This window comes from Osmerus eperlanus, chromosome 15 (genome assembly GCF_963692335.1).
Source record: "Osmerus eperlanus chromosome 15, fOsmEpe2.1, whole genome shotgun sequence".
NCBI lineage: Eukaryota > Metazoa > Chordata > Actinopteri > Osmeriformes > Osmeridae > Osmerus > Osmerus eperlanus.
Window position 1 is genome coordinate 10,272,863 of NC_085032.1, and position 68,860 is coordinate 10,341,722.

Here is a 68,860-nt window from a genome sequence, read left to right on the forward strand (position 1 = left end):
AACTTCTTGTCTACTGCTGACAGAATTGGAGGGTTACGTTTAGCTGCAGCTGATTGGCTACTGTCGCCTAGATAAACCAGAATTTCACGAGCCATACCATTTTACTCTAACAGGGTGAATCAAGAAATACACGATTTAAAGAAAACATGCCTCATGAAGTCTCATATACATAAACATTTTAACACCAAAAAATATAGCGTCCATTATAAATATCATTTAATGTGATGTAGTTCTACAAATAACAAAAAAGGAAAGCATTACCGGTGAGCTCGTGCTCTGACTCCCCTACAGTCTCAAGTGAAGGTACAGCTCAAAATGGTTGAAGAGAAACTGTTGTGAAGATCGACCGTTGTAGTATAATAGCAAATATGTGGCTATATGCACATTAAAGACGACATCTACACACAACTGGGGATACAGGTGAGGTAGTAGAAAATACATTGCATTAGCAAGATTCCAGAGTTAGAAAACGGAACCCAATGGGGTGCCTTAGCAATGTTATCACGATAGTCATTTCAGCCAATAGGAATCATTACAGACATAGTAGGCTTAGGCCTTTTATAATTACATGCATCTAATATCCTACAGTCATACAATTCGTAGTTGTTTTCTTTCAGTGTTTTAAAACAGTAGGCCTATGTTTAGTTTGTGCAGTACGTTTACGGGGATGTTGGACGCTGTTCACGCCAGTGGACGTCTTGTCCATTGCCACTTTCACCACACAAGTATGCAACACTCAAGCAACTGCTTACAATCATTATAGCATTTTAAATGTAATGTCTTGGTGTTCTTATTGGAAACTACTCACAATGTTTTTGGTTTTAGCAAGCTACAGGCCTATTGATAGTCGTAGTTTCATATATTAGACTTTTGTTTGGCAACATGGTCTATCATTCTCATCATTTACTTTTTTAACATTGCAGTGAAATGTGTTTACCTTCGGTAAACCGGTCATGTGCCGCAAACGCTTATTATTTGTACTCAAGAGTTTTAATAGATTTGCAGGAAAGTACGAAGAAGATTAAAGAATTAAACTATAATATAGCATCAGTGCTATTTTCTCTCGTAATAATGAAGTGTGAGGCATGCTTCAGAAGTTAAAAGACGGCTACCTTCTCCAGTTCAACTGTACACAACAGAGGCAAAAGCAGCAAATGTCAGTCAGGTGCATGGCAGGAATTGTCAACAATAACACTTAGAATGTGGAGTGGATTTTGAGATTTGCTGTGGTGAAGTTAGGCTTCACTTATTAACTGGCCTTGCAAAGAATATCACAAACAGGGTAATATAATTTTGACTACCTTAGTTGACATTTTAGTGGACTTTAGCACACGTGGTTTAACACACGCATAAAAAACGCACAGTGTGAGCTTGTACAATACAATGTGTGTGGGACCCTGATGCAACTAAATCTCACACAAACACATGGTGTGAGAGATCTGTAGGGTTTGGGTTGGCATGTGAGCTCCTTCAGTGTGGTTTCACATGTGGTCAGAGGAGGAGTGAGGGAGGACCACAGGAAAATCAAGTTGCTTATTTCACATTTTTGGTCAATGATAACTAGGCGAAGACACTATCGCGCGCTTGCTTCCAACGGAGAGGAGAGAAGTATTGCTGAATTACTCTCTTGGCTGTTTGTTTCTGTTAAGAGTCTGAAACTGGCTACCAAATACTATGTTAGGCTACAACTCCCATGATATAGTGTTGATGTAGGTTCATTTTACTCCGGAAACAGGCAGGACAGGAGGGTTGTGTAGACCTCTGGTCTTTCCTGGCATATGGATTCTTTAAGCTTCTTTGCAAGATAGATGTGTTTTCCAAAGTAAACTGTTTTACCATATCAGATGTAGGCCTAATGTATTTTCTATATTGGGGTCAGGGACTTTTGTCTTGCTTTCAAACCCGTTGTTTTTCCAGTGATGATTGTAATGCACTCCCAGAACAACATAATCCTACAATGTCACGATTCCACAGAATAAAACTTTCCACCCGAGACTAAGTTTATAATACACTTTGGCTCTTTTTCAGCCTAAAACTCTTGTTGATTTGGATTGTCCCTGTTTATTGGCATGGTATACACTCATTAGGCCAATAACTTTACCTTAACCCTTGTGTTATCTTCGGGTCATTCTGACCCATCAGTCATTGTGACCCACCTTCGTATTGCGACAGATTTACCGCATACAAAGACAAAGTGAAGCATTTTCTTTTAACAGCTAGGCTGTCTCAGACCCCCCACATTGCAAAGGTTAAAAGAAAATTATTTTAATTTGTTTTTGTATTGGGTAAAATTGGGTAAACACAACGATGGTTCGTTATGAACCTTTGGGTCATGTGACCCGAAGGCAGCACGAGGGTTAAAGACTGGATCAAAAAAGATAATGGTTGAACAATGCAGGCTATTTACCCCACAATCATAGCAACTTAACATCCTGGTCGTTCCATTGTGTACTATGGAGCGACACCTTGTCAGAGCACAGAGCAGGAGACGAGGCCCTACAAGGAAAGTCAATTTAAGTCTCAATAATGCATGGAGCTCCACATTGTGGGTGGGAATGGATGTGGTTCAGTAATGGCCTCCTCCTGGAGACAGTCTCTCTGGTGTCCTGGCTCTGTGGTGACATAGGCTAAGCTGTCCTGTGGCCATGCATGCATGCATGGCTGCAGGTAGCGTCCATCACTGAAATGGTCACACTTAATGCAGAAAAACCAACAACAAGGAAATTAGGACTCACTTCCTTGCAAACTTTGTTTTGGTGAACTGTAACGGTGCATGTGGTAATATTATGCGGTGACATGACCAGTATCATAATCTTGCATTGAACCCCACAACTTTCCATATTTGACCAGGCTGGCTGTGTAGGTACAAGCTGGGTGCTTATACTGTCCAGTCCAGGAAGGTCTCGGACAGGTCTCATGTGCTTCGTGACCTAGAATCCCATGAGGGGGATAGAGAGAAGGATACTTGAGATAAGAAAGTTTGACTAGAAAAGAGAAATGAAGATGGAAAGTCAAATACAGCCTTGAGGGGAAAAATAACAGTATTGACGCAGCTCCTTTACTCTACCCAAATGAGTTTTATTTCATTCAAGTCCATGTCTGTTAAAACATTTAATAACTTAAGGAAAGTTGGAGGGGGGAATATCTCATTTTTAATTTGTGTTTTTTTGTGTTTTGTTTTGACACAGGTCCATGCTGCGGTGAGTTTGAAGCCTTGGTCTACGTCTTGTGTGTACTACTCAGGTCCTCTTACACCAGGAGTGGGTGCGGCACGTGTGTGTGTGTGTGTCTGTGAAGGAACCACATGGAAGCCTTACTTTCATCCTCTTTTGGCTGGGCCTCCTCCCAAACCTCCCTCTCTCTCTTTCTGTGTCTTCGTCTCCCTCTCTCTATACCCCCTCACTATCCAGATTTGATTTAGGCGTCAGGCTTGCTCCCTCTCCCTTCCTCCTCTGGATCCGATTACCCTGCCATTACTCAGACGTTCCCCCAGCGCGGGTGCTCCGTGTCAGGCGCGGGGAGCCGGCTTGCCTCCCTCCCCCTTACCTACCTACCATGCACGCCTCCCCTACAGTGTCTCCCCTTCCCTCCCCACCCTGCGTCCCCCCTCGCCTCACCAACCTTTCCCTGCCCACCGTCCATCCCTGCGACTACCTCCCTGCCTCCCCCTGCCTTGCCAATCTTGCCCTTCCCACCTCCCATCCCCTGCCTGCCTCCTCCTCGCCTGCCACAGTCCTTCTTGGGGAGGAGGGGAGCAGAAACCACAGACGCCCCTGGTCAGTGGAGGTGCTCCAGTGCGCTCCAACCACAGGCTGCCTCCACAGGCTGCCTCCCAGGAAAATGACACACTCGGCTGAGCGTTGGCTAGCCCTCACTCCAGCCTCCAGCTCTCCCTCATTACGGTCTATCACAGAGCCGGGCGAGGGGCACCGGGGGACGGAATTGTTTTGAGGATTTGTGGTGTGGTCAAATATATGATTCTCCGGAACACATTGGAAAAAGATTCAAGTTCTCTTTCCTATTATGTAAACTATTCAGCAGTAGAGAGAGAGGCAGGGAACCAAGAATACTGCACCAGCAGTCAACTCAGATGCTGCTCTGCTGTGTTCACTGCGGACCACATCAAGCCGTGCACGCATCGCAACTCTGACAGAGATTTGTGGACCCCATCGTTTTATGGTTATGTAATCCTGGTCCCCCTCACAAGTAAAACGTCTTGTTAAACCCTCCACCGCCCTACCTCCATAAAAGTGAGTGATGTGGCCTGTAGACGAGGGCCTCGTCGCCGTGTGAGGGATGGACGCCAGACGCGGGCAACTCTGCTGTGTGTGGATGGGTCAAAGCATGACGCGGCAAGATTTTCGCCAGTTGGCTGATCGTTAGCACTTGATGAATGGAGGCTGGATGCAACTGTAAATCTCAGTGGAAGTGGCTGGGAGCTGGCTTCTCTCGTGTGTGCGCGTGTTTGTGCTTGTGCCTGATTGTATAGACTACAAAATATGCTAGCATGCGTTCAGCCACCAGACAGATGAGACAGAAAAGTAATCGCATAGTTATTGTACGGTAATGAGACATCTGTGATTTGAAACAGGCTAATTGTCTTGCGGGAGGGATTGTGTTCCGGTGCCTGAAGGACTGCAGGTCTGTCTGTCACAGACAAAACATGCCATCTGAGCGCTTGTTTACACCAATATGCTTCACCCCAGTCTAACTTGTTCCAGGTTCCCTGTGCCACATTGCCACAGCATCTTTGGGGATGTTTGATGTGGCTCAGTTTGGAATACGGAATATTTGGAACAATCACCAGCAGTGGTTCCTTTGTCGGGATAGATGAGTTCTCTCTCTTTTTGCGTGCTCTGTGTGCTTTTGTTAATGAAACATCTAGATTTTCTAGATTTTCACTATTGTCAAACAGACAGGTGGATACTGTTAGCAGATTGCTTGAGGGACTTGGCTAGTGTTCCTTTGAATCTAGGGAGATGCCTCTATGCCTGCATTTGGTTGTGGCAGTGGTTAATTGATGACTGTCAGTGGTTTGGATTCGTTGAAGATTATGGGTGATCACCACACTGTCTTCTTGTTTGGAGCGACAATATAGCCCTCAGATCTATAATCTGCCATTTTGGATCTGCCTTAATCCTTGCACGCACGCACACACACACACACACACACACACACACACACACACACACACACACACACACACACAGACCTGGCAATGCATTAAGGAAGGTCTTCAGCTACACCCCAGTTCTAGTTGGACATGCTAAACCTTCTACAGGCCACAAGAGACCTCTAAATTATAGCTTTTCACAACCTGAAAAAGCGCTTCAGATGTTGTAGTTTTATTTCATTTTTTGGGGTGGGACGGTGGGACGGGTTCAATGTTATGTTTTTCCTGTCTCAGAGGCAACTAAACCGCTCAAGCACACTCACGCACACAAAAGGTATGAGACCAACCTTGGCAGAGAGGTGAAACAAGCCTCAGGGTTAACGCTAAACTGCTGTAATACATTATTTGGTAGGTTTTAGAGGAAAGATAGCGAAGTTGAGCATGTACCTGTCAGAACTAACTGATTGCTCATTTCCTGTGGGGGCGGGGTGGGGACTGGGGGGGGGGGGGGGTGCAGGGTAATAGTATGCAGCTGTCTCAGCTGGACCTCACCTTTCTGTCTCCCTCCTTCCTTTCTCTCTCTCTCTCTCTCTCTCTCTCTCTCTCTCTCTCTCTCTCTCTCTCTCTCTCTCTCTCTCTCTCTCTCTCTCTCTCTCTCTCTCTCTCTCTCTCTCTCTCTCTCTCTCTCTCTCTCTCTCTCTCTCTCGTTCGTTCCCTGTCTGTATTTTTCTCTCGTTCGTTCCCTGTCTGTATTTTTCTCTCTCTCTCTCTCTCTCTCTCTCTCTCTCTCTCTCTCTCTCTCTCTCTCGTTCCTTGTCTCTGTATTTCTTTCTCTCTCTCTTTCTCTTTCGTTCTCTGTCTCTGTATTTCCCTCTCGCTCTCTCTGTCTCCCAGACCTCACTAAGCAGGGATCTATTTCCCAGAGCCATAAAGACAACACACGTGATGCTGTTTCGACACTGCCTCTCTGGGCCTTTAAGGATTCTCAGAGGCTGACGACAACCAAAGAGTTGCATTCTGGCTCCGCTCGGAGCTCAGCACTAGACCGAGCACAACTCCCAGCCTCGCCACACTCGTCCTGTCTGGATGCTGCATCAGTCACTAGCCTCACTCGTCCTGTCTGGATGCTGCATCAGTCACTAGCCTCACTCGTCCTGTCTGGATGCTGCATCAGTCACTAGCCTCACTCGTCTTGTCTGGATGCTGCATCAGTCACTAGCCTCACTCGTCCTGTCTGGATGCTGCATCAGTCACTAGCCTCACTCGTCCTGTCTGGATGCTGCATCAGTCACTAGCCTCACTCGTCCTGTCTGGATGCTGCATCAGTCACTAGCCTCACTCGTCCTGTCTGGATGCTGCATCAGTCACTAGCCTCACTCGTCCTGTCTGGATGCTGCATCAGTCACTAGCCTCACTTGTCCTGTCTGGATGCTGCATCAGTCACTAGCCTCACTCGTCATGTCTGGATGCTGCATCAGTCACTAGCCTCACTCGTCCTGTCTGGATGCTGCATCAGTCACTAGCCTCACTCGTCATGTCTGGATGCTGCATCAGTCACTAGCCTCACTCGTCATGTCTGGATGCTGCATCAGTCACTAGCCACACTTGACCAACTTCACGGTTTATGGCACGAAAGATGGTCTTTATATTTGTCCTCCACAGAAGGATGGCTTAAAAGGATTTCCCCGATGCCTATTGATCCCAGGCTACTTATACATGTCCTTATTATTCTTCCTGTGGCTGCCTTCCTACTTGATTAGCTAAATGCTCCATTGATCTAACCAGGGGATGTACATGGTATAGTACATGTTGTGAAGCAGTGAGCCTAGAAGAACCATATCAGATACAAGAACAGACAGTACGTTTTGGAATCCAAAGGCCTCTCTCCTTTATTGTAAAACGATAACCATAAATTCAGGACAGCGTGTCCCTGTGCGTGTCTGAGGTAGATTGAGGGAAATGGATGATCTGGCTGTGTATCCTATTGGAATTATGTACCAAGTTTGCTGAAGGTGAGATTTTCCCCACAAATGTCCGCAAACACGGGTTATGAATCCTTGTCACGTAAGAGGGCTAAGATGTTGGTTTCCCATAGCCTTGAGTCATGTTAATCGGTATGCAATGTTCTCCATGAGAATCACAGTTAATTAAGAATGTAATTAATATGTGTATCTGTGCACACAGAAAGAGAGAACCCAAATTGTCTACAGTATATTCAAATCAAGCTTCAAAAGGATTTCCCCTCCTTTTGGGAGAAAAGCTAAATTAAACTGTTACAATCCTTTCTTGCTGTTTTTTTCAGTGTGTCACACGGGACATTAGCTGAGAAGAGCAAGCCAATTTTACGCTGAGTCAAATCCCTCTCATGAATTCTCCCAAGGACTGTAGGTTATACGTTCGCTATGGATTTTAAAGTGAACCGAATTCATTATAATACATTTGTCACTCCAAGGACACACTTTGACCTTACCAAGACCTTTTAGAGCCAGACCATATTGTTATCTCATTTGTCTTTCCGAGATGATGAATTGACAAACTTTTGTACAACGTCCAATGAGTAGGTTAACGGCTTTAATACCAGCATACACTGCCTAAATTGATTCCTTGATGTGGTTACTTTATGTGATGGCGGGCAATAGATGTCCTGTATGTGAATGTTATTGTGTGCCGATGTTAGTGCAGTGTTGACTTCATTTTGTCTCTCTAGCACTTATAACCCTTATATGGAGCACTTCTAACATTCATTTCTGGTCTCCTTCAAACATGGATTTCTGGTCTCCTTCTCTTGGGCCATCAATACATCTTTCCCAGCAGTTTGACCTCTTCAGAATAGTCATTTGTCCTCCAGTTCATTCGTTTTCATATCCCCGTCTGTTGAAGTAATCTATACTGAATCTTTTAGTCATGCTCTCTTCAGTTCCTGAGATTCTTCTCAATTGCTTCGACCATCACTGTCTGTCATACAGACTACCTCCCTGTCACATGATAGGACGAGCCCACTAGGAGCAGTAACAGTGAGTGATGCACGTTCTCGGGTACGATTCCAGCCTGGGCCATTTCCTGCATGTCCACCCCTCTCTCTCCCTTACATTTCCTGTCTCCCAATAAAGCAGAAATGCCCTAAAATAAAAATTCCATAAGAACCACAGATTTGTTGCTACATACAGTGAGTTAAGAACACAAGCTATTCTTTAATTCATAATTATATAATAGTTGACTGTCTGTCCACAAGTACTGAAGATCAGACCCATTCCCCTATCTGTTACAGTCCCACTGTTTTCTGTTCTTCTATGGTTACGTCTGAATGCTGACAGGCTGCCCTTCACCTTCACTGTAGCAATACGTCAGATCCCGATAGTTTCCTCTTTTGCGCCTCGCGGGCAGGAAAGGGTTACTCTTCGTGTTTCCTGCCTCAATTCCCACTGCTCATGCTCTGTTCTGATTGCTTGCTTGATGTTAAACATTCCCAGGCTCCCATAACCTTTCAGCATCGCCTCCACCGGCCAAGAGCTGTCCCAGGTGAGCGGGTGGGCGAAGCGTTCCTGTTTTTTAAGGATTAAAAAAATCATCGAGGTTTTTTTCACCCCCCTTTCTTCTTTTTCGTTGGGCTGTGGAAGATGGGGGGTGGGATGTTAGGAAAGTATTATTTGGTTCTACATTCCTCAGAACCTCGGCATGGGAAAAGAGCATGTGTTCCTGTGTTCTGTTGGACTGGGAGGGTTTGAGGGTGCAGTTATGAGTGTTAGGTTTATCGATAAGTGAAGGTTTGCATCCCCAAAGGTGCCCTATGACAACAAAACGTCTTCTTGGTCTAATGGTAGATGTTTGGGTTTAACAAGCCACAGGTCAGGATTTGAACCCTACCTTGAACCCCAATAAGCTGGGCTCGTTCTCACTTAAAGTTCTCACTTGACAATATGCTCTACAGTACTGGCAACATAAACTATCTTCTTCTCTCTTCACATGATCTTCCAGATTGCCATTGTAAATGAGAATTGGTTCAAATGACTTATCTGGCTAAATAAAAAAGTAAGATACAAAAATTCACGATGCTGTTTAAGCATTCCCCTGCAGTCTGAGAAACTACATTTTATGCACCCCCAACATTTCCTCAGACCTCATTCCCACGTTTGTTTGTTTTCTCCTTCTCTCTGCATTTTTTCCCACGCCTGCTATTCCACCTCTCTGGGGAACACCTGATAGACTGACAAGTTTTTGTAGCGTTGTCATGTCCGACCCAAAAAGAACATTCACACAGTTATCAAATAAACCAAGCCTTGATTGAACAAACAGGGGTTCTATCCCTTCTGCGGAATATGGACCTGACCCAGGCATAGACCTGCCAAACCAGGCCGGGTCTATATTTAGCCCCAGCGATGCTTAGTCTAATTGCCCTCGCAGGCCTAATCATTTGCAGGCTCTGGAGCTCACAAATGACTGGGGAGGCCAGAGAATTGCTAACCTGATGTTCAGATCTGCACAGGATCTGCTGGCCTATCTAAGCCCTGCTATCCGGGAAATGGACAAATTAGACTTGTGTTCCACCTATGATTTTCTTCTTGCTTCTGTTTCGAGATTTGGTTTCATAGGTCTTCTGCTTATATTTGTTTACCCACTGATTCCAAGTTACAGTAGTTTGTGTGTCTAAAAACCAAGCTTACATTACACAAAGAAATACAATAATAATAATAGTCTTACAGAAAAAAACGAAAGAAAATATCTCAACTCAACCAGCACTGATGGAGTCTAGGATTGGGTCATCACCATAGAGTAGTTTGTGGTGATGGGCGCTGGTTGAAAAATGTTTTTTTTTCCAGCTTCTCCACCCCCCTTATTTCTGGTGCCCCTCCTGGTATTGGGTTTCTGTGTTTCCTGTGTGGTTCCTGTCCCCCAACTGGCCCTGTATAAGCTGAGGCCACATCTAGGCCAGGGTCAGGGGCCGAGGGGTTTGTGGTGAGCAGAGGTAGGGGCAGGGGGTGGCAGGCCTCCTATGCTCCAGGATGGAGAACTTCCTGACCTGACTCAGAGGTTCTTTGTGAGACCTGCGGCACTCCGGGGTCTTTCCTACCCTAACCCCTACGCTTTCCCCATCACACACCTGGGGAAACCTGAAGTGAAGAGGGGTTTTCTGATAGGGTTTGTAAAACAAGGTTCAGTGGAATAAAACAGAACCACAAAAAGGAACTGAAAAAGGAAACGTAGTCATGAGTAACATCTAAACATATTAAGAGTACAGTGGGTATTGCGCCAAGGGTTGTCTACCCCTAGCGACATCAGCAGAGAGCGAATGCGGGTTTGTCATCTTTTTAAACCCCCCGAAATTGATTCTCCTCTCCGCTCCTCATCCTAATGACGAGCTAATCCCCCTCTCCTCTTTCCCCGGCATTATAAATAGACACTCCTATTCCCTTCCTCACTTTGAAAATGACCAGGCGTGATGCATCTGCTCTTGCAGCGATCAATTCCCCGCACAGTCTGTGCAAAAAACAGGTTACCTGTGGCACGTAAGCTCAAATTCCCCTCTTCCGACAATTTCTATTCCCCCAATTAAATAAATGGCGTCGTCTGGAGAGGAAGCTAAATGAAACGTCAAAATGTAGGCGTGAAACAGTCAGGGGATTTCAAGGAATTGTTGTTGGGAGCAAGGGGAAGGGCACTGGGAGCAGCAGTAAAGGGTAAGTGGGAGTGTCAGCTGCAGGGTTTTTTAACAATATTAGAAGCCATGGGATTATTTTATAAGGCTGAGAGTTATTCATGGCCTTCCCGTGGTCATTCATCAAAGCTCATCGTGAAGCACTGTGACTGGAGCCAGTGAGGGGTCTGGTGCTCTGGCTGAATGCCACTATCCACTATCCCCAAAACCCAGCTTCTGCTCACTTACAGTTAGGTCCATAAGTATTTGGACATTGACACCATTTTCATCATTTTGGCTCTGTATACCACCACAATGGATTTGAAATGACAATCAAGATGTGCTTTAAGTGCAGACTTTCAGCTTTAATTTCATGGTATTTGCATCCAAATCAGGTGAACGGTGTAGGAATTACAATACATTTTATATGTGGCCCCCCCCTTTTTAAGGGACCAAAAGTAATTGGACAATTGGCTGCTCAGCTGTTCCATGGCCAGGTGTATGTTATTCCCTCATAAAGGGAGTTCGTTATTTCATTGACAAGGAGCAGATAAAAGGTCTAGAGTTCATTTCAAGTATGGTATTTGTGTTTGGAATCTGTTGCTGTCAACTCTCAATATGAAGTCCAAAGAGCTGTCACCATCAGTGAAGCAAGCCATCGTTAGGCTGAAAAATCAAAACAAACCTATCAGAGAGATAGCAAAAACATTAGGTGTGGCCAAATCAACTGTTTGGTACATTCTTAAAAAGAAAGAACGCACTGGTGAGCTCAGCAACACCAAAAGACCCGGAAGACCACGGAAAACAACTGTGGTGGATGACAGAAGAATTATTTCCCTGGTGAAGAAAAACCCCTTCACAACAGTTGGCCAGATCAAGAACACTCTCCAGGAGGTAGGCGTATCTGTGTCAAAGTCAACAATTAAGAGAAGACTTCACCAGAGTAAATACAGAGGGTTCACCACAAGATGTAAACCATTGGTGAGTCTCAAAAACAGGAAGACCAGATTAGAGTTTGCCAAAAAACATCTAAAAGAGCCTGTACAGTTCTGGAACAACATCCTATGGACAGATGAGACCAAGATCAACTTGTACCAGAAGGATGGGAAGAGAAGAGTATGGAGAAGGGAAGGAACTGCTCATGATCCAAAGCATACCACCTCATCAGTGAAGCATGGTGGAGGTAGTGTTATGGCGTGGGCAAGTATGGCTGTAAATGGAACTGGTTCCCTTGTATTTATCGATGATGTGACTGCTGACAAAAGCAGTAGGATGAATTCTGAAGTGTTTCGGGCAATATTATCTGCTCAGATTCAGCCAAATGCTTCAGAACTCATAGGACGGCGCTTCACAGTGCAGATGGACAATGACCCGAAGCATACTGCGAAAGCAACCAAAGAGTTTTTTAAGGCAAAGAAGTGGAATGTTCTGCAATGGCCAAGTCAATCACCTGACCTAAATCCAATTGAGCATGCATTTCGCTTGCTAGAGACAAAACTGAAGGGAAAATGCCCCAAGAACAAGCAGGAACTGAAGACAGTTGCAGTAGAGGCCTGGCAGAGCATCACCAGGGACGAAACCCAGCGTCTGGTGATGTCTATGGGTTCCAGACTTCAGGCTGTCATTGACTGCAAAGGATTTGCAACCAAGTATTAAAAGTGACAATTAGATTTATGATTATGTTAGTTTGTCCAATTATTTTTGGTCCCTTAAAAAGTGGGGGGCCACATATAAAATGTGTTGTAATTCCTACACCGTTCACCTGATTTGGATGTAAATACCCTGAAATTAAAGCTGAAAGTCTGCACTTAACCCTTGTGTTATCTTCGGGTCGTTCTGACCCATCAGTCATTGTGACCCACCGTCGTATTGCAACAACTTTACCGCATACAAAAACAAAGTGAAGCATTTTCTTTTAACCGTTGGGCTGTCTCAGACCCCCCACATTGCGAAGGTTAAAAGAAAATTATTTTTATTTGTTTTTGTATTGGGTAAAATTGGGTAAACACAACGATGGTTCGTTATGAACCTTTGGGTCATGTGACCCGAAGGCAGCACGAGGGTTAAAGCACATCTTGATTGTTTCATTTCAAATCCATTGTGGTGGTATACAGAGCCAAAATGATGAAAATTGTGTCAATGTCCAAATACTTATGGACCTAACTGTAACCCACAGAGTTTCTAGATCTCAGGCTCACCAACCAGAGCCTTGGGTTTCAACCCGAGGTTGTAGTTTTGTGATGATCACTCAGTTAGATTAACGCTAAAGCCACATTCTTACTCACAAAATCCAGTATGCAAATGAAAAGCTCTACTTACTGTAAAACTGATTTAAAATTATTCTCACTTCTCCCACTTCTCTTTGTCTCCCTGGAAGGAGATTCTATCTTCTATCATTTGGGTCATACTTTCATATCTGCAGACGGGGGGGGACCAGTGTATGTTTATCCCCGACCCCTGAAATTGAATTTACTGTACAGCATGTAGGCTTCCAGCCTAAAACCTACCAGCCTCTACTTTTGATAGGTATGTGTTGACAGGATGTTGATACAGTCTCAAGTCATATGGAAAAGAAACGGCTATATGTTTTTTGCATTTGAAATTAGAAAGGATAGGTTTCTGAGAAACACAGACACAAATTAATCCCTTTACTTGTGCACGCACACACGCTCTTTGTATATTAGCCAGTGGGCAGGCTGAGGAGAGTCTGGCAGCGTGTATGGTCTCTGTGTTTGGGTGATAGTGTTGTTCCTTGGAGGCTTGAGCACGAGGGATAACCAACCAGGACCAGTCCACAGTCTGATCTCTGGCCAGCCCCTAATGAGCCAAGGCCCACACTGCCAGAATGGGAGAGGATGAAGATACACTCCCGGTCAAGTACATTGTTAGTCTAGTAACATTTGAGTTTGAAAGTTAATCTCTTGTCTTTTGGCATCCGTCGAAGCTTGGATGAAGCCACAGAGGAGGAAGACACCTTGTGCCTGCCAGTTTATCTGTGTCTGCCTCTCCTTCTCTCTCCCCCTCTCATCCTCTGCTCCACAGGGCTAGGTTGTTACTGTTAGTCCCGGGGAACCTTGAGGGTCTCTGTGGGATCAATTTAAAGGGAAGCACTCGTCTCTCCTCCTCCTCCTCTCCTTGGCCCTCTCGACTGATTGAGGCCCTCGCCAGGAACACGCTACCTTTTGATGTAACCACCCCCCTTCCCCCTCCACACACCCTACGCAGCCCCTTTAAGTTCGTCAGAGCCCGGCTCTCATAGTTTCATCTTGGTCTCATCCAATTTGTTTTTTGTGCCACTTCTTGAGAAAGTGTGTGTGCGTGTGTGTGTGCGCACCTTGGAGAGAGACAGAGAAAAGTTCTTTTGACAAACCCCATTGGGGGTACATTTTCTAGTGCTTGGGAGATACTCCTGTTTCTTTGATGGTGATAGTGTATCTGTTCAGGTTAACATAGCCATGACTGCTCCAAATGCAGCTTGCTGGTCGACACGCCACTCCGATGCATTATTCACAGAGACTCCGACCAGCCCTCCTCCGAGCCACGCAGAGCGACGGTTTGGTCAGACAGAACCAGTGACTCTGCAGTGCTGAGGGAGCAAAGCAGCCTGAAACCAGACACAGTTCCAGACCGCTGTACAACAGCAGACTTAGGGCTGCCTCTCTGTGTTGGGTTACTGTGGTTGAGTCCCGCAGCAGGGCATGTTTGGTAGTGTAATCCTGGGAGGGTGGAGGGGGTCGATGTTTGGACTGGAGCCAAGCGGGGTCTCCTACCCGTCTTCGTCAGGGGTCACAGGAGGTTGAGGCAACTTCTTTTTTTGTCTTTTTTTTTTTTTTTTTGTGACGTACCTTGGTGACCTCAGGGGAATACTCTGGATTAAAATTCCTGATGTAAATTTAGCCAAACTAGGTCAAATTGGTTGTTTTACATAAACAGAGATAGAAAAGTCAATGTCCAGATGTCAATTTTTATTTGCAGCTGCCACAGCCCAGAAAGGAACTTTCTTCCTGAGTACCTCAGCCACAAAGTAGCAAGCAAGCTCTCATAAGGTCGCACTGTGACCCTGTTTGCAAGGTTAATAAAGTAACTTAACCTTAAGGTTTTGGACGTGAGTGAGAGTGTGTTTTGGAAAAGGAGCACCCTTGACTACAGGCCCATAATGATGACATCACTGCAGAGCACTAATTGAGGTTTAATACTAGAGCAGAGAATGTAAAGGGGTGTAATTTTCGTTCTTTACCCTGAAATAGAGACGACAGCTTTTCATGTGGCCCGGGTTAATTCTGGATCCGTGCACAGCTGCGCGTCATTACAAACAAACACCTTGCATTTTGTTCTTCTCGGCCTAGGCTTGGGCCTTCAATCAAGTAGGGGAGGTGCTTGACAATATGGCCACCATTCTGGTTTTTGTAAGGAAGAAAGTAAGGCAAAGTCAAAGTCTATTTTTCATGGAATTTGCCTTTTCTTTTGTCTCGGATGTCATTTTTTCTGTCTTACATCCATGGGGAAAATGGCCTTAGCACTACATACTCCCTTTATAAAACTACAAAAAAAATCATCCTCCCCTTTCTTTATCTTACAGGAAACAAGGAACAACAAGCACTGTCCAATTCCAAATTGATGTAGAATATGCCGTTACTACCTTCCGGACAAAAACAGGGCGGAGTCCAGAGTTTACGGGCTAGCGAGCAAAAAACATGTCCCAGATAGCATAAGCACTGTGCAGTATGTCGAATGGCATTTATGCGTCATTATGAATACATCCAGGCTAGCGCCTTGCGGTTTAATGACATTCAGCCATTCAGGCAGGAAAACACACAGGGCCTGGCAGGCTAGCCTGCTCTTTATCCCCCTGCTATATCAGCGCCTGTATAAACAGCACAGCACTGTTTGAAGTGGAAAGCTTTAATCACAAGCGTAATCATTTACATTGCTAGGTGGTTACCTTCCCAGCCCTGGCGATGGCAACAGCCCAGCCAATGTAAATGCCAAGGCTGTGGGGAGATGAACCAACCTGATAGCAGGAGAGCAAAAAGTCAGATTAATGTAGCCTGTACATTTTAGGGCCAACTTAACCTTTTTAGCCGTGCAACATTCTGCTGTTCCCTTTGATTGTGCAAGCTTGTGAGGGTTTGGGTTGCTGCTGAGAGGGACTTAGACTTAGCATAGAGAGCCCGTGGATCAGGTGTGTGTGTGTGTGTGTGTGTGTGTGTGTGTGTGTGTGTGTGTGTGTGTGTGTGTGTGTGTGTGTGTGTGCGTGTGTGTGTGTGTGTGTGTGAATGAGATCAGCCTCGAGGAGTAGCTTTCATAATTCAAAGTCCTGCTTTGGGCTTTGGTCACTCAAAAAAAAAGTGTTGCATATAGTCTGTTCTGCTGATGATTGGGCCTTAGTGTGTGTGTGTACACACACACACACTAAGGCCCAATCCACCTGTAACAGCCCCATTAGTCTCTGCGTAGACCAAAGCCTGTTATCTCCAGTCCCAGTCCTGGGTGTTTAATGAGCACTGTCACAGGGAGAACATAAAGAGCAGTCGCCTGGGGGCCTTCACTGAGAGAGCTGACACAGTGGGCAGGGGGTGGAAGATCTCTCTGTTGGAGGAATCTTTAGTCGTGACGTTTCTTCATGAATTAGCCTACCCTTGTTGTTGTTGTTGCGTATTTGCCTCTACGCAGGCCTCTAGTTTGTGTTGCTGGGTAAGCATACCATCACGCTTGGCATCGCAAAACACACAGCCAGGGTCCTCTGCTGTCCAGAGAAGTCATCACGCTGCCTGTCTAACAGGAGTCGAGGCCGGCAGGGGGCCCAGCGCTGCCTTCCAGCATGGCATGTACACGCCCTCCCCCTCCTCACCTCCACCCGCTCCACCCCTCTTGTTTTCTGACTACCGCCGTATTCTGCTTATTCTATGAATATGCACACAAATAAAACCCTGCTCTGCTGTGTGTGTGAGTGTGTGTGCTGTGCTCTCCTGCCATGGAGGTGTCTGGGTATGTCCCCCACCTGGCCTAGCACTGGGAGAGACCCCAGGTGCGCCGGGGGTTAACAGAGTCGCAGCTGAACCACAACACCGCTTCCCTTCTACTCTCTCTCTCTGCGTGTCTCACCCCCCCCCCCCCCCCAGACTCTTCGCTCTGGAGGTGCTCTAACAAGCTTGTTGGAAGAGGATAAGGCGTGTTCGATGAATAATTCACACCCGAGAGCTCTCTCTTTATTTATTGAAATATAGTGAAAGCTGACAGGCCACCCCCGCCCCCCCCCCCAAAAGACCAGACTGTTAGCTAAACGAGGCGGTGCTCTGGCTAATGTGAGACCAAGTGACAGGCGCTTAGTGTGTGTTTGAGTGTCTTTTTATGCCGTTTGTTGGCTATGTTTCTGTGTGTGTGTGAGAGATGCACACAACACAGAGGATGAGACGGTGTGTGGTAATCATGTTGAATCATTTGTCGCTGTGCCTGCAACCATGTTCAGCTGTTCAGCTCACATACTCGTACACACACACATACACAGTAACACAAATATTGCATAGGATGTTTCACACTGTAATGACGTGTTCTTCTTGTGTGTTCCAGGGGACTGTGGAGGGACAGGACCACACCCCCATCACCGCCCCAGAGGGGAGGAGACACGACTGAAGGAGGAGCCAGGGAGGGAATCATCCAATAGGTAATAAGACAGCGTTGCCTGAATGAGGGGGGCACTAATGAGAGTGTTTGCGATACCAATCCTGGGCTTGCATATCCGCTCTCCAGGGATGAGAGATGGGACTCTGGGCTGGGTCTGTTCTGTGGTGCTTCTCTCCTCTTCCATATCTAATTTTCACTTCCTGTTTACAGAGCAGAAGGGCGACAAACAAAGTGTGTATCTTCTCATCCTCATACTTCCTCTCGTCCTGATCCTCCTCCTCCCTCTCCTCTACGGCCCCCTCCTCTCCCTCTCTCCCACGGGGGAGTCAAATCCCAGCGCTCACGTTGACCTCATTATAAATATAGCTCACCCAGCCAGCCATCTTCGTTTCTTATCATTTCTCACTCTTACTCAACCCTTTTCCTACCCATCATATGTACAGGGTACAGCACATTCGCAAGCCCCACCCCGAGAGTAACTGTCATCAACCATTACTAGTAAGCTGCCTCTCTGTCGTTGAGCCCACCTGAAAGCCACATTAGCACCGATGCTAAGTGTGTGTGAGCTAGTCTAATCTTCCCCCACAGTCCTTAATCCTGTATAGTCGTTACCACAGACACCAACCTTCGCATCCCTAGCTCCGTCCCCTCCTGCAGGGGCATGTGTGTTTGCGTGCGTGTGGTGTGTGTGTGCACCTCATTCTGTGTGTTTCAATGTTTTGCCAGTTCTCCTGGTGTGTGTGCGTGTAGTGCTGTGTCTCCCCCCCGTCTCTCTCCTTCTCTCTCTCTCTTTCTCTCTTGCTCTCTCTGTGTGTGTGTGTGTGTGTGTGTGTGCAGAGAAGGGGTGGGATACCCTATCAAAGTGTGTGGGGGTACGGTGAGTAAAGCTTGGTTAATGGAACAGCATCAGTGGAGGTAACTACAGTAATTACCAGCATGGTCTCTTTGATCCCAGCCAGACAATGTTCCTCTAGTCCATCAAAAGACACCAGAGCAGCTGCTCAATTAGCGCAGTAACCTTTCCAACTCCGCACAGGAGACAGCCACTCTCTCACCTTTCTTTCTTTACTCCTGGAATGTGCATGTGTGTGTACGTGTGTATGGGGGAGGGAAGGAGGATTGAACTGGATTTGTGTGTGTGTGTGTGTGTGTGTGTTGGAAGGGAGTGCCCTTGTGAAAGTGTGTGTATTTGCCCCAAACTCCCTAAGCTAGTACCTTTCACATTCTCACCTGATTATCCCCCACAAAGCTAGCCCCCCTAGCTTGCTAACACCACCTTGCAATGACTCACTCTCAGATTCTCCGGCTCCCTACATAGGAGGAGAACTTAGGTATACACTTCTTTGATTTAGCAACCAGGTTTCACTCATTAAACCTTCCTGCACATGGCAGGTGTTTTTCTTAGTGCTAATCGTTAGCTAAGCTACAGTGCTAGGAGCTAGTCACCATTAGCTAGCTAATGCTGGACTCTAGAGGCTTGTCCTTCACTTCAAAGCGAAACTGAAGTGAGGGAGACTCGCAAAGCCGTTCTGTCCTTCACCACCAGACTGATAGAAGTGCCCTTGGTTTGGTCTCCCCTTTCTCTTTCTTTCCCTATCACCCCCCCCCCCCCCCCCCCGTTCCTCTCTACTTATTTGTGTCTGCTCTCGTCCCTGAACCTGCTCTCATTAGCATTACAGAGCTGTTTATTTACTCAGGTACTGAGAGTGGGAGGGGAAGAGACTGAGAGGAAAAGACAGGGGTGGAAGAAGAGAGTCCCGATGGGAGAGGGAGGGAGGGATGGAGGGAGAGTAACAGTGGCTGGATCGATAAGGCCAGAGGAAGAAAGGGAGAGGGTGCACAAATAAAGGAGGAACAAGGAAGGAAACAGAAATACAGGTTGTGAAGTGACCAGATACTTTGAGAGGTGGACAGACAATTCAGAGGCAAGATGGAGAAGTTCACCACATCTCCGCGTGCCAGCATTTCATCTGCCAAGCCAAGCGCCTAAAATAAGCCACCAGATTCCTTCTGTCGTCCCCTCCGAGGACCAGGAGGCCTCCCCGAGCGCAGCACTATCATTAAGGCAGGTGTTTTCATAGGGTACCGAGTCAGGGTTGTGGTGGTGCCCCTCCCCCTACACACCGGCAGTAATTGTGCGTGAGAGAGCGTGAGAGAGCGTGAGAGAGCGTGAGAGAGCGTGAGAGAGCGTGAGAGAGCGAGAGCGAGAGCGAGAGCGAGAGCGAGAGCGAGAGCGAGAGCGAGAGCGAGAGAGAGAGAGAGAGAGAGAGAGAGAGAGAGAGAGAGAGAGAGAGAGAGAGAGAGAGAGAGAGAGAGAGAGAGAGAGAGAGAGAGAGAGAGAGAGAGAGAGAGAGAGAGAGAGAGAGAGAGAGAGAGAGAGAGAGAGAGAGAGAGAGAGAGAGAGAGAGAGAGAGAGAGAGAGAGAGAGAGAGAGAGAGAGAGAGGCTGCTTGTGTAATGTGAATGAAAGCGAGGTTGTGTGGGGAGGGTCGTAGAGAAGGTTAGAGAAGCTTATTTTACCAGAAGAATGGTAATATTCTTATGTAATCACCCTCTCCTATATAGTTCCTGAACTCTGATTCAAGTGTATGCCGTGTTTCTATAGATGTAAACACACAGGCACACGTCTTACCTCATCCTCTCTTTTTTCATTGACAACTGACACCTCGTCTGACCTATTGTCCTGCTCCAAATATCAAAGCAAGGGAAAGGTCAGACAGTGGTTTAGTGTGGAAGACTGGAGGATGACTAACACACACCCTACCTCAGGGCCACCTACACACACACACACACCCTCACTCCACGTCACCTCTGCTATTTCTCTGCCTTCTAACCTAGAGGTGACAGCCACATCATCTAGGCCCAGTGACAGACAGGGCCCCCATTGCACTGTGTGTGTGTGTGACGGACTTCTGTCCCTCTGAGGATGATTGAAGCAGTGCCAGTGCCAGGTAGATGACACACAACCTTGTCATCTGCACCTGGGGGCAGAGGTCAGAGGTTGGCTTCACAGCATCCTGCTTCCTGGAGGAAATGACTCCACACGCCCACACGCAGTTGAATTGTGGAAGCGGTACAGAGTAGAGTTGTGGTCCTCAGTTCAAATTGTTTTCCCACTCCTCCAGTTTTAACACCGTTGCACACACCAGAACATTTCAGCACATTCCTTTAAATACCCTTTGTACTTTTTTCCTCCTCATTTACCAGCTTTATTAACTCTGTGTTGCTTGACAAAGCAGCAGCTTGAACACAGGTATTTCTGTATTCCAAATGCTCAGTTTTCTCCTCCTGCGGTGAGATTTCAGTATCGATTCATCATCCTCATTCATGCCTTTGCTGAAGGCTGATAATTGGAATGGATTTCTCTCTCATTGATCTGCTCAAGTGACAGCACATGACATACGGGCTGTGTGTGTGTGTATTTGCATGTGTGTGTCTTTGTAAACGTGCTCCTTCCTTCGTGGGGGCGTCTCTCCTCCTGGCTCCGTGGAGGTTATACACAGCCCTGGGGATCAAACAAGGAGTTCTGCAAACACTGATTTCATTTTCTCCCTGACCGCCCGCGCTCCTGAGAGAGACTGTACAGCTCCTAGTGCACACGCACGCGCACGCACACACACACACACACACACACACACAGGAATTCACAAGCACACTATCTTTCTCCCTCTTCGCCTGCCTCTATCTCTTTTTCACACACACTCACACACCTTTCCGAATCCATTCCCATCTTCCGACAGGAAAATGAGTGCTTAGAATAAATACAGGAAGAAGCAATCGAGCCCAGATAACACAGGGCACATCCACGAAGGAAAGCAATCTGACCTGTCCCATTGAGTCCTAGTGTTTGGCCGAGTGTTGTGATAGTGAAGCTGTTCAGCAGCGTCCTGTGGTTTGTCCTGATGGATACAACAGTGCTCCGTCAACTCTGTCTACACTGCACCCTCCCTTACCTCTACACACACACACACAGCTCTTAGAAGGTTGTGCGTGTGTGTGTGTGTGTGTGAGGAGTGTGTGTGTGTGTCTGCTTGATGCGCAGCCTGATGGCCATGACCCCAGTGGCTCTTCTTCTTATCTAGCAGAGATCCTGGGCTTTTATCAGTACCAAACTCTGGAGGGTGGGGTCGTCTATGTTGGGGTTTATTCTGGCCCTGCTTGGACACACACACACACACACACAGTCGCTCACTCACACTCCATTCCAGACCCCCCTCCATCTCCCCCTCTATCTTTGAGCCCCAGATGAGCGGTGCTCTCGCCTCCAGGCAAGATAACAGGCCCGTCTCTCACTTCCTGTGGCAGCGCTCTCTCTTTCTCTCTGGCTTTCCCTCTTCCTCTCTCTCTCTGTATCTGTCGTCTTTCTTTGTTTTTCATCCTCCTTCTCTTTACCAAACCTGTTTGTCTTTTTCTGTATTTGAAGATTTGTTTGTTCTTGCGTTTTTTTTTTTTTTTTTTATGTACTCCAAGGAAAAGCTGTGCTCCCCACCCTGTATTTCAGAGAAGAACAAGCCCTATCGCATCATCAGCATTTGTCCACTTATTGGTCCAGTGGTCTATGTAGCCAGTAGTGTAGAGGGAGTGGAAGTCTCACCAGTGAACTTTTCACACAGATGCCGTGACTTGGAAAGACCGGACGTTTTTGGGACCAAGCGTTAAATAGTTTGGAGCTAAACCCTCCATACCCCATCCCACCCATGAAAGTGCAGTGAAAACGGGAGCTTGACTGTGTGATGGGCACTACTGCCACAAGGTGTGTGTCTTTGTCATGAATACGCCGTTAATGACACAGAAAGTTAAAATGCCACTGCCGCTGTCCTACATGCTGATCACAGTCGTGGTGTTAGACTGCGATTTGTTTTCCTGCTTTGGTGTCTTTTGACCTATTGACCGCTGTCGTTCTTTCCCAGCATCCTCCTTGCTGCATTCCGTTCCATGTGACTGCATGGGGCCGTCCTGGATGTCCGCTAGTCACCTCCAACCCCTGGTACTAACGCAAACACCAGGCCTCACCTTTAACCTCTGTGCTTACCTGCTAATCTGGGCTGTGTGTGTGGACTCATGTGCCCTCTGTCTCTTCATGCTAAGACTATAGTCTCTCTCCCATCTCACTCTCTCTGGTGTACTGTGGCCAGCACAGACCTGACCCCTGACCCAGGGAAGATTAGCTTCCTGCCATACTAAAGCCGGAGCCAGATTGAGGGGTGTCCCTTATCTTTGGCTGCTTTCCCGGGTCCCCCTGGTGATCTCCTTGTTACCAGTAAAGGACCGTTAGAAAACCACAAACTGACGTTCCAAAAAAGATTTTTTTTAACTTTGTGAATTGGATTCAAAATCGATACAATAAGTGTACAGTAATATGTAACATTGGATCAAGCTCTGTACAACCAGATTTTTTGGTTGGGAATTGCGTCCGTTTATTTTGGTTGGCAGACCCCCTGTGGTGCTGACCTACCATGTGATTAACATTGATCCCGTCCATGTCTGCAAGCTCAACCTATCAGGACGCTCGGCTTTACAACAACAAGCCGTCTGATTGTGGTCCAGGTCGAGGAGCCCAAAAAACTGAGGATTTGGGATTATCATGGGTAACCTCCTCCATCTCTCGCTCCAGTTCCCCCCACTAGCTTTCCCCGGGGCCAGTCCCCACCCCCCATCCTCCCTTGTCTGGTCTCTGGTCCCGGCTGTTCTTGGGTCACGATCATCGGACACAGGTGTGCAGGAATACACCCCTCTCCCCACCATCACCACCACCACCACCCAGTATGCACTGGGAGGGTTGGTTATGAAGGCTTGTGTTCCTCTTAGTATTTCCCTTTCCCCCCCCCCCCCCCCCCCTATCTGTCTGTCTGCCTGACTCCCCTGTGGCTGTCTCAGGTCGACATGTGGCCGGGGGAGGGGGTGGGTGTTTAGGCAGATAAAGAGGGGGAGGAGAAGGAGCTCTGAGAGGAGGGGGCGGGAAGGAAGATGATGTCAACATGCTCATTATGCAGATGAGGACTTGCAGCAGGAGCTGATTCACAAAACGAGAGGCGATAAGGAGAGGCTGAACGGAGCGGGGAGAAAAGGGTATGGTTGAGGCGAGATGTCGGAGAGACTGCGGCGGGGGTGCAGAGCCAATAGGATGTCAGATATGAATGTATGAATATTGACGAATGGGGATTCTATAATCGCCATACAGCAAGCAGGGAATCTGTCGTTTATTTACAGACATGCCCCTGATTCTAGTTGGCCTTCAGCTGTACGTGAGTGTCCTGAGGCTGTCGCCATTATCTCCACTAACCAGCCCTGTCACTGTACTCCCCGTAACAGAACCGGGGTGGAGGTTGTGAGTGTGTGTGTGTTTACAACAGAGTCACAGAGTCTCTGGAGACTGGCTCCTAGCGCAGCTACACTTGGTCTGCCATGAGGACACCAGCTGCACCACTCCTAACAGGCTATCAATTCTGATCAGCTCAGAAAACCCCACTCTGTGCTGTCTCCCATTTCTCTCTCTCTCTCTCTCTCTCTCTCTCTCTCTCTCTCTCTCTCTCTCTCTCTCTCTCTCTCTCTCTCTCTCTCTCTCTCTCTCTCTCTCTCTCTCTCTCTCTCTCTCTCTCTCTCTCTCTCTCTCTCTCTCTCTCTCTCTCTCTCTCTCTCTCTCTCTCTCTCTCTCTCTCTCTCTCTCTCTCTCTCTCCCTATTATTCTGGCTTTTGCTCTCTGTTTGTCTTTCTCTGTCTCTTTACCCCCCCCCCCCCACCCTAACAAAAACACTCTCCCAGACACACACATCTGTGTATCTCCATTTCATTCTGTCGCCTCTCCCTCTCTCATCTCATCTCATGGACTCAGGCAGACAGTCCCACCACAGGCTGGTCCAGCAACTGGAAGCTGCTTGGCCACGTGCAGCCCTCAGAGGTGTGGGCGGCCCTTGCTTTTAGGGCAGGGGGGTGAGGTGGTGAGATGGAGGTGGTGTCAACAGACATCTTTTTACTGTGTCAAACGAAGACGTGCACACACACATATATCTGTCCTTCTTTGGAATTAGGTGATACTGCTGATTGGAGGAGAACAGCTAGGCCACTCTCCCCCACTCTGCAATCTGCCATCGATTTCTACCTCCCATCTAACACAATTAAAGTTCTAGATGTCTCATGGCCCAGTGCTGGTATAAGTTGAGTCAGACAAATTCACAGTTGAGTTGGACTCAACTATCCAAACAGGGTTGGTATATTTTCAGTTTTATGAGTTGCGATGCTGTGTGACCGTACTGTATAAATAATCCCTCTCACAGAAATACTTCCAGGTGTTACACGTGTATTTTTTCTTGAAATCTTTTAGTTCTTACCTTTTCTCACGAAATGGAAGACAGACCTTCGACCAAGTTTTCTAGGAAGTTAGAAAGTGAGAGAAAGAAAGAGAGAGTGATAGAAACCGCAGTCAAATATTTGGTCTATTCTGACAGGTATCGGACTCTAGCTGGGTTTTTTCCAAAGATTTCACATGGACAGAACCTGTGCCAGCGCAATTTTTTTAATTTAAAGTGGGATCAAAAATTTGAAACTCAACCCAGGTCATTATCATCTGTTTACAATCATGTACCTTAAGCCATTCCACTCTCGTCTTTTTCTTGAGACGTTGATATTTTATGAAAGTATAGTTTGGGTAAAAAAAATCTTAAGAAATACCTGAGGTTATTCAGAGCTTATGTTTAAAGGAGGCTCGAAGCTCGGCTCACACGGGGGAGGATTCTAGCTTTAGGTAGACTTCTTTTTCCGATAGTTAGTAAGATGATACCATAGTGTAGAAACATGTAATTGTCTGTTTGGTGTTACGTTTTCATAATGTTAGACCATCCCAAATCTTCTGGACCACTGAGACAGTCATGTGGCTGTGGGGGGCATTACAGGGAGGTTGTTCTGTCAGTGTTTACAACGAGTCTCCTTTCCCTGTGTCTCGGAGGCAGGGGCAGGAGGGATGAGCGCAAAGATAACTCCCCTCTGTCTGGTGAAACCTCCAGCCCCTTCGGGCGCCTTTAATGCTCCACTGACTGATCCTTCCAGGAAGTGAGTGAATACAAGGAGAACCCCCCGAACCCTCCCCAGTCTGCTCCGCCAAACCCCGGTGTAAGCCACTGCGGCACGCTGTGCTCAAATCAAAGGGGGCTCTCTCTCTGTGCCTGAGGGCAAAGGGATTCTGTGTGTGGTAGTGTGTGTGTGTGTGCTGACAGTGTTGGTGTGTGTGGCCTGAAGGAGGCACGGGGTAATAGGTGTCCTTGTCACACACGCAGACATGTTCATTTTCATGACAGCATCTGTCTGAGCCTCTCTGGCTCTCTCAACTTGGTATGGTTCTGTGGTGTCATGGCACCATTAAGGAAACTAAGATCAAACCTCACGCTCGGAAGGTTGCTACTGCAATACCTGTAATCACTGGAGACAAATATGTCGGGGATAAAACTCACGTACTTTGTTGTTGTTGTTGGAATTCATCTCAGATGTTGGAAAATATTGGAATATTACGTCTATGGAACTGGAATACAGTATATTGTATATCTATTGATGCTTGTGTTGTTGTGTTGACAGACGAGTGCAGCCCTCCATGCTTCCTGATGAAGAGCCTCCAGTTCAGAAGCATCGCCCCCAAGGCCCCGGCGCCAGCCCCAGCAGTGATGCCCTCCCCAGCCCTCCTCTCCTGCCAGCCCTCCGAAGCCACAACGGCCACCAGTCCCAAATCCATCATCGTGCCAGCCCAGAACTATGCCCTGATGCAGGTGGCAGGCCAGGAGGGAACTTTCTCTCTGGTGGCACTGCCTCCTTCTGTCTCCTCTCAGACCCCTCAATCACAACAACCACAACAACAGCCAATGCAAACAAACCTAAAACTACCTATTTCCCGATACCAGCCAATGAGAAGCAAGGGAACCCCCCCTGCCCCAGTCAAGTCAGCCCCGCCTATTAACAAGACAAAGACCCCCACTAAGGTCACCGTGACGACCCGGGCACGGTCATTAGCTTCAGTGAAGAGGAGGCCGTTGGAGTCCAAAGAGACAAAGGAGAACCCGGCCAAAGTTGAACCTTCAGAGCAGATGATCCTTATAGACTCCTCGTCCAATGAGATTTCAGTCACAGCTGTGCTCCCCGACAATGCTGTCCTCTACCCAGGCTCCCAGGTGAAGCAGGAAGTAGAGCCCTCCAATAGACCTGCCTCGGACCTCCTCCAGAACATCCACTACCCCTCGACCGCTGCCAAGAACCCTTTAGCCAAAATCGAGGAGGAGAGCAGCAGGCCCTACCAAGCCAAACAAACTCCAACACAACCAGCAGGAGCCGGCAGCATCACCGTCCTCTCCCCAGCCATCTTCAGCAAGGCTGTCCAGATAATCCCCTCCCCCCCGAAAGGCAAGCTTCCCATCCTTCCCTACTCCAAGATGAAGAGCACTCTTATCCCCACCGCCAAGCTCAACAACATGTCCCCCGAGAAGAGGTTCCCCATCGCCTCCCCAGATCCAGCCTCCAAGACCACAGAGACTGTAGATGCCCTGCGTCACAGCCAGATGCCAAACTCCACGCCCCAGAACCAGCCCCAGGAAAAGGCCTTCATACCACTGCTCAGCCCTTTACCAAAACCTCCAGGTAAGAAGAGGGGGAGGAAGAGAAAGACCATGGAAGACATTCTGGCTTTTGAGGCAAGGAAAAAAAGATCCTTGTCTTTCTTCAGGAGGAGGGTTCCGGAGAAACCCCCGGCTGTCCCTCTGGGCTCCAAGCCGAAAGAGGTGGACATCTCCAAGAAGTACCGCAGTATACGACCCAAGCCCATGCTAGTGATGGAGACTGTTCCCCAGCTGGTCAGCCTTCCCGCCCTGACTCCAGACACCCAGGACCAAGAGCTCCTCCTGGGGCACCAGCTCTCCGCCAAGCTCCTGGACTGCCCCGGCACTCCCCAGCCCGCTCCCCTACACTTCCGACCCAGCGCCCAGCGAGTATACCTGGGTAGTCGGCCGGTACACCGATGCCCGACCTGCGGCCGCTGCTTCCAGTTCAAGCATCACTTGCAGAGCCACATGAACAGCCACACCAACAGCCGGCCCTACGCCTGCCCTGTCTGCCGCAAGGCCTACGCCCACTCAGGAAGCCTGAGCACCCACATGAAGCTGCAGCACTCCGACGGGCGGCCCCGGAAGACGTTGCGATGCGAGTTCTGCGAGAAGGCTTTCGGCTACGTGGGCGTGTACTTCAGCCACCTGAGGGAGGTCCACAAGGTGGTGCTGACGGTGGAGCCTTCCATCAGCCAGCACGAGGAGCAAGTGGCCATAGAAGGGTGAGTGATTTCAAACTCTCCTGGGTGGAGGATGCTGGCTATTTCAGTGGGATTAGGTACATGAGGTACGCTTGGTTTGACTCATTAGAAGCAGGGGGAGCTAGTGAAGTAGGAAAGTGGAACAGGAAGCAAGCGTCGAATTACGGGGGGGCTTGGGGGGGTTTGAGCCCCCTAATTAAGACTTGGACCCCCCAAAAGAGGTAAAAACAACAGGTCGGGGGGGGTCGATACACGCCCTGGAGAAGAAGTTGACCCCCCCGATTGTCATTGTATAATTCGCACTCTGACAGGAAGCCAGTTTGATCTTTAGTTTTACTCTGCAACCACATTGGCCACATTAGCCACTGTGCTTCCTCTGTGTCTGGTGAGCCTCAATTAGCCTCAGTACCAACAGATTGAGATAATGGAGTTTTGTCCAACCCACAGGGAGATGTCTCCGGACGAGCAGGGGCAGGAGCGTGAGGACCCAGTGGAGCTGCAGATCAAGTGCGGCCGCTGCCAGGCCATCACCCCGACCTTCGCCGACATGAAGCTCCACCTCCTCTACGTCCACGGCGAGGAGGTCCAGGTGCGACTCCGCGAGGGCGCCGCGCGAGGCGGCCGCGAGGCCGAAGACGAGCTGGTCAAGCACGCGGCGCACTACTGGCGGCAGCTCAACGAGAAGCGGAATCTGGTCAAGTGCGGAAGCTGCGACGAGGAGTTCTTCTCCTTCTCCAAGCTCAAACGCCACATCCTGCACCACCACCGAGGGGAGCCCGAGGACGGCGAGAGCGGGGAGAGCGCCGGAGAGGCCGAGGGCGTTTGTAGCCGAGGGCGATCGTCCCGGGAGGGCGCGGGCTTTCTCTGGGCCGGCTCGGCCTATAACTGCGTGCTGTGTAGCCACATGCTGGACAGCAGAGAGGAGGTGATGGAACACTGGAGAAGTCGCCACAACTGTGAGCAGCCCAGCGTGCTGTGGGAGGCCCTCAGCTCTTACTCTGGTCAGGGGGAGACAGAGATGGAGACGGAGACAGACACACCTGCCCACAGCCCCTCACACTAGCCCCCAAAACTGTTACTGTAGGAGCCCCTGTACACTAGGAGCCCCCATACTGTAGAGCCCCGAACCTGCAAAGTACAAGCCCCCACACCATGCACTATCTTATCTGGGGGCTCCGTCCTTACCTCCCAGACTCAGTCTTGCTAGAAGTCAGTCAGTAGCACTAGGGTTGGGTATTTTATTGATTCCAATTCTCCCTATCGATTCCGGTTCTTATTTCAGTATTTTAGAGAAAAATAACATATTACATTTTCTAGACATCATTCATCATTTAAGCTCAGCTGTGTTTTGTAGAGTTTGAGACGTAGCTATGGTTACCACTAGCTGAATCTGAGGTGCTCCGGGATGTTGATATGTGTCTCTTCTCACGTGCTTGGTAGACGTACTGCATAACAAATGATGTGACAGTAGGTCCTCATAGAAGGTTCTGGCAGTGCAACTTTTATGGGCTGTAAAAGGCTCACTCCAGTTCACTCTGAAGTGTGACTAAAATATGCAAAAGTTAGGGACCGAAGCAAAATCTAAATGCACGTGTCTTATCGACTCCACGGTTCTTGGACATTTTGTTCCAAGTTGGAACTCATTCTTGATACCCAACCCTCAGTAGCACACAGGGCGGAGCTTCCCAAGAGTGTCGTAGCTCCAATGTCATTCACCTCGGGTAGAAACATTTAGAGATGACCATGGTGCTATGATACTTGTGGGAAACTTTAATAGAGAATCCACTATGTATAGTTTATAGTATTTTCTGTCCTTTTTTTGATTGCACTGTTTTGTTTCTCTGTATTCATTTGTTGTATATTAGTTTGACATGTTTTTTCTTTATTTGATTGTGTTTTTTAAAGACACAGTAAAGCTGTTTTTGAGACCTTAGTCTCATAGTAAGGGCGTACTGTCTGCCTTGAATTTTTATTGGTGACAAAACAATTACTAACAGGATATTGACCAACAAAGTTACATTAATGTGACCGGTGAAATTTAAATCATTTTAAACTTTGGAATTCAACAAACTTACGGCGGGTCTTTTCTAAACTTTGACATGGAAGGAAAATCATTCTCACCAGCAGCAAAATAAAAAACTGCCTTTAGAATTTTTTTTATTTGTCTCGTGAACTATAAGCCTTGTCATAATTTAGTTTTCAAGTACTATAAACGGTGTATGTGTTTATCCTGTGGTATGGCTAAGGTCGAAGCGCACTGTAGGTTTGAGTGAAGATTTAAACTCAACAAAACTGTTAGGTTTGTCATGTTTTACACAAGGATAGAATCAGGACTGCGTCCGTCTGTTGTTGCTAGCTAACAGCCTGAATTATTAGCCTGTGGAGTTTGTGCATCTGAGCACTGTGCAATGAAAAGAGTATTTAAACTGTCGCATCCTCCTATACAAAGTATATGTTTTCAGACAGAAATACAGAAAAATATAATTAATTTTGGTATGTTTTACGTGGGTATTTGGTCATTGGATACCCATCATTTCCACATGTTTCTAAACTTGCCATGAGGATGTTCAGTGTTGTGTTTTTTTGGTCAGGAAATTCCAATCTAGAAGTATCCGCATTTGTTTATGACTGTGTAACCTTTTCATATAAGAAAAAGAAAAACAATCACAGGGTAAGTGAATGTACCTTGAATGTTTTCAAACCAAATTATATATATATAGATCTATACAAAATATACTTATATAGATAGATTATATATAGATATATGGAGAATATATATTTGCATAGAAAACAGTGAATAAGCTGCTTTGTTCTGTCTCACAATGGAGGAAATGGCCGAGATGTATTTCAAGCCTGGCAACCCAAACCAAGTAGAGCTCTCTCCTTGTGTTTGTGACACAAACCAAGGTGTCTGTCCTCCTCTAGTGAGACCAGAACACACCAGTGACTCTTAGTACAACAAAGAAAACTGTGTGAAGAATCATCTAGTTAAATACATTGTTTGTTCCACAAAATGGTGACTGTGTCAAAAATGGCTGAAAGTGTTTTGTGATAGTGACTGTGTACCTGAAAAACCTTAAATTTCCAAAAATAAAAATATAGTATGGTTTGCTTAATGAATAATAATTAAAAAAGGTTTGTGATATTTACTGGGACTAAAGTGACATGGAAATTATATAAAGCAGTAATGGTCGTACATACACACACAATCTGATGCACATTGATAAATTAAAATTTTGAACCAGTTCACGGTGGGGTGCACATAAAGCAATACAATCAGCATGTGGTCCTGCAGCCCTATAAATGTGCAGTGTATGAGGACTTCATTCCAACGAATAAAGAGTGTTTTCTAGCTCTATGAACACAGTCATGAAGATTCATGTTCCAGAAGACTTCCCATTGGGGTTGAGTGGAGGGGTAGGATATTGTGTGCCTGCGACACGCATCAACACAATCATCAAATGCCTTGTGATGGGCTCATATTTAATGAATGGAGCTAACAATACATTAGGAGAATCCCTCCCTTCCTCTCTTTACCTCTCTCATTTCTCATTCCCCCCCTCTCCTAACCTCACTCTCCTTTCTCATTTTTAACCTCATTCCCTTTCTTTTTCCCTCTATTCTTCCACCCCCCGTCATGCCTCTCTCACCCTATCCTTCCTCCCACCCTTCCCTCTCCAGACTCAGATGATCCTCTCCCCTCAGCTCTGTTGCCACCCCTGAAATAGGAGTGTACGGGCTAAGACAGGGCACCTGAAATCACAGCAGCACTGCACTCTGCCCTTTGGCCCCAGGTCGTGCACCTCCAACACAGTTAGACCCGAGGGTCTGCATTCCTCACCGGACTGGGGAGAGCTGAGGCGATTCACTGGCAAGACCACACGCCTTCCTGGAGGTATATTGACCAACAACAGATTGAGGTTGGCTTAGTGAAACCTGTGTTCGATGTATTGAATTTGTAAGAGGCACAACTCTACTTCCCAGTGAAAGATTCTGCAGGGGAGCTTGTGAAACAAGAGTACACCCTTCGTGTATCGGCCCCCAATCTACTGACGCCATCGCACGGCGTATAGCGGGAGTAGATAAAACGGAAAGCTCTGGAATGCTGATGCATATTTCCCTTTAATCAAAGTTAACACAAAACCCCAGCCGTCACACACCGCCTCCCACCTCGTCAGGGCCGGCACTAGCCTCTCCTGGGTAAGATGTGTGTGTGTGTGGGGGGGGCTGAGATCAAAGACACACAGACTCACTTAGACTGACACTCACACACACATCTACACACCAGACACACTAAAACATGATCATTGGGGATAGAAATGGAAGCAACCCGGGGCTGCCAACTTCTCCAACTCAAATCCAACTTCCATGTGTGTGTGCGTGTGTGTGTGACGTGAGCACCAACGAGAAGTGAAACGGTTCCCCGTAAACACTATTCAGGAGATTGGGTCCGGAGCCAGCCACGCCATTATCAACAACAGACCTCTGGCACAGATTTATGGACCAATAAAAACATGAGCGGTGATTCCTACAGATGTTGCAACCAGGTGGGGTGTAACGTAACCTAAGAAGACACCTGACTCCTGGGGGTGGACAGGGTTCTCTGTTTACCGCTCGTGTTTAAACGGTCGCCATCGCATCGAGACATGGTCCGTGGCCTATGGTCCTCAAAAGCGTCGAGGCCCTAATACCTGCGAAGCCGAAATGAGCACAACAGTTGTGTTGATTAATGTGCATCCGACATGTGCGCGCACACACGCGTGCACACACGATCCTCCCCATCGCACACGTACCTCCCAGGGAGGGCTCGGCCTGCCCTCCTCCTCCTGGTTGGGCTCTCGTGTTTCAAAGCAGCCCAGCTCTCTGCACCCAGTCACATTAGCTATCTAATGAAGAACAGAGGCGGTCAGGTGAATTATTGATGGCCAGCTGCTGGGGAGAGAGAGAGTAGAGAAAGCGAGGGGGATCGATTCTGACTGACCCCCTAAACAGCGCGGGGATGGAGAGAGTCTGGGAGGCAGGTACAGAGGTGATGCCGTCATACTGTACAAGTTAAGTCGGTTATCACTAAGAGCTAGCTATTCTACAGTAAATAGAGCCAGAAGAAGTAGAGCAGTCTGATTGGCTTAAGACTAATGGCTGCTCAAAGCAGCTACTGTAACATGTTGGATTTCAATATTTGCTGTTACACATTGTGCTAGCTACAGTCGATTGCCTACGTGCTCTAGAGAGGATGTTTTATCCAAGTGATATGATGGCCCAACTCTATTTGGGACACATGGTTGAAGCTCACATGCAGACATTATGTTTTTGCTAGTTCTGCCAGCATGCGCCCAGCGAGCGTTTCCATGTCACCTCGGTGGGAATTCACTACGGGACGGTGCTCACTGCTCCGGTCCAGATGGTCAAGAACTCCCAGTGTTCAATGGGGTTGGCGCCGTTTGCCCAAGGGGACATCTGCCATCTGTTCTGCCCCACTTCAAGAGATGCACCATAACTTCATCTCTCTGAGTTCTGATCTATCACTTAGGAGGCTAAACTGCCACTGCTAGGTCATGAAAGACCTGTCTCTCTTTTTGCTCTTCTTTCTTTCTCTCAATTTCTCTGTTAGTCTCACTTGTTCACTCTGTCTTTGCTTCTCTCGCTTGTAGCTCCTTTTCAGTTTATCCTTCTCTCTTTCTGTTCGCTGTCTGTCTCACTCTCTTTTTCTTAGAGACAGATATAGACTGACGTTATTGAAAAGCGGAGCATCTTTCCAGCTCGAGGGATTGGTCGGAGATAACAGGATGCTAATGTCTGCCTTTGGGGAATTATGTCTGCCTGAGTGGTAACCTACATTTACCAAGGATCTTACAAATAAGGTTAATGAAATAGGTCTCGAGGAGGATGGAGACACACACAGTCACACACACGTGGACACAAAGAAACACACTCAAAACTACACACACACATGCACATAAAACGTTACACAAAAGAACAAGCATTATACACATCAATGCCTGAATTGAAGCCCAAGGAGTCAGAGTAGGTCATTTATTTATTTATTTAGGTATGAGCAATGGATGAATAATACTGGAATAATAATGAATAAGTCTGGGTTAGGTGCAGTGAGTATGTATTGTATATTGGGAGGGGGGAGACATCCCTCGACCTAGCCTTGCAGAAAACACCCCTATGTCTGCACATGTGTAGGTGTGTAAAGGCTTGTGTTTGTGTGGCTGACTTTAACAGAGGAGCTCTGTGGTTGGTCGACACCCTAGTGCAGCCATCTCCATCCCCTCGCACCCCCCAACTTGCAATTAAACAGACAGGACGGGAAATTCCCCTCACTGATTTGATAGGTTAATTAGCCCATGAATGGGAGGGTGGGGGGGACGTTGTGGACTAACGATGGCATAGACAAAGCTGGAGGGCAGAGTGAGATGCCACAGAGGATAGTCCGTTCACACTTGACACATTTTAATCTGTCTTAATTCACTCCCTATTATACATTTCATTAAGAGAGAAGTGTGTGTAGGGTGAGAGTGTGTGGACATTACTGTTACAAGAAGCAATCATATTAGAAACACCAAGTCTATGTGTGTGTAGCTGTGTGTGTGTGTATGTATGTGTGTGTGTGTGTGTCTTGCTGCATGGGGGTGTAACAAGCTATCCTCTGCACCTCCACCCCTCTGGCCCCAGCCCCCGTTCCCCACAACGGTGAGCTTTAAAGGGGATTCACACACTCTGCTTCTCCCCTGGGGGAGGGCTGCAGTTCGACCCTGGTTGTCAGAATCTATTAAACTCAACCCCTTCTCCATAGCGTTTAGATGAGTCAGGCTACAGCTCTGGAGTACCTTCCCCCCTCCTCTCTCTCCTACCTCCGCACTGGCCGCACACCTATATCTAACCCCCCCCCCCCCCCCACCCCATCCCTCACACACCTCCAGGGACACTCTCTCCCTCTCCCTGTCAGTACCCGGGAATAATACCCTCCGTTTCATCGCTTACAGGAAGAAAACGGTGAGGTAATAAATCTACGGTGATGTAGAGGAAAGAAAGGGAAAGAGATGGAGAGGAGAAGGAGAGGCTAGGAGGCTTGTTCTGTCTCTCGCGCCACAGCCCGCTTACTCAGCATTGCAGAAAATGACAAGTCCAGGGGAGGAATGGAGGGAGGGAGCACGGACCGAGAGAGAGAGAGAGAGAGAGAGAGAGAGAGAGAGAGAGAGAGAGAGGGGGGAAGGCACTCCTGTCCCCTTGGCATGATTGCAGGAGGAGAATCCATGAGTTGGCACTGTTACAGATGGATGGCTGCTCTCAATGGAAAGCAATATTCTCACTCTTCATCCATTGGTTTACCCATAAGAGTCATTTTCATCTCACACACCTGCCAATCAGGATCCATAGATCCATCTGGCATTCACTCTAACCAGATCCACAGTGGTCAACTGTAGCTTATGCTATGCCTTAGAACAGGGCCTCTCGTGTCACGCAGGGCCTCTCGTGTTCGTCAACAGAATCAATAGTATCACGTACTGTAACAAAACTGAGCAGGGCTGAAGAGAGGAACTACTGTTCACAATACTACCAATATTAAATGACTGACTGGTTTTAACAGTGCACACTGGAGCTTTATAAACAGGGGAATTTATAGCCGTGCACCACCACAAAAAAGAACACACATCCAAAAATAAATTAAATAAATAATAACAAATGAAATAAAAAAATAAGTCAAGTACTTGCCAACCTATTTTACAATCCTAAGTAGTTACCCTTCAGTTTAATAATAGAATTGGTTGAAAACATCCAAAACGGGAAGCATAATTGACATCAATACTTTTTAAAGCCCTTCTCTACGAAGGTTAGCTACGTAGCTTAGCTAACACATGCAGCTAATGAAGCCCATAAGCCCCATGGGAAATCACACGTTAGCGTTTTGCCATTTCATCTTTGTGTTAATCAGCAGCAAGCGTTTCAATAATAAAACACACAAGGTGTTACACGCATCTGCTGCCCCCTCCTCCCCTGAAAATAAGCACAAGGGGCGTAGGCCTCCAAGTACCTAAAAGTCTAAGTAGATTTCATTTAATGCCTTGGCTGTAAATGATTGAGTCTGAAATAGTTTGAAAATAATAAAAGGCAACCTACTCTGGGTCTCTTCAGTTCCTGAGTTTTCAAAACAGAGTTTAGAAATCGGAGAAACACTAAAAACCATCACCAAATCTACCAATAGAGTAAGCAAGAGAAAGACTCCCTCAATAATGAGGAAATGTGGTCATCAACATGACATTATCGAGGAAACATTTAGAAGACAAAACATTAGGGAGAGTGATAGACACAGTTTCTTCCCACAATTCCCATCCAGCAACAGTGAACACTAGTATTACTCCAGTAATGCCAACCATGACTCGAACCAGATTAGCACCTTTGATTTCACAGTGTTTGGAAGGAGCCTACCTGCCCATCCATCACTCCGGTTTAGGTCCCTCTCAGGTGCCAAGCTCTCCCTCACAGCCTTCCTGGAGCTTGGCACTGCCTCTAGAACTTTTCAGATTGAAGCCAACAGGAAATGACCTATTGTTCTGAGATAATGTGAAATATAACGTTCTCCAGCTCTCACCAGGCCCCTGAAAAGCTCCAAGAGGCCAAGTGTGAGCACCTGCCAAGGAGAACCACCAGTGAGGTATAACATGGTATACTGGAGCGCAGAGTCTTTCCAAGTGCATTGTGGGAACACTGGCTCCTATTACACAATCAAACTACTCCCACAACCACGCAACCAAAGATAGCTTTACATGTTTCCACAATATCACTCAAGAAACTTCACTGACAATATTTTGGACGGGAATAAACTGAATTGTCAGATCACTAAAAAGCTGTATTGTGTGTTATTCCTTTCCTCCTTTTGGAACACATCGAATAAGGTTCACATGTTTCATCTTTTCATTTTCTAAGCTGTCAGAGTGGATCAGTTCAGACTTCTCATTTCTCCAAACACAACAACAGCAGAAAGGCCAATAGAAAGACAGTCATGGTTTCTGGTGGACTGAACACTGTTCACTATAACACACACTCACAAACACATGTAAGAAATTAGATATTTTCCGTATGGGTTGACACGAGCTGTGTGTGTGTGTGTGTGTGTGTGTGCATGAGTTAGCACACTGTTTTCCATGACAAGGTTTTGGTTCTTAGTCAGATGTTGAGAAGCAATCAAACCTTTTATACACTGTCGTGGTGTGCCTGTTGTGGAAACAAGCAAGGATGGTTTATGCCAAAAAAAGACATGCCAGAACTAAACATAGCCCTGACGTATCCAGGAACAGAGTAGACTACAATACCTGCTGTCCATGTGTATGGATGTCAATCTATCATGTGGGTGTGTATTCATCACATATGTGTATGTCAGCATCAGTCAAATATGCCTACATGTTCATTATGTTTGTATGCTCTGTAAACTGTACAGAAATATATATATATAAACACACAGATAATACAATTACATCTTTATAAATATGTTTTAGGGGTGCTACTACACAATTGTTGTTGATGTTTTGTTGACGGCTCGTACTGTTTAGTAATAACTGGCAAGGAACTATTGTTATCATCGCCTTCCACAGTCACACACACTTTAGCCTACATAAAACACAAATGCTCAAACACAAAAAAAATGTCTTGATGTGTTCAGGAAATGAAGAAAGCTTGTTACAAGCTCAAGTTACATCTTCAATTGTCACAACATTTCATCTCCAAACTTGCCCTTAAGGGGGGGTTTGTATGTTTTTGTTTTCTCTAAAAGAGAAATCTGACTGATATATTTGAAACTGATTTACACAGAAATTAGACAGTACTGGATTAGAGTACAGAGACATGGTTTGGATTTAGTTGGTTATCCTTCATTGAGGGACTTTCTTTTCTTTGAACAAGAACACACCTTGAAATACATTCCTTTCTAACTAGAAGAAATGCCTGAACAAAAAAGGGAGCTCTTTTGAAACTTTCGACACGATGCTTGTTTGTATGGTTTTACAGCAGTGTACCTGTCCCCAGTCATGTCGCCAGTCTTTTGCAGATGTAGAACAGCACCACCCACTGGCCTGCTTCTGATTGACCCTGATTCACCTGGATCAACCACAGGAGGGGCCATATTCCTCCACATCACGTTCTGTAAGTAAGAACCCGATCAGTCTTTCTGGATACGGCTCTGGGGCTGAGCCTCGGGCTGGGGGTCTGGGATCTGCTAACGGAAGGAAACGCAGCAGGTAAAAGAGAGACGATGAATGTCCTGCTTCAAACGCACAGCAGCGCTTCAATGATGTCTGCAGTGAGTTGGAGGAGCAGAGCTGGAGGAGAGAGTCAACACATCAGCAGGTTAGAAGCGGGGCGAGGGAGGCGTGAATAACAAGGCCCTGAGCTCCTCGTTCTCTCTCCGGTGGAGTACTCCATTAGAATTACCAAACTCGGCTCAGCGCACTATCTAAGATTACAGGAGTGAGTTACACCCGATTCTGAGGAAAGTACACCGTATTTCTAAATATTTAATCAGAGCGTCAAAATAAAACAAATGAGGCGCAGTGCGACAACGGGAAGACGACTGACTGGGCTGCACACACACACACACACACACACAATCATGAACACCGACATACTGATGAGCACACAAACAGACATGAGCACAATAGAGTGCACACAAGCACGCACACATGCACACACTCCAGGGACAGACAAGTATCTCAATATCTGGTGATTACAAGTGAATCTGTTTATGGACATCGAGTGTGTCTCTCCATTCCATAAGAACCTGATATGGAGTGTGTGTGTGTGTCACAGTCAGGTACAAAGAAGGAATTCTCTCGCACAGTACTCCGCAGTCTAACCTGTGTCATTTGTGAACGTGAGTGTTTGCGCAAGCATCCTTGAGACACGATCAGCTGGTAGCTCATACGTGTCTTGTGCTGTATGTTCAAGTGGCCATGAAAGGAACTTGTCTGGCCTCATTTCAAGCAAAACATGATAGGAGGAGCAGAGAGAGGGGGTCGCATAAACCCCGGTGACGCAGCTCAAAGCCAGTCACTCGCTCAACCACAGCGACAGGACCATGAGCTCAAACACCAGCGTGTGTATGTTAGTATGTGTGTGTATAAGCGCCTGCGTATCACATGCGAAGTGAAGACAGCAGCGTGTATTTGTGTGTGTCTAGCCAAGCGTGACAGGCGAGTGTTCAAAAGTCGGAGAGAGACATTTCGAAAAGAGCTCAATAACTTGTTTCCCTGCCTCACCCCACTTATTCGAGGAAAAGCTGTTCCTTCGTGTCCCGTAAGGTCCATGATGCCATATGATGTCACCACACGCTGATGTCATGCACGCTGTGCTCATCGGACCACCTCGCGGAAAAGGACCGCCCTTCACCGTCACGGTGACATCATCCTCATCCTCCTCATCGTCAGGGCTTTGCCTCTGTAGAAGGCATCTGAGTCAGGCTCTCCTGTCGGGTCAGGGGATAGAACACTGGCAAACAAGAGCCGGTCGCACCCTGACACAGGGAGGGGCAGACGGAGGAAGACAAAGAGGGAGGGGCAAGAGCAAAAGAGAGAGAAAGAGAGACCAAGAGAGGTGAGGTAAGGGGAGCATGAGCCGTGGAGAAGCAGAAAGGCGGGGGGCGGAGGGGTGAGGTAAGGTGGCAGCCGAAACGAGGATGTGGGCGGGTTGACTCCTGTGGCCTGTGACAGCTCGGCCCGACGCTCTCAGCGTCTTTTTGTTGCGATGAATAATTGAGGACACTAAGTGACGCACCTTTCTCGGAGTTCGCTCCCTCGTTCCAGTCCTCCTCCCTCACTCCTTCCCTCCGTCTTTCCGAGAAGTGAAAGAGCGCCGAGCGTAGTGTTAGCTATTCCTAATCAAAAAGGACCTGATTTCACAGACACACCGGAGAGAATGGACCTCTGGGGATTCAGCGCACACACTCGCAGACACACACGCACGCGCGTGCACACCACACACACACACACACACACAAGTATACTGTACTCCCACACGAACATAAGCAGAAACACACAGAGAACAAGGAGCTCAGCTGCATGATAATGCTGCTCCTGACGTTCACACTCAAGCATTCTAAGCCCCAGAGTTGAAACACTCTGGGGCTTAGAACCCCCCCCCCCCCCCCTCCTCCCCAGCCATAGGCAATGAATAACAACACAGTGAATAACAACACGAACGGTAGAGATAGAATCTAACTTTGATGAACCAAATACAAAGATTGAAAGGCAGCTTTCGGTGCCTGTTCATGCAGGGAGCGGCCTGCTCCATCTTTATGGCCTCAGAGACTCCCGGGGGAAGGTAAGACGAAGAGGAGAGGGAGTGATGCAATCTCCCCCGCTCTCTGGACAGAGGATCAGTTACTGCTGAGCCAGGGAGGCTGAGAGGGGGAGAGGCTGAGAGGGAGAGAGGTTGGGAGGTCGGGAGGCTGAGAGGCAGGGAGGGAGAGGCTGAAAGGCTGGGAGGGCGAAAAACTGGGATCGGGGGAGAGAGGCTGAGAGGGAGGCTTGGAGGGAGAGAGGCCGGGAGGATAGGGGATACCTGGGATGGATGCTGGCGTCTCAGGGGACTTGTGAAACTGAAACTGAGGGTGGAGCAGAAGAAAGGAGAGGAGAAGATGGACAAAGGAACTGAGGTGGTGGACAAAGTCATGTGACCTCCCTGAAGGACAGGCAACTCTCCATCAGTGACGCTGGTCTCTCCAGGAGTTTAGTCAGCGAGGCATCTCATCCTCTGATACTGCCTAGATATGAGAGTAGATGAGCTACAGTACGTATCGCCCTCTAGTTGTTAGTGAACAATATCCATGGTATTTTATGCATATAACTTTGTCTACAACACAGGGAAAAGTCTCTTCTGAGCACATTTACTGTAAAGAGTGGTGGCAATGAAGATGATCCTGACTGATTCTGAGAATGAGAGGGCTGTAAGAGAGAGAGAGAGAGAGAGAGAGAGAGAGAGAGAGAGAGAGAGAGAGAGAGAGAGAGAGAGAACATAAGCCATGTCAATGCTAGCCATCTCGGATCACTCCAGTGCTGTTTGGTTCACTTTGCATCTTTTGTTTGTTGCCTTACGTGTCATGGAGAAGGTGGGGAAGAGAAGCTGGGAAGCCATCGTTTCCTCACACAGAAATACTTCATGATTCATGTTTCCTGTACTTTGATCTGCACTCTGTTTGAAAAGCCCCAGCCGGGGGATAAACCATTTCAGGTTGTCTAAACAATTTCCAATCACCGTTTCCATATTTAGGTTTTAATATGGCGTGAGCAGAAAACGACTCGCATGCAAACGGGTGCATTTCAAAGGAGCAGTCAGAAAGAAGGAAAACCTTATTCTGCCATTAAAAGTGAAAACAGACATTGATATGTGGAGATGGATGGTTCCTGTTTTAAAGCGACGCCACCCACCCACCCACCCACGCATACACATGCGCAAACACATCATTCCCTCTCTTCCATTCCTCTCATCTCTCAAATCTCTCTGCCCCCTCCCCCAAACATGCATCTGCTCCCTCCTCATCACCCCCCCGCTCCACCTCTCCATCTCGACCCAACTCAGACCTACCTTTCCTTCATGCTCCTGACCTCCCCCCTCTTCCCTCTCTTCCCACCCACCCACCCACCCTTCCCCCCCCCCCCCACCTCTTGAGTCTTACTCAAACACTTCCATCCCTCCACGTCAAAAGCTGAATAAATAACAGAGATTCAAGATTGAACAGAGAGAGAGAGATCTGTATATGTGGTGTTCTTCTTGCAGTCGCCGGCCCCGTACGTGACGGGCCGGGCCTGTACGTGACGGGCCTGGCCTGTACGTGACGGGCCGGGCCTGTACGTGACGGCTCAGGGTGACCTGAGACCTGCAGCTGTCCCTCATGGCCCGGCTCGATCCAGCTGAGCAAGACCAAAGAGGACAAACCGGTCACATATTCTGGCAGGCAGGACATATGAAGCCATGCTGAGTCTGTCTGACAGCCTGTTCCTTCTCTCTCTTTGTCTAACCATGACGGCCTCTCCTTAATCTCTTTTTGACCTGTCTTTCTTTTTTTTTAACAAATCTTTCTCTCTTTCTTTCTTCCCCCCATCTCTCCCTGCAGCAGGTGGCTCCACCCATGTCCTCCTCTCTCAGCACCCTGATCCAGAATGGTGATCCGGTTTCAGCCCTCCTTCCATCCCCTCTCCACCTCTCCTCTCCTGCCCTGGTCCCCACGGGCCCCTCCCCCCCATTACACATGACATCAGAGCCTCTCGACATCTGTGCACAGCTGCGGCCTCAGGACCTCGCCTCTCCTCACCTCCACACCCCGGAGAACATCCTGTTAGCCACATTAGCGTCTGGTGATTCCTTCCTGGCGCATAGCTATGGACTGTTAACATGCTGGCTAACAATTGTTGACCTCTCTCATTGCACAATGAGTGTGGCACTATATTATTTAGTCTTGTTCACAAATTTGTCCCAACGTTTCAGTTTTTCTACTTTTGGGCAGTGATGAATGTAGACAGGTGTTGGCTCCCATCTCACCCCACCCCCTTAAAACGGGCTGTAACTAAGAACAACTGGCAAGAACACCTGTTTCCACACAGCTTGAAAACAATATCCCATTCCCAACTGATACTTGAGAATGTCTAAAATCCCCCAAAGCAGAGCAGTGTCTGGAATGTGTAGGTTTGCATCCATCCAATACATTAGGATTATTTGGACATTGTTACTCTTGATTTTTCATCCTTCTCTGTTGTTTGATGTGTCAGGTTGATTCATTACCAAAGTTCATTTTAAGGACACTTATTGTACGAAAGCCTTTTTCTTCCACCTAGTTGTCTTTGTCTTTGATTTCTCAAGCCGCTCTCTCCTCTCCAGGTCCACACGGACGCCAAGTGGCAGAAGCTCTAGCGCCCCCTTCAGGTCAATACGGGAAGGACAACTTGAAAGGCCCCCTGTCCTCAAGGATAATATGAACGAGACAGAGAGGAGTCTGGTGTTTCTTTTTTCAGTCTTGGCAACCCAGTTTCTATAACTCAGTCAGCGGTTGGAAAATACTGTGTGCCCCCCCCCACCCCCCATCTTGTTACATAACAGCTTTGATCTCTGAAAACCTGGGGCTAATACTGATTCTCATTCATTTACCGTGCAGTACAGCAGACTATATATGTAAGTGCCAACACTTCTTCTATGAAAATGGGGGGTTCTGTTTTATTCAGGAACCTGAAAACATTTGTAACGTTTTTTTTTTTTTACTTACTGAAAAATTCAAAGGAGAGTAGGTGAGGCGAGGTGAATCGGAGAGAGGAGAAGCGAGAGGAGAATCCTTCTACCTCTCCAGGATTATTTCCAACCACCCTCCCACCCAACCCCACCACTGGCTGTCCTCCAGCTTCCTGTATATGATCTCCTTCGTCCTTCTGTCTGTGTGACAAGCCGTCATGACACACCGGTAACAATAGAACACTTCCACTTCTCACAATGTCATCATGTTTTGGCATTCCCATCATCAATGATTTTTTCACACACACAACACCTCACCCAAAGGACAGATTTGATCTGAGCAGTTAAAGTGAGTGTCGAGACCACTTCTTCGACAGTATTATTCATGAGAGCTGATTATTGTTGGGGTGGGAAGGGGTTGAAGTGTTGCATTCGCCCTGGTCTCCTGAAGGGGGGCGCTTTATCCACTCTCCTCACCTGACTAAACACCTCGCCTCTCATCTGCCAGCAACCCTTGATTACACCTCTTGATTCGAGCCTCTGAGGAGAAGGAGGGACGGGTGAAGGAGGGAGAGAGAGAGAGGGTGAGGGAGGGAGGGTAAGAGAAAGAATCAAACCGATAACACAGAGAAAGAGAAAGAAAGGGAGAGCTTGTTGAATAATTAAAAGCAGGAATGGCCTCGAGAAGTCCTCTCCCAAAACACACTCCATCTTCCTGACGTTCCACCTACGTGTGTGTGCATTGTGAAACAGTGGAACCCAGTATGTGTAGGGTGTTTATGTGTATATGTACAGTGTGTGGATCAAGAGTTCAGGCTGGGCGGAGGCTCGCAGTGAGGACAAATTGACTCTTGCGTAGAATACACACCCTATTAGTCATCCGCCACGTACTGCACACACACACACTTCTCCCGTCAACCCTCAGGTGTAATTGATCAAGTCAGTCTTTAACTCGGTGGATACTTTATGCGGATGTGTGTGTCTGTTTGTGTGTATACCATGAAAAGCAAAAGGTCGGCCATCTATTTTTCTACCGAGGAGGGTGGTGTGTGTGTTTGCATGTGTGCCCTCCTCAGCCCATCCTACGGCTGCTGCTCATTGAAGAGGCTGAATGAAAACACACTTCAGTCATTAGCCGTGCTCTTTCAAATGGGAGTGATCTTTAGCCCTGTTGGGGTTTTCAGCGGCTAGTCGACCCTCTGTCGTCCAAGGTGAGTTTAACATGAGCCTTTTATCAAAAGGCCTCTCATTCCTGCCCTGTGAAGATTTTTTTGTGTCACGGCTCGAGGTCTAAAGTACATTTTTGGGAAAATATTCATTAACAAAGAAGGATGAGCGAAAGGAAAAATTATACAAATAACAAATGAGAAAATCCAAATTAAAAGGCGAATTCTTTCCTCAAGCTTCTTCAAAACATTTTTGGAACGACTCGGTTTTTAAATGTTAACCTTGATGTCCTCTGTTGGATTTGCGTGTGTGTTTGTAGTTGTGTGTCTAAAGACAGGCCACACGTCATTTCAAAGTCACTTGAACCAGTGGCACCTTCTCTCCGTTTAGGTAAAAGTCCACTCTTCTGAGGATCAGGTACTGTGTCTCTTTGTAGTCAGTTCTACAGTATCCTCATGAAGAGACAAACTTAATGTGTTTCCTTTTGATACTCATGTAAGCACACACACAACACTCCCTGTGAGAAAACAAGAGATCCTTCTTTTGCTGCTAGCCTCGATAACTGTCTCTGTTCTGCCAAAGTTGTACAGTAAGGCAGGACAATTCTGCTGTATTTGTACTTTGTATGACCGCTGGGATGTCCATCTCCCTCCAGCACAAGAAAATCCTTTCTTTTCCTCTCGACCCCCCTCCTCTCCTTCCTCCCCTCCACACCTTAACTGCTAAAACAGGTCCATCTCTCTCCTTGCTCCTCTCACGCAACCTCCAGACACCACCGGCGGCCCCCGACCGAGAACCTGCCATGTTGGATAACGTCTTCACGGTAGGGGGATAACTTCAGACAACCTGGCACCCTCTGGAACCCACCTACTGCACTGTATTCTGCCGAAAAGCAAAACTGCACGTTGTAGGAGAGAGACAGAGAAAAAGCTAAACAGAGAGAGAGAGGAAGAGGCGGTTCTCTTTCATGACGTGGCCACCAAAGGTGAAGTTCTGAATCTGATTGTCCAGGTAACGTAATTTTACACACACAACTATGGAAACCCACAAAAGCGAGTGCACACATCTGAATGAACAGTACACACACAGATCGGGGGAGCTATCAGGCACAAATCTCTACCCATGCACTGTGAAGCTGGGAAGGAGGTCATGTTCTCTAAGGTGTGTATAAATAGAGATGACATTCCAGTGTGGCTAGCACAAGACCTCCCGCACGCACACAGACACACACCTTGTACAGCTGCACCTGAGGCCTCTCTCCAAAAACGACACCACAGTTGTTTTTGTTCCAATCTGGCACCATCCCCCTGCCAGAAGCAAACAGACTCATAGCTTATTTGAATTATCTCAACCTCTTTCTCCAACAACCTGACACCAAAAAATGACCAATAAAATCGGAGAGTGATGAAATCATGTTTAATGTTAATTCAGGAATTTAGGAATGCTTTTTTAGGGCCACGAGTGGCTTTTAATATTTCACCAGTGTGTTTTATTAAGGAGTGACATATTGTGAAATTGTATTCCCATTTCAAAAATTCTTTATAGCATAACACTGTAATATTTATACAATATATCACCTGAGACTGGCTTTGTCGTAAGTCATACGTACATTCTCTAATACTCTGATACATTGGTCTGGATGGAGGGAGAGATAATGCATTAATATGCTGTGTTTTAAAGAATGTATAATATCTAATCTCTTACATGCCATCCAAATGTTATGAAGGAATGTGGTCCAGCTAGCAAGACGTTGTGGTCATGTGGTCCACATTCCTGTCTAAAAAAGGGTTGTTTTATGATTGGCTGATTTGTGATTGGCTGATTAGTGCTGTACACTATTGGGGAAACTGTGGATGTCTGTCTTCAGACTGACGTTGGAATATCCAGTGCACATTGAAACATCACACTTATACCAATCCCTATTTAACCACACAAACATAGAAACAAACTGCTCAAGTACCAAAATGAAATAAATAAAAACCAGCTACCTTTTCTCCTCTCTTCTCATTCTTTGTGGTTCTGAGAGGGCTGGAAGAAAGAGAGGAACATCACATGGTTTTGGTTACAAAGAAAATCAAGTGCAGTTGTGGGCGGGCAGTGATTTAACAGAAATGGGTACTTGAATCATTTTTATGGATGATAGGAGTTTACAGTCTTAATGTATATTTATGCTCTCTGGCTCGCCACGGTGGGGATAAATCACTGTGCTATCAGCCAGGATAAGAGAGGAGAGAGAGAGACAGAGAGACAGAGAGACAGAGAGAGAGAGAGAGAGAGAGAGAGAGAGAGAGAGAGAGAGAGAGAGAGAGAGAGAGAGAGAGAGAGAGAGATAAAGAGAAACGAGAGATAAAGAGAAACGAGAGACAGGGAGAGGAGTACAGGAAAGAAAAGCAGAGGAGAAGCGGGAATAAGAAAAAAGTTGAAGTAGGTTTCTGCTAACACAGCAGTGAAGCCTAGAGACTAGATACACCAACGACAGGAAATGCATGATAGAGAACCAAATTGCAGCAGTCTGAGAAGGTCTAGCCAAAGACTGACAGACCAACATACCTGAGAAGACCATTTCTGAGAACCAGCAAGTCCTAAGGGACTAAACATATGGAAAGGATAGTGGTCAGGTTCACACAATAACAGCTGTCCAATTTGACCCAAATACACGAAAACCAGAGACATTTTCGTATGTCTCCCTTTAACGGATTCTTAAGAGCTGGCCATTCATTTACATTATAAGCTACTGCATGTGTGTGTGTAATGGGCAGGTTGTAGAGGTGCTCTCTTACTTGAGCTTTGGAGAGCAAAGCCAGCCGAAGGTCATGATGATATTTCTGTACGGTGACGTGGGTCCCATATTTCACTCTGGCTAATTTCAATTAAACAAAATCAACATTTCAAAGTCCTTGTTAGCGAAGTTTAATAGACTAATTATGCGGCAGACAATGGCCAGCTGTTCACCGTTGCTTTGCCATTTTTTGTTGTTGTCCATAGCAACTAAATATTGAGTCACCCCTCCTGGTGTGTCTATGGGTGTGTGTATGTCATTCATAGCACAGTCAACCCTGATAGTGAGATGTTACCCTGGTGGCTCTGGGCGTGTGGGCTCGTCTGCTTCCAGAGAGCCCCATCCTCCCCCGGGGGAGAGGCTGCAGTGGGCAGGATGGAGGGAAGGAGGGAAGGAGACCGAGGGGGGGGGGATGTTTGTTGGTGTTGATTAGAGAATCAGCCTCTGTAACTGTGCCAGGTGACAGCGGGAGGACAGGTTCTGACACTGGGCCAAGGCTGGAATTTGGAGCTCTCTCACACACACACACACACACACACACGCATGTGCAGGAGAGCTGTACCTGATGGTGGAGTGCCTAGCAGGGGTGACTCTCAAGGTGAAGAGACAGCTGATTGGGTCAATGATTGGCAAGGAGAATCATCCAAACAAGACTTGTCACCTGGGATAGATGAGACATCACCATAGAAACCCAACACCAAGAAACAAACAAGGCCCGAATAGGAGTTCAAGATCTATTCATAGCTCCGTGGCTGAATAGACAACTGTTTTGGTTTGGAAGTTACTTGATCGGTGTGATATGTCGAGCATGCTTCATATATAATGTTGAAGGTCAATTGGAGACAGCGGAAGAGGGCTGAATGGTTTCAGACTAACTAAAGAAAATACATGACTATTTTACAGGCTCATGGGGGATATCGTGCCAAAACTTGTGTTAATAAGTATAGCTTACCACTAACAATGAAGGACACTAGAAAAGAGGGGAAAGTACGCCTGTCTCCAAGGTGTATTTCCCATTAATCACTTCAGCTCTTTGATGTGGCGTTCTTAGTTTTTGGGACAGGAAACATCAGGCTTAGACCATTTTCCAGAACAGAAAGAGAGAGAGAGAGACGGTGTAAGGAGGGAGGAGAGGTGAGTACAAATGTGCCTCTTGTCTGCTGCAGGAAGCCAGGTGATAATCCAAAATATAAATAGGGACTTCAACAAAATAATGAAAAAGGAAATAGAACCGGCAAGGAGAATCAACACTAAACCCTTAAAAGCGCACATTGTATGGCGCTTGTCATCTTGCGAGGCTATGTAACAGAGGAGAGGAACGGGGAGGAGAGGAGTGTACTGTAGGTACGGGCACAGAGCCAAATGCAAATATGGGAAAATAAAAGGTGCTAAACCGCGACTGTGCCACTTCGCACCTAAGCCTGCGCATTGAAAGAACACCGTTATCATAAACATTATGCTCCTGTGGAAAAACAGGCTAAGCAACGCCAGATGGTTAAGAGCATTAGGGAGATACCTGCCAAACAGAGCTTTTTACCTCATGTTGGGGGCCATTAGCGTGTTCTGACGAGCTAGGGCCACTATGAACGTGGGCATATGGCCGGTTTAATATCCACCACCATTTTCAATTACAGCCTACTTTGCATAATCTAATAATGAATCTCAAACGTATCGACAGCGGGTGCGTAGCAGTAGCAGACATGGGTGTGTTGAGTGTTTCGTGTGTTCTTAATTCGAGAGACAGCCCTCAGACTCCGGTCTGAATGCAACCCCCATAGAAGGCTACTGCAGCGTTTCAAATGAAAACTTCTGCAGGCTTAGAAGGGGAAAATACAAAAACTGTTTAACTGAATAGAGCAATACGTGGAAATTAAATACAAGTGATACCTATTTGATGAGGCACTTGAGGGCAAATTAGACTTTTGCTTTGTTGTTTTACAACTGTCTTTGATGTACAATTCACCAATACTGGTAGGAGACAGTTGTGTGTGTTTGTATTTGTGAGAGTACAAACACAAATTGAAAGTAAAAAACATTTGTGAATGGTGCTAAGTTACTGTAAGCTGCAGTATTTGGGCCTGACAGGATACAGAACAGAGCTACATAGAAACGAGCAAGAGTGGATAAGGGGAGGGGAGAGGGGTACAGAAATATTAGTTAGGAAACAGTACAGGAATCATTCCTTGATGTTCTTCATGGAGACATCACACAACACAACTTAATTACCTTGGTGCTTCCACATCAACACAAGCATGATGGTGGAGAGGGCTGCTTTGACTTGTCAAAGCAGACACCCCTCGGTATGGAGAGAACAAACTAGAGAGGAGAGAGAGAATTGGAAAGAGAGAAAACTCGCCATGGAGGGATTCCACAGTTTCTTTTCGTTTGAGGCCAAGTCAAAGCAAGCTGTCAGGTTGTGAAGGATTGTGTGCGAGGTCGGAACGACGTCCTGCCCTGATGATCAGAGCCCCGTTAGATCCCCACCGAACCGAGCGCAGCCCGCTGACATGCGGCTGTGCATGGCTCTGTGTATTGTTCTGTGATTGCACGAGACTTCTGCTAATTAGCCTTCGTTCCACCGAAGGCTCTGTTCAAGGAGCGGGAACACGTGAGGGATTTCATGCTGGGAAGAGAAGGAGAGGAAGGGAAAGAAATGGCAGGCAAGGAGAGAAAGAAGGGTACGACAGATAGAGGGAGAAGATTGTCATGTGACAGGTTATGGTGCGCACATGTGAGGGTGAAGGAAGCAAGGGAGAGAGGTGTCGAAACAACTATTGAAGCAGAAGGATGATAATTGAGGAGCTACTCTACATTATGTAGACCTCACCAGAAACTTAACTGGAGCCCCCCAAAAAAAACATTTGTTTTATATCGCAAATCAACTGACTTAAAACAAAAACATTTGCATTAACAATCACTAATATTAAAAGTACTTTCCAGTAAGTGGAGGCTTTTTTAAACAGGGAAACATTTTCTGCCATTTGACCCTTTCAAGTGATGGGGGAAGGGAGGCTCAGAGCAGGTAATTGACCTTTAGAAGCCATTTAAAGAAATCTATAAAAACACAAGGGCCAAATAGAAGGCCTTATTGCGGGTTGGTTGTAGGTGGGCTCCTGTCAACACACACACACACACACACACGCACAGTGTGGACAGGAACACAATCACATTCAGAGACACGGTTGGCTTGATTGCCTGGCTGTCATCTAGGATCTACAGGTCATTTCCAAGAACAAATACATCTTAATAATAAAATAATGTCATGAGAATGTTTTTTCCTAATAATATTTTTACTAATATTCCAAAATGCATTCATTTTAGGTTTTGAAAAACAGTAACAAGGGTGGAAATAGCTTAGGCAAGTAAACAATGCCCCCCACAAAATGCATTCTAACTTGTAAACTGTTTTTTATTCTAGGGCAGCATCAATTAAAGGCTTGCCAATTATATACAGTGATTTATCACACTATGGCACTAATGTGATATTATAACCCCCTAGTGATCATAGAGGTTATTTGAGACACCCTTCCATGGATAGTCAGAATGAATTATCAGTCTTTTAGCGCCACTTGCTGGATAAAACAGGAAGTTGTTGATCATCTGAAGAATGGATAATCTGAATAGTCACGTGACATTGCTAACTAAAGTTTAGGACTCCAAAATCAATTTGTCTTGGACACTTTAGGTGTATTGCATTGGTTAATTTCTCTAATAAAAAAGGCAAAATGATTAAAACATTTTGGGGAAAAAAAGCTCAAAAACAAAATCAGGATGAACAACTTTCAGTGTTTATTTCTCTAATATCATTTATATCACAAAAAGAGTCTTAAAAATGCAGACTAATATTTTATCTGTATAGAAACTGTACACAAAAGCAAGGCACTATACATTGGTGAATTTATTACCACCCCACTCCTCATAAGATGCAATACTTTAAAATCCAACTGCACCCCCTGAGTACCTGACATGACGGCTCAGTGCAGAACACCCCACACATCAGACAGAAAACACTAGAACAGACACCCAGTCCTGCTGTAAAACAACCAATAAAAGGCTCTTCTTTATTTATTCAGTTCCTTAAGTGGTGTTAAATACTATTTATTTATAATGCATAGACAGACGTTGAAGAAGAGCTGGAGATAGAGAGGGGGGCTGGAGGGTAGAGTGACAGATCTACTCCCCAGCCTGACAGGGGTGTCAGGGAAGGTGATGTATGGCTGACCATAATGTATGGATGTGCAGGCTTGAGCAGTCCTGTAGAAGCACAATATAAATAGATAACAACATGGATGGAGAAAAGGAGTAAACAAAAAAAAACGACCTGGTCCATTATACACAAACGCACGCACGCACACAGGTCCATCCTAGAGAGACGCCACACATCTCTTGCCTCAGAAAAGGTGAAAAACAAATCAAAGAACAGAGGCAGGGGAAAAAAACCAAGGCGAGAGGCTGTCCACACCTCCTCCGCTGTCCTCACCTCCGCCCCAGCGTCCCGCCCCCTCCCGTGCATGTCTCCATGGATGGGGGGGTTGAATATTTAGAGTTCCCACTGGCTTGCACCACTTACACCGCGCCAATGTTGTCCGCTCATCTCCATCTTCCTCCCGCTAGCTTTCTCTTGCTCTCCACCCAAACGTTCTAGAACAGTCCTTTGGCTTTCTTTACGTTCACCTGCTTCCAGCCAGGCAAGCACTCATACTCCTCTCTCGACATTTCCAACGCTTTCTGTTGAGACACACACACAACATTTTTCCCTATGCTAGGTAAGTAGATCGAAAATGGGTGAAGACCATAACACACACACACACACACACACACCTGTAACCAATCAAACAGTTTGTGTGACACATTATAAAGAACTATAACTATGCATTTCACCAGTTCATCAAATGACAGAAGCAGAAACAACCTACTTTGACCACGGGACTTCAACCTGAGAAGAACACACCATCCAAACAGGTGTGACAGTAACACTCATGCACAGCCTTATCATACGTACTGGCATTACTCCAACCGCAATTAGGATAAATAAATTAAGATTGTATGAAACCACAAACAGCACGTTCACTCCAGTATTTAGTGCAATTAGCACACAACCAAGTTTGTGAACTGCAAACAAAAGGCACAAAAAAAAAACAAGTGAGAGATGCCGCCATTTTTGTTCCACACCTTGCTTTGTTATGAGAGGAAGAGAGGATGAAGGAGGGAAAGTAGCAGGTAAAAAAGCAGCACACTGAAATGATGGGTGTTGTAGTTCAAGTGATCAAGCGAGGATGCTGTGAGTGTCAAGGGCCCCACACTCAACTCAAAGAACTCACCTTCCCATAAGCCCCCACATCCTGAAAGGTGAAGTGGAACAGTAAATTGATGAGTACAAAAGAGAGAGAGAGATAAAGAGAGGGGGAGAGAGATAGATAAAAGGGATGAAGGAGAACAGATACAGCACTGACATGAACAAAGACGACAGCAAGGCAGAGAGGAGGTCAAGAGGACATCTTCACTTCACTAAGTCTCTAGGAGTTCTGACCCAAGTGAATCTGGGGGAAAGTCGATGCACACTGCAACCAACTCCATTCCTCCCCGGAACACACCTCAAAGTCGTCATCTGACAGGTAGATCTCCAGGCGCAGGGGGTCGACGCCCTCGGGCAGCGGCCGGGCCAGCAGCTCCGTCAGGGGGTAGGCCGTCTTACACAGCCTGGCCAGCACGTCCTCCACCAGGATGATCTGGTTACACACCTCCGCCTCCTGACAGGACAGAAGGCTGTTACTGCCAGACCATCACCTGACCATCTATGGGCTGTGGCGACATGCTTAACATTTCGAGTGCCTTTAACCAGTATGAGAGTAAGTGAACTCCTGGACAATGGGTGGGTGGTGATGTTGGGGGGGGGGGGTTAGGTCGGTGGGGTGGTGAGGTCGTACCCTCTCGGTGATATCAGCGATGTCCTCGCGGTGCTCCCAGCTGGGGAACATGTTGGTGAAGGTCAGGGGTTCCAACCCGGCGTGGATCAGGTAAGATTTGGGGGGCTTCTTCTCATTCTTCGCTGTGGGGGGGAACGAGGGGGGGTGGGAGGAAAGAGAGAATGATAAGACTCCAAACAAACTCAATACATGGAATGAGATGCCAGAATCCACGTGACACCTACACCCCTGTGTGTTCACCCAAAATCGTCTGGAGGCGTACCTTGGCAGTACTGCAGCACCGTCTCCATGGCACACTTCCTGTCCGCGTCCCAGCGGATGCGGGCGGAGCCGGGGCTCTCGATATCCTGGGGCCACCAGCCCTGCCACAGGTACACCTCGTGGTGGTTGTCCACCAGGAACAGGGCTGCGCACGCACAGAACCAAGACAGAACATCATAAAGACCAAAACACAGTGAGGCAGCACTTTTACATTTCAAGTGTGTGTGTGTGTGTACCTGGCTGGGAGGCAGTATACAGGTCTTCCTGTAAGAAGGGCAGAGAGTTGACCAGGCTGGGCTCTCTTGCGGGGTAGAAGAACTCCGTGGCAACAAACTCCCCAGAGCTGCTGCTGAGCTGGTACAGGCGGGGGGTGAAGTTAAACTTCCCTGGATCTGACGGAGGGAGGGAGGGGGCAAAGGTGACGACATCACGCCACAACACCAGTTAGGGTACTCTTCAACATATCTTTCCTTCTCATGAGAGGATGGGTGAAAGAAGGAATGTCACGCAGATCAGTTGTGTTCAAAAGGAGAGAGGAGGAGGGAAGGAGGGATGCATGAATGTTGTAACAATTGAAACTGGGCCCAAGACAGGACAAAAGACCATCAAAGACAGTACGGAGCAACTAAGGAGTCCCTGTGAGAGAGAGAGAGAAAAATATGTTGTTTGCATGTCTGCTGACCTTGAAGCATGCAGTCGTAAGTCTTCCTGTCCCTCTTCCCCAGTGCCTCCCAGAATTCCACGGGCTCCGAGCCCTCGTCAAACTCATGGATGGTCACCTTGAAGCTGGTGTGGAGCCCTGCCTCCAGCGGACACCTGGACACACACACACACACACACACACACACACACACACACACACACACACACACACACACACACACACACACACCCTTAGTTGAAACTCGAAAACAGTGCCTTCCATTTTGGGTGCTCTTGTCCCTCCCTTGTGGGGTGTAGTGATACAGCAGGCGTGCACATCCAGTGAAGCCTACAGCATGTGCAGTAAAGGCTAGCCACTCACTGCTCCTTGATCCTGTTGGCGGCGGTGCGGGCCACGTCGCGCGCGTGCGTCTGGGTCTTGCAGCCGTGCCACAGGTAGATGAGAGCCTGGCTCACGCTCAGCAAGGCCATGGAGGCCCGCGAGCGCAGGCTGATGCTGTGGCACGCCACCTCCAGCAGATGGGCCTCCACGGGCGCCTCGCCTCGCACGCAGTACAGGCGCCAGTCATCTGAGGGGGAGGAGGAAGAGAGAGGGGGGGTTGGTTCTATTGTGGAGCAATAAAATATACTCGGTATGCATTTTTGTAGGACTGGGGTTTCCGAATATCTCCAATGGAAGCACCCTTCCCTGAGGTAGTCTAGTATCAAAACATGCAACGGAATACTACATAACCAATGAAAGTGTGCTGCAGTGTTTTTCCTGGACAAGAGGAAGGCTTCCAAAACGTACTTACTGATCCCTACTAACTGTTATCTCAGAGAGTAGCGCCAGGGCAGGAGAAAAGAGCCAAAGAGAAGGGCAAGGTGAGAGAGTGTGCTTACTCTGGGAGTTCTCCTCCTCCTCCTCCTCCCTCTTCCCAGCATGGACCACCATCCCTCCTTTAAAACACTGGAGGAAACAGGGGGGCTCCTTCCCTTGCTGGACCTGCACCTGTACAACCAGAGAGAGAGAGGTCACACACACACACACACACACACACACACACACACACACACAGTAGCCCAGGCATCTGCTCCTTCCCTCACGCACAGGCATATAATCATATACTGTACACACACACACACACACACACACACACACATCGTACCTGTGCTCCTCTCTCCTCGTCCAGCTCCACGGTCATCAGCGCCGACGTCCCCTTCTCGCTGACGGTGGCATTGCGTCCCTGCCAGAAGAAGTAGCAACACTTCTCCTTCCCGGCCCCCGCCGTCCTCACCTGCTCTGGGTTCTGCCTCCTCCCGACTGAGAGAGAGAGAGAGAGAGACATACACGGCCGACATGTGACCACGTCAATATTGTCTGTTTACCACACCAGGTTAGGTGGCCAGACAGAGAGGGATGGAGAGATAGAGAGAGAGAAATAAAGAAGGAGAAAGAGGGTAGGAGAAGAAACAGAGGAAGAAAAGGAGAGCCAAAAGAGCAAAGCTCCGGGTTGAGGACCCTGAACACCCACAGTGTCTTCAGAAGTTGTTTTTTTTAGAAGGATGGCTCTATCCACTCACCTGCCGTGCTCACCATGTACTTCCACTTGACCACGTAGGTGTCGCCCTCGTGGAACTGGCCGATGCTCTGACGCGGCAGGCGGCTGTAGTCGAACTCCAAGATGTGCCACACCTCCACCGCCAGCGTGCTCACGTCGTAGCTCCGCCTCTCCTCGCCCTCCACCATGCCGTAGCCCCGCCCCACGCTCAGGCCGTCCAGCACGGTGCGCACCGCCGTCTGTAGGAGGGGCAGCATGAGGGCGGCGTCGTACGGGCGTGGCTGCTCCGCTCCCTGCTGCTCCTGTAGGGGTCAGGGGAGGAGGGGGGGGGGTCAGAAGATAGATGGGTGGAAGGAAGGGGGCACTGGGTTAGCTAACTACTGTTTAGCTATAAATGAGCAGCCATACAACATAACTAAGATGTGGCCACGGTGGAATAGCAGTGCCTTGTGTTCGTTGTGGTGATTGTGGCCGTTCTTGGCGGTGACTACGCCGGCAGCAGGAGTCTTCTTGGCGTCGGTCCAGTCCAGGAACTTCTCCTTAAACAGGGTGGTCTCGTTGTGCTGAGTCAGCCTCCCAAACACGGCCCAGTCTGGACGGCCTTGGCCCTTCCTGATGGGGGAGGGGGGGGGGGAGGGGGGGGGGGGGGAGGTGTTAGCACCGACTGTGTACTTATACGAGTGTGTTTCCGCAGGCGTCTGGATGTGCGCAGTAGGGGAGTGCGCCTGTGGAACCAGGACGCTTCATCCTTGGGCACAAACACAGAGGCAGGTTTGCTTGTGTATGGCAAGAGCAGCCATGACCATTTATAGAGAACAGGTTGTGCAGAGCGTCTGGCTCCTGTACGTGGCTACAAGGTTGTTTACATGTTCTCACATAGTTGGCGAGAGGTTTTATGGGAGAGAATATCAGTACGGTGGAAACATACAGCCTGTCCTGACCTGAGAGATTAGCAGTGAGAAGTACCGCCGTTTCCTCACGACTAAATAAATAAACACTCCGGTATATGAGACGCCAAGTGTGTGTGTGTGTTCCCCCTCACTTGGGTATGAGGGCGTTGCATTCCCCGGGGTCCAGGGGGTTGATGTCGCAGCAGGTGTAGTCGAAGGTGCCGTTCCACAGGTGCTTGGCCAGCTGGAAGGCCACCTTCCTCTGCGCCAGCGTCACCTCCTTGCCGTGCCACACGTACACCTCGCTTCCGAAGTCAAACACCAGCACCTACAGAGCCCACAGAGACGGGCATGCTGTCATTGGGTTTCATGTTTTATAGTAAAAAAAAAAAAAAGATTTAATTTGGACTTGTGCACATGCCTGCCAAGCTGTGCCCATTTTTTTAGGAACTATTATATCGCCTTTGGTTTTTGATGATTATTTATATGTAGATCTTTAAGCTATACGATATAATAATTTTCATTTCTAGTTGCATCTGTTCCTTTGTTTTCGATGAGATGATTGACAAGATGGCTGCCCACCTCTGTGGGTCGGAGCAGGGTACAGCGGGGGACTTTGCCCCAGAAGTCGTCATCGGGCACCAGCTTGTCATCAAGCAGGCGGTAGATGCAGTTGGTCTCCACGATGGCGCCCTCGTACAGCTCGTCCTCATCGGGCGTCCCAGCAGCTACCGGAAACCAGAAGTTGTTTAAACGATCAAGTTTTAAATACCAGAGAGAGCACGCTTTGACTACAAGCCCATGATGCAGTGTGGCCTTAAGGACTGTTATATTATTTATATACAAGTCCACTTGATCTGCCTGGGACTACATTTTTGTTGCATTTTTGCATTAATACAGGTACCAGTGCACTGGTATTGATAATGCTGAGTCTAGGTGAGCACACAGCCTACACTAGATTATCATCATGCTAGGCCAGCACTTTATCCTCACCCTGGTAGCTGGTCTGTCCGCCTAGAACCTTCCAGAAGTCCTTAGCAGCGTGGCTGTGTGTGTTGATGCCTTCCTCGATCACCTGGACGTAGTCTGCTTTGCAGCCCAGGTCCCGCTTGGTCTGGATGAAGGCGGCCATCTCTGCAGCCTGGGGCCCAGACACACGCACACACACAGAAATACAAACAGAAAGAGAGACAGGAATCCAAGGAAGTGGGTTAGATACAACATGACACAGCAATACCACAATAAAAACTACTTCCTTAGATGTGAACAGACTTCTTGGTGAACAAAAGGCTTTTCTAAATTAGTTCTGAAACTAGGGCTGTCGTGAGTCAGAAAATGAGTCCACACTGAATGTTGCCTTTAGGAGGTAAACATGGAAATTTCTACTGATAAAACAGCCTGTCAAAATGAGTTGAGTGTGATGCCTGGCTACCCAGAGGGCTGGGAGGCTGCGCTGAACAATGGGCTTGGGTCTACATGTCAGCATGCAGCTTCCTGCAGCTGGTTTCCTCTCACACTCCACTTCCTGTGCTACGCAATGCCCGCTTCCTGCCGAGGCGGTGTTTACTTCCTGCATTTGAAGCACACGCCTGATGACAACATCAGGCCCTTTAAAACACTGAGCAGTATGAGTCACGTGAGAGACGCTCCTAACGATGCTCTGGAACACACGGACTGGGTTGGAGCTTGTTAGTTTGACTGTAGGTACTGTGCTGTGATTGCTTATCAATGTCTCACATCTGTCTGCCTGTCTGTCCATCCATTTGTACATTGTTCCACAGACTCACCTTGGCCTTTTCAATGACATTGGCAAACTCCCCAGTCCAAATAAAGCAGTATTGGCGTGTGACAAGCAGAAAGCAGTCTCCGCTGTTTAACGAAGATGATCTGGGCTCAACTAGCCTGGTCTGGACGTGGCGGCGGCCTAGTAAAACACACAGGTTACTACTATCTGTTTCACTCTTTAAGAATCAGTGGCTATAGAAAATAAACAGCATGCTAACACATGTAGCCTTTAGATTAGAATCAAACTAATAATATGCCTTGCATGTGTTTTAACAGCTTTGGGGGTGGATTAGGGAGAGAGAGGGCTTGAAGGGACAGTCAAGCCCAGGATAGAGAGAGCTGACTTGAGACAGAATGATTGAGACCCCAGCTGTTACCCAGAGCCCCTTGGAGGAGATGGGAAAGAAACCAAAATAGCCATGAAAACTTTGCTTAGCCTTTTTCCTCTGGGTTGAAACCTCCATTAGAGAGGAAGTCTTTGAAGAGAATCCTTCACAGCTTAGAATGAACCCCAATTATTTTTTATTTTTTATCCCTCAACGAACGTCAGAGCTTAGAATGAGGTCACTGGGACATATCTGGCAGACCTCTGGAGGGGCTGCAGCAGTATCAGGATTTTGGGAGACGACTGCCAAGGGAACAACACGCTAAATCATAAAGATAAAAAATTGTCAGGCCGCCATTTTGCTCAATGTTTAACTGTCTTTACTCCAGTAAAAATGTTCAGTCTTTTGGTAAGTTACCGGTTTTCTCCTCGTCTGACTCATCCAGAAGTCTGCCCTAAGATGTACTTTTTTTAGGCACGTGACCTGATTAAAAGGATGATGTTTTTCTTCTTGTTGTGAAGGGCCAGGAAACATTCTACTGTGGGTACCCACACATGCATAAAGGGCCTCAAAATGCCCCCTTAGTGAGCTCTGAGGGCTGATGAGGGTGTGTGTGCTGCACGCATGCACAGGTGTGTGTGTGTGTGTGTGTGATGGAGCTACCTTTGACCTGGATCAGCATGAGCTTCTTGTAGGGCAAGGCACTGTTGTTGGACATCTGCTCTGAAATGCTGACACTGCGTAGGTGAACACTGCTAAAGTTTTCCTTACTGGCCAGGCCGGCTAGAGCAACCTCCGAGAAACCTGAGTTCTTACTCACTGGAGAACACACACACACACACACAGGACAGAGAGTCTAAGTTGGGATAAAGACACGGTGAATACACACACAAGAGACCTACAGATCCAATAATCTGTATTTCCATGAAAGACAGGCAGATATATACACACAGCACACATACGATTAAACAAAAACAAAACACATACACCTCAACAAGTTTTAAAAACACACATTCCGAATTGAAATAGCAGCCGTGCTAACAGAAACACCTTACAAAACACGACACAACACCCGTTCCTTCTTCAGAGAGTTTGAGCTGGTCTCTCGGGAGTCTATAAGAGCGGGAAGTTCACTCACTCTTCTCTGCTTTCATCCTCTTGCTCTCCAGCAGGCCGATGTTGAGCCTCTGCTCCGTGTACTCGTGGCGGATGTCCTCCCTCGCCGCCAGCATCCTCAAGGGGTTCCTGGACGCCGGAACATTCCGGGCAGGTCGCACTGCCCGCTTGTGCTGCACCATGTCGGAGGTCAACCTTGGAGAGGGGTCAGATGTTAGGGCTTGAAGGGAAGGAAGTAGTGTGTGTATGAGTGTGTGTGTGTGTTCAGACAAGGTTATGCACAATGCTGACTCATCCTACAGTATGTTAAAATGTACACACCAGGGATGCTGTCATGGTATAGTATATCATAATGATTCCGATGTAGTCCACTCCATGTGATTTACTTTGATGTTCAAAGTTTCAGTCAAAGAAAGACATGCAGAGGCTCCACAAGGCTTACATCGGCATGTGGGTTCCGAAAATGGCATCAAAGTCCTCCTCGATGTCCACCTGGCAGCTCAGCTGTGGCAGCTCAGCCGCGTGGCGGTAGAACTTGGAGAAGATCTCATCGTCAAGGTCCATCACCTCCTTCACCTTCTTCTCCGTCACTGTGATGGTGGTTTCTGACAGGCCTGACACTGATGGGGTCAAGATGGAGAACGGGGGGGGGGGGGGGGGGGGGGGAGGGGAGGGGGTGTTGTTAACCGGGTGTCGTTTGCGTTGAAGTTTCTCTCGTCTTTAATGAGGAATAGTATAGTATGTATACTGTAATAAAAAATGGTGTCATGTTCTGTACACAGTGAAGACTACAATCACCTTTACTGTTCAGCTTGCCCAGGAAGGACTCAAGCTTATCCAGCTTCCTGTCTGTCTCCAAGTTCATGTCTGGCTTGGCCTCTATCTCTGCCAGGAACACAAGGCAAATTAGCATCGAATAAGACTACACAGTGCTGAGCAGCTTACATTTACATTTACATTTAGTCATTTAGCAGACACTCTTATCCAGAGCGACTTACAGTAAGGACAGGGACATTCCCCCCGAGGCAAGTAGGGTGAAGTGCCTTGCCCAAGGACACAACGTCATTTGACACGGCCGGGAATCGAACCAGCGACCTTCTGATTACTAGCCCGATTCCCTAACCGCTCAGCCATCTGACTCCCAGCTTAAAATGAATATGACCACAAGTTCATAGAATTTCGTCACAACAGGCACAAGCACAGACTTAGCCACCATGAAACAGTGCTGATTGATTGAAGTTCAGTAGATAAGTCTCATGCATCGATGCAAGCTTTCACCGGCCAACCAAACACTACCCCAGGGTTTTGATATTCCACAAGTCATTGATTGACTTTTAGAACTCAACACACAATCACATGTATTATCATGGTACAATCTGTGAGATTTGATTCATACAACACAACACCAATAGAAAGATGAATACACCTTCCATTTTGGATATTTCTTCCCAGTCTCCAAAGAAAAACAAAGACATTGGATTAGCCAAAAAAAACTAAGAGTGAGAATCAGATTTAGGGTGCTTATTTAAGTAAATATTTAAGCACATAACTGTGCTTTCAGTTCATTTTGAATTGGGCAGGTGTGTGTTGGGTGAGAGTGGGGTCTCCTGTGGGGTTAACCAGACCGGAGGGACAGGAGTCCAGCTAAGGGAATAGACTTTACACGTCTACATAGTGAGGGGAGGTTACTATACAAACCTTCTTGTGGTTTGGAGATTGCAGGACTGCTGGTCTTGGGTTTGGAGAGAACTGGAGAGAGGAGAGCTGAGGGAGCAGCCAGACCTAATCCCCCCACACACAGACAAACACACACACACAATAAACACCCAAAGAACCAACCCATGTGCTATAGGCTATTTAAACCCATTCTTTATGTGCTGTATGAACTGCATAACAAGCCTAAGCTAACCTATGCCTAATGCTAAGCTGACAGTAGCTACATGTACTGTTGGCCAACTCCGCTAAGCTAACAGTAGCCAGGCCAACTCCTCCACACTGGTAGCAGGAGGGATCGTTGCGTGGGTGGGGCTCTTCTCTCTCATTGGCTGTGACACTAATCCCACCATGCAGCAAAGGTTTAGCAGTAAACCTGGTTGAAACAGCCTCCCCTAAACTGGCCTCCCGCATCCCCCCAGACCAGACCACTGCTAATAGGATAATGGGGTAGGTAATCATATCATTTTATGCCTGAGTGGAAACCACAGGGGCTGCCGTTTCTGTGTGTGTGCGCGTGTGTGTTTAGGGAGGGAGGTCACATTTTTATTCACCGGTTGCCAAACTGACAACGTTTGTAAGAGTGTGTTTATATCGGCGGGGTGACCCCCTGACCTTTCTTGACCATGCGCCCGGCCACGGTGAACTGGGTGGAGTCGTTGGCGGCGCCGCGGCCCTTGGTCTTCCAGGCCTCCTCGCGGGTGCAGATCATCTGCTTCCTCTCCTGGATGGACATGTGGGCCTCGATACGCTGCACCTCCAGCTCCTCACCCATCCTCTGAGAGAGCGAGAGAGAGAGAGACGGATAGAGAGAGACAGAGAGAGTGGACACAGGGAGTACAGGAGAGAAACAGAGCAGGATGGAAAGGGAGAAAAATTAAGAACACTGTTAATCTCTCCTCATTAGTTCCTACTGTAGGTCTGATGGTTTTATGTAAGAGGATCAACCACACAACATACTGCCCCCGCTAGCATAACCTATGCACACACCTCCCTTAAAAACACAACCTTGATGTACGTTTGTCATAAATGGTTTATCTGACTTGTCTGCTGTTTCAGGCTTGGTTTTAATCATCCAACTGCAAATGCCTCCGAACGTACACATTTGTACACTTTAGTATAAGGACATCAGTCAATCACAGATGCAGTTTGTGTACTGTACATACACAACAACATCTGACGTCTCCAACTTCTCACCCGTTAAGGTTTGGGATCTCAAACCCTAACCCTGTTTGTATAATCATCATCATACCAAAACAGGGCATGTGACGGCGTGTGTGTGCGTGCTTGTGTGTGTGTGCGCGTGTCTGAATGCATGCACTAGCTAATGGTTTGCTATTGTAAGGAGATATGTTAATAAACACTTGTCACTGTGTGAAACACTTAAAACACATCTGGCTATGGGAGGTATGATGGAGGAGGAGGGGGGCGGGGGGGGGGGGGTCACCTTCCATCTCCAAGGATGTCTCTCATCCACCTGCAACTGCTGCAGGGGTTTAGGTGGAGCGGCCTGCACAACAGGATGGAGGGAGGAGCGCGAGAGAGAGACAGACAGAGAATGGAAAAGAGAGACGGATGAAGAAGAGGGAGCAGCTCGTGTACTGTATATGCACCAAGCTATGAAGCTGGCGGAGCCATGCCGGGGCTGAGACCCTTCACCAGAAGACCGGGCAAGGGGCACCGTAACCATGGCTGCCACTGCACACTGTGAAGCACTGTGTTGAGAAGGTGCAGACATTATAGGAAGTCATACGGAAGCCAAACGCACACAGGCTGAAAGCCTCGGGGGAGCAGGGAGGGGGGGGGGGGATCATGTAGCGTGAAGCCCTGAGCGTCAGCATTAGACCAACGCCAAACACACGAGGAGAGGCTGAGGCTTTTGTAAGTGTGTGGTTATACTTAGTGTTAGGAGGGCAGTTAGCGTGTGTGTGTGAGCGCGCGCGTTGGCAGCAGCGGTCACTTCCGTGTGCGGTCTCACCTGGGTTGGGGGGGCATCATGGGGAGTTATGTGGATAGGGGGCTCGGGAGGAGGGGAGAAGGTAGAGGCAAAGACTGGCTCCTGACGAGACAGTGCCATGGAAGTCAGACACGCGTGCGCGCACACACACACACACACACAGAGACAAACGTATGAAGAGGGTGCTGGCTGAAATAGAGGTTCAGAAAAGCAGGAGATCCCAAATGGTTTGACTGGATGCCGACAATCACTACGTCGCCACGTGTCATGCTGTGTGTTGGGTTATGAGGAAGGCCAACAGTATGTGAGGATGAGAGCGCCTAGATGAAACCTTGATGGAGGGATTACCACACTTGATGGACAGCGGGGATGTTTTAGAACAGGATGACAACACACCACCAACCAGGAGGAACACCACTGTGACAGCAGGTGAAAATACACCCCTTGTGTATGTTCAGACACCAGTGCGTTCCAGCGCCCTAGCTTACCCAGAGTTGATCCGCCACGGCAAACTCATCGATCACCATGGGCCCCTCGTCCTAAAGAGAGCAGCCGAGGGAAGAGAGGGGGGACAGGGGGGTCTGTGGGAGTGGTGGGTCCCTGTTGTGGTAGGGTGTGATGCTAATGTACTGGGCTAACCTGCCATGCTAGGTTTGTTAACAAACTAGGCTGCCATGTTAGCGTCATCTACACGCTGTTTGCCAATGTTGTCTAGCTGCTGAAATTGCTACAGTAACATCATAACTGAGCTAATGTTTAAAGATATAGCTAACCATTCTATGATAACTTAACTGAGGTACTACTAATGTAATAAACGGACAATATGAACGCAACATTATGAACTTCTAGACATAGTAACACCTAACAATCCCTTCTGGTCAAACAGAGATAGGAATTATGACAGTCGCCAACATGATGGTCTTCAAAAAAACATTTTCCTTCTTGGACACAGGCGATTAAGCAGGACGTGTTTCTATTTCAGCATGCGTTTACAGTCCCAACAAAGAGCCCACAGAGAAGCTAATCCACATCCTGCAGCATGACGAACAATCTACTGTTCTGTGCTGGGTCATTATCTATCCAACGACCCCATCCTCTCCCTGCCTCAGACCCCATCCTCTGACCTCATCCAGGACATGGAGTCCACTAGCTGAGCTGAATGTGAAGATTAAGAAGCAAAGCAAAAAATAAAGAGGATCCATTTTTCTTGTAAAAAAAAAAAACTGAGGGACAGGCCTTTTCATGTTGATTAAGTTCAACTATTTTGTGCTCCAACTATTCTTTTCCTTAATCTTCTCATCTTTAAATGTCTCCGATGCTGTAGAATGTGTGACAGTGATGTGACATTGGTCTCAGACCTTCACTAAGCAGAGAATGGGAGGTTTTTGCGTAACCTTCAATGCCGTGAAATTATTCCGTAAACACATCTGATGTTTGATGGGTGTGTTTTCCTGCTGGTTGATTGCACTTAACGTATTTGCACAGTCTCTTAGAAAACATTCAAATAGCTAAGCAAGGATGGAGTATTATCAAAACACAGTCTGACTTTGTGGAAATGACACAAGCTGTGTTGAGAATAGTTCTAAACAGAGGGGGGTGTCAGCTGGCACCAATGACAGAGAGACAGATGTAGAGTCAAGCAGCATGCAGTGATTGAAACAAGGTTTATTTGATCATAATGAAGTCACATGCAAACAGAGAGAACGACAAACAAGGTAGAAAGGAGCGAGGTTCCAGTACATGTAACATGCATGGGTTATTGAAGATAGAGATAGGTGGAAAGATGCATGCTAGACATACAAAGATACGTGCCTGATCTCCCGATCACCACTGAAGATGGTCACGTGACTCAATTATTTCCCCAAATTAATCTCAACACAAAGTGCAAATCCTTTGCATTCCATATTCCCTAATTTAAGAAATTTGAAACCAACATGGACTGACAATTGGGATAAATGATTTAACCATAAAAACATTTTTTATCAATTCTTTCTCCCCCAGCACTGCTCACTGCAGAATAGTAAAACCCTCTAGACCAGAGTAAAATACAGTATGAGCACACACGGTTCATTAGATTTAATCTGCTTGTCCTAATATTTCCAATCAAAACTTAAATCTGTTTCCAAGGGTCATTTACATGCATACAGTGCAAGATTCCCTTTAACAAAGTTATATTATCATCAACCAAATGACACGTGAGAGACTAACAATGTATCTGCAGTAGCAGTAATCTGACACAGCATGTGAAACAAGGTGAGATGAAACAGGTTGAAGAACAGAGACAGACACAAGCCCAACACACAAGAGCAGAGACGTTGTACAACCCCTCTGTTTAGACACATCCTCCCTTCTGCCCAGGAACAAAGCCAACAAAGTCAAACACCTAAATAACATGCAACAGTATTACTGTCAAGATTGCTGTTGTGGTTTCTGGGGTGCACATCATCTAGAGGTGTTTGTATTTAGTATGAAAGCTACAGTAAAGACTGATTAGACAATCCCCTTCCCCCAGCGCCAGCAGTGTGTGTGTGTGTGCGTGTGCGTGTGTGTGTGTATGTGTGTCTGTGGGTAACCAAAACGGTATGCACAGTAAAACACCATCACTGGGCTGGTTTGCGAGGCTAATTGTTGTACAAGGTGGACTGTATGCACGTAACCTCTGGGTTAAGGTTTAGGGGTCAGGGGTCAAGTCGGGTGAGGTTACCTTCTTCTTGAAGCTCTGCTCCACCTCCCAGAGTTGAACGTGTTGCTCCGACACCGCAGCTTTGACCACATCCTGTTTCCTGTTGATGCGGTTGCGCCAGTCATCTTCACCGCTCTTCTTCAGCAGGGCCAGTCTGAGGGGCAGGGAGAGACAGAGATAGATAGATAAATAGAGAGAGAGAGACAGAGATAGATAGATAAAGAGAGAGAGACAGAGATAGATAGATAGATAAAGAGAGAGATAGAGAGATAGAGAGAGAGAGGGAAAAGAGAAATGGTGTCAGATTCTGGCCTTGTCTGTCTGACTTAACCAGAGGAAGTTGCTCTGCGCCTCCTGTATCTAAGCAGACCAGGGCAAAGTCTCTCTGCGGTCTACTTCACTAATTTATTTGGGTCCTGGAGCAGAACTTGACGCACCACTGGCAGTCTTAAAGAGGGTTTACACCAAACAGCACTGAGTGTCGATTTCCTGACTGAAGGTTTGGAGAGTCTGTTGATATTATTGTCCTTAGTTGATAATACTTTCCTCTGCCCTGGATGGAGTCAATTTCAAACATGAATCCAAAGGATTTAGAGAGTTTGTATTAGAGTCTGCATTAAGAGTCAAAGTACAGTACAAAAGATTACTACCCAGATACAGTACCAACAATCAGAATGGTCAGTTCATGGTCTACTAAAAACACACACACGTCCTATGAACCCAATCAAGCTGCTAAATGGATATAAAAAGCTGACAAGGAAAAGTAAGGGGGGGGGGGGGGGGTCAGTGACCTCTGCCCCCATCACAAGCGCCCCTCTGTTTAGTCTAGATCACTGAGAATTATGTTCTGGGGGTTGGGCGACAGAGGGGGGGGGGGGGGGGGGTGACAGCATTTTAAAATGACCCTCCAGAATAGAAATGTCACACTTTGCTGTACTGTTCTGTGTTTGACAAAAGAACTATGGTCAGATTTAACCACGAGTAAAATCATTAAGTTTGACATACTGAAAATTCTGACTGTCCAGCTAAAATTGTCTGAAGGGCAATAAGGCCAGCAAACGTGTTGATGTGGTGACAGAATGTGGGACATGTGACAATGATGACCGCTGTGTGTACTAACACGGGAAAGCACAAGTGAAAAACACTATCGGACACAGACACACACAAGCACATGTAACCACACACACACAAGCACATGTACACACACACACACACACACACACTTCTCTATCAGCCCTCACCCAGCTCTTAGAAGAACATGTTGATCCCTTATGTCATCAATCAATTTACTGGCTAACGAGCATCCTAGCGTGTTTACTAGTCATGTCCAATGCTGACACAAGTGGACTTATGTAATGCTTTGATCTGATGTGGAGTTCAATAACCAGTCTGTAAAACTCGAACACCGCAGTACAGTACAAACATGATTTACTGCTTCAAGTCACATACAGATCATTTATTATTTATCCAATAACATTTTAAATAAACACAGAGCTGTAGGACAACCTGTTCTCCTTTTAAGAGGAGAGGGGAGAAGAAATGAGGTTAGAGCTCTCCTGCCGTTTCAGTCTTTCTCCTGGGGTGCCCAGCCAGCCAGCACAGCAAGCTCAAAATAACCTCCCCAACTCATTCCTCTCTCTCTTTCTACATCTATCTGGGTTCAGCAAACGTGTTCAAACCCTTCAGATTGTGTCACCTTCCAAACACAGTGTAGCACACACAGATACTATGCTGCTGATACTAACTGCGGTTTTTACTGAAACACAGGCAAATAGTTCCCAAGCAGGAGCATTCCAACACTACGTGACCAATTCAAACACTAAGCAACCCATTCTAACAATACATTTTAACTTCAGACCGAGTGGGAACTCGGACACAGCCCGAAATCCACCCGCAAAGACACGGCAACGCATTTAGTTGCACAGTGAACCAGTGCAAAAGTTTGAAACTCTCACCTCTCTTTGATGGACATCTGTCTGGCCGACATGGCTTCCGTCAGGTCGTCTCCTGTCTCTAGCTGGACCGGGCAGGGGTTGTGTTCGCTGCCGTCAGTGTGCGTGTCCGCACCCGGCTCCTCGGCGGGGGGGGGTGCAGACGAGCAGGGCTCCTGTGTGTGTGCAGCCCGGGGAACACTCCTGGAGCAGGACGATGCTGTGGCAGCCGCTGCTCTCGTCTGTGGTGACGACGCCAAACAGGGCTCTGGAAGCTCTGTGCAGGCACACACACACAGAGAGAAAGGAGTTAGGACAGCCTCGGCACCATCAATAATCCACTGGTTGTGTTCGCACACATGCACATTCCATTCACTCGGTGAGTCCCTTTACTTCACACACACTGCGTCTCTCGCTCACTCGCACGTCCATGCGTCATTCAGACAAGCACACACAAACTCCCACACCCACGCACCAACTCAGAAGTGCAAACACTTCCCGCTTCGCAAAAAGTTGTAAACAGCTCGCAAGTGGCTCACACAAACTCAGCACAGTTGAAATCCCCCTCAGTCTTGTTAGCCTCGAGAACAATGAGAACAAATTCTCCTTACATTGTTACTCCAGGATCTCTGTCTCTTTCTGTGTGTGTGTGTGTGTGTGTGTGTGTGTGTGCCTCTGAGGCAGTTTAAACAACGCTAGCTCTATTCTCTACTAGCCCCTCTATATCTGTCAGCCTTTCTCTCTCTTACTCTGTCATGACATTTCCTGTGAATGACGGAACCCTAGCATATGTTCAGACAAGTCTGTGTGTGAAAATGCTTCACAGACACAAAAGGAAACACTCGACACGCAGAAATACATCCGTTCTGGTGCAAGATTATGACCTAATTAGCATAGAATTACGGCTACTGACGTTTTCATTTGAGCAAGTGCTACAAATATCAGGCCATGGGGCCAGAAGTACGAGTCTGCTGTAATATGAGGACCTAAGACAGTTGATGTAATGTCATCTGTCAGATGAGCTGAGATGTTCACACAGTGCATGCTCTCAAGAAAGGGAGAGTGAAAAGGAGATGGAGAGAGACAGAGAGAGAGAGACAGAGAGAGAGAGACACAGAGAGAGACCGACAGAGACAGAGAGAAAGGGGACAAGGAGAGAGATATAGATTGATGGAAAATGTGAAAAGTCTCCCAATTCCCCTGTTGTGCTCCAGCCACCAGAGCTCATCCTTACCCGCAATGATGCCTGTGGACATCT

The 68,860-nt window shown here is 47.3% G+C and overlaps 2 protein-coding genes across 4 annotated transcripts in view; one reads left to right on the forward strand and one right to left on the reverse strand.

Annotated features, from left to right (window-relative positions):
- The first annotated feature begins 307 nt into the window (after positions 1–307).
- Positions 308–30,964, forward strand: znf438 (zinc finger protein 438). 3 transcript variants are annotated; one of them, XM_062479696.1, is made up of 6 exons: positions 331–420; positions 3,189–3,200; positions 13,788–13,932; positions 17,316–17,409; positions 25,934–27,668; positions 28,095–30,964. In XM_062479696.1, the coding sequence occupies exons 5-6, from the start codon at positions 25,960–25,962 to the stop codon at positions 28,708–28,710; spliced, it is 2,325 nt and encodes a 774-aa protein (XP_062335680.1). In that variant the 5' UTR covers positions 331–420; positions 3,189–3,200; positions 13,788–13,932; positions 17,316–17,409; positions 25,934–25,959; the 3' UTR covers positions 28,711–30,964. The 3 variants fall into 3 exon arrangements, with proteins under 3 accessions (XP_062335678.1, XP_062335679.1, XP_062335680.1); XM_062479695.1 differs by lacking the exon at positions 13,788–13,932 and having other exon boundaries at positions 325–420; XM_062479694.1 differs by lacking the exons at positions 3,189–3,200; positions 13,788–13,932 and having other exon boundaries at positions 308–420.
- Positions 30,965–50,575: 19,611 nt separating this feature from the next.
- The window catches only part of svila (supervillin a), a 33,885-nt gene continuing 15,600 nt past the window's right edge, over positions 50,576–68,860 (reverse strand). Inside the window, exons 16-44 of the mRNA XM_062480352.1 lie at positions 68,837–68,858; positions 67,627–67,879; positions 65,693–65,825; positions 63,477–63,527; positions 63,010–63,090; positions 62,479–62,541; positions 61,647–61,809; positions 61,017–61,100; positions 60,745–60,771; positions 60,117–60,203; positions 59,761–59,938; positions 59,341–59,513; positions 58,866–59,021; positions 57,879–58,015; positions 57,085–57,232; positions 56,674–56,819; positions 56,244–56,419; positions 55,648–55,813; positions 55,224–55,503; positions 54,809–54,963; positions 54,543–54,651; positions 54,022–54,229; positions 53,680–53,813; positions 53,234–53,389; positions 52,999–53,142; positions 52,737–52,858; positions 52,404–52,559; positions 52,131–52,151; positions 50,576–51,537 (exon numbers count right to left, since the gene is read on the reverse strand). Of these exons, the coding sequence (XP_062336336.1) occupies positions 51,451–51,537; positions 52,131–52,151; positions 52,404–52,559; positions 52,737–52,858; positions 52,999–53,142; positions 53,234–53,389; positions 53,680–53,813; positions 54,022–54,229; positions 54,543–54,651; positions 54,809–54,963; positions 55,224–55,503; positions 55,648–55,813; positions 56,244–56,419; positions 56,674–56,819; positions 57,085–57,232; positions 57,879–58,015; positions 58,866–59,021; positions 59,341–59,513; positions 59,761–59,938; positions 60,117–60,203; positions 60,745–60,771; positions 61,017–61,100; positions 61,647–61,809; positions 62,479–62,541; positions 63,010–63,090; positions 63,477–63,527; positions 65,693–65,825; positions 67,627–67,879; positions 68,837–68,858 (3,816 nt within the window). The 3' untranslated portion in view covers positions 50,576–51,450. The remainder of the gene's footprint in view (positions 51,538–52,130; positions 52,152–52,403; positions 52,560–52,736; positions 52,859–52,998; positions 53,143–53,233; positions 53,390–53,679; positions 53,814–54,021; positions 54,230–54,542; positions 54,652–54,808; positions 54,964–55,223; positions 55,504–55,647; positions 55,814–56,243; positions 56,420–56,673; positions 56,820–57,084; positions 57,233–57,878; positions 58,016–58,865; positions 59,022–59,340; positions 59,514–59,760; positions 59,939–60,116; positions 60,204–60,744; positions 60,772–61,016; positions 61,101–61,646; positions 61,810–62,478; positions 62,542–63,009; positions 63,091–63,476; positions 63,528–65,692; positions 65,826–67,626; positions 67,880–68,836; positions 68,859–68,860) is intronic.

Coding starts and splice junctions, on each gene's coding strand:
- znf438 (XM_062479694.1), top strand. CDS start 25,960: ATGAAGAGCCTCCAGTTCAGAAGCATCGCCCCCAAGGCCCCGGCGCCA. Junction 27,669..28,094: donor GAGCAAGTGGCCATAGAAGG/GTGAGTGATTTC, acceptor TCCAACCCACAG/GGAGATGTCTCCGGACGAGC.